Below are 70944 nucleotides of genomic sequence, written 5' to 3'. Positions count from 1 at the left end.
TAGGAAAATGGGGAGAGACAAGTGTGGCTATAAAGAGGCAGCATAAGGATCTTTGTGATGGTGATTCTGCAATTTTGGGTCTGGGTATATACTCCAGAAAATCGAAAGCAGGAACTCCAATGGATATTTGTACACCCATAGCAGCATTATTCACAATAACCAAAAAGGGAAACAACCTAAATGTCCATCAGTGGATGACTAGATGAGCAAAATGTAGCATGTGCACACAATGAAACTTCATTCAACCTTAAAACAGAATGAAATTCTGACACACGCTGCAGCATAGATGACCCTGGAAGACATGCTAAGGAGACAGGCTGGACATGAAAGCTTCAATATTTCATGATTCTGCTACCTGAGGTCCCTAGAATAGTCAAATTCGCAGCAGCCGAAAGTCGAGCAGTGATGAGCAGGGCCTGGGGACGGGGGAACCGGGAGCTTGTGTCAAATGGGGACACAGTTTCAGTTTGAGGTGATAAAAAATCCTAGAGATGACTGGTGGTCATGGTTGCACAAAAAGATGTGAATGAGGTTAATATCACTAAACTGTGCACTTAAAAATTGTTGAAATGGTAAATTTATGTTATGGATATTTTACCACAATTAAAAACAAAGCATTACTAGAGGTAAATAGGGTCACACACACAAAAAAGGCAAACGTTGTCAAATACTTCCTCTCACTCACTATATTTTTTCTTTTGGCTCCAAAGATGAGTCAGTTTTACCACACATTTAAGTAAAATAATAACAGAAGGATGAATGGAAAACTGAAATAGTGCCAAGCAATGATTAGAAAAGTTAAACTTTCAGCCTGGTATTTGCAGCTCTGTGCATTTCAACCTAAAGTCACAATTCCTGTTGTATTTACTTCTCTGGCTTCATGGAACTCAGTCTGATGAGGCTACTGTGGTGTTCTGAATGCACCTTATTCTTTCCCGACTCACACCGTTTGTTCTCCCTCGAATGACCTCTGTTCTCTTTTTCTTCTCCACCTGTCCAAATAGTACCGTCCTCCAGATTCAGCTCAAATTCCACCTTCCCCAAGACAGTAATTCGGTGATTTCTCTCCCTCCTCTACTCACCAGTTTTACTTCTTGTCCAGATCCGTGTTTCGGAATAGGCATTTTTTTTTGGTTAGATTTACAAATGCAGGTTTTGTATTCCTCCAATTAGTGTGTAATATCCTCAAGGCACAAAACAAGTCATCAATCTCTTTGTAGCCACCAAATAAGTCAGTGCTGTGAATTTCAGAGTGGGTACCTGGTAAACTTCTAGAACCGATTAAACAGAAGTTTTCATCCATTTCCCTATTCAATTCTGAAACATTTGGGAAAAAAAATATAAATGAAAGAACTTAGTGAAGACCTGGTCTATGAAGGATGGAGATACCTTAAAAATTCATGTTTATAGGCCGGACGCGGTGGCTCACGCCTGTAATCCCAGCACTTTGGGAGGCCGAGGCGGGCGGATCACGAGGTCAGGAGATCAAGACCATCCTGGCTAACACGGTGAAACCCCGTCTCTATTAAAAATACATAAAAATTAGCGGGGTGTGGTGGCGGGTGCCTGTAGTCCCAGCTACTCAGGAGGCCGAGGCAGGAGAATGGCGTAAACCTGGGAGGCAGAGCTTGCAGTGAGCCGAGATTGCGCCACTGCACTCCGCGAGACTCCGTCTCGAAAAAAAAAAATCATGTTTATAGGAACTTTCTGATTTTTGAGAGTAGTGAGGAAGTACTGGGATAAGAGATTTATGCTTTATAAAATCACAGATGGCTAGAACTGCAGGGAACCTTAGTCATTATCAACTGCAATGTCTATATCTCACAGAACAGGAAACAAATGCCCAGAAAGTCAGACACTGACCAAGAAACACACAAATGGTGCAGAGCTGGGTCTAGAACCCATGTCTTCTTCTAAGTTCCCACTTTTTTTTTCACTAACCACTGCTGCCTGATGGAATTATTTTGTTTATGTATGGGATATATGGTACATAGAAATGAGAAATGTCCATTATAATTTTCCACCTATGATGAAGCACATTAAATTAATGGTAAAAATAACCTTGAATGTTGAAATTAGTAGGTCTGTGGATGTAAACATGTTGTGCTGGCTGAGCTGAGATGAAGATGACCATTTGTGGTGTGGAAATGAAGACCACCCAAAGAGAACAAGCAAAGGCTATTTATTCAGAGCTTGCCATTGCTTGTATTTGGCAGAGACTCAAAGGCAGGCAGAGGAGTGGGAAAGCTTTATAGTGGAAACAAGCGAGAGCTTCAGGTGTGTCCTGGTAGGAGGCTGTTGGCCTGGGAAGCTGGAGGTGGGCTAACCAGAAGTGAGATCTCATCCTATGAGATTGGCTCAGGAGGATATTTGGCTTTCTTGGTCTGCTCCTAAGTTGGGAGTGGGGACAAAAATTAGGGAAGTTGTCAGTTATTAGTCAAGTCCTGGGCTTTTTGGGCTAGTTGTTTCAGAGGTTATTGTTTGGCCTCTTGGGCCAGTTGCCAGAGATAGTGGTCTGACGTGTAGATTGTTGCTGGCTTTCTGGGCTGATTCCTATAGGTCACGGGTTGGTTTCCTGGTCTGGTTGCTGCAGATGGTGGGTCAGAGTTTTCATTCGGTCTGAGCATTGCCTGTTTGTATATTCAGTCTCTCCGCAGTTCCGCTTAAGGAAATTGGCTGCTTCTTGTTCTGTGAATGAGCATCACCCTCCTTAACCTGCCTTTTATAAGTCACAAGGCCCAGACTAAATTGAAGGGGCACGTTCAGGAGTCAAGTATGTTTTCCTGCCTGCTTGTCCTCAGGGAGCAGATCCTCTGCTGTATACGATTTCCCCAAAAGCCTTTTAAAAACCATTGCTGTTCTCATTTTAATCCCCTGCTAAAAAAATGTGCACTACCTCTGGCCTGGGTCCAACCCTCCTGTCCACCCTTTGGTCCTCTGTGGCCTGTGTCTGCCGCACTCGCCCAATGTTCCCTTCTTCCTTCATGCTTGGGGTGGAAACTTGGCTTCCCCAGGCAGATCCTGACTCCCCTGCCCTTCCTTCCATGCCTTCCAACTCCCTAAAATGCCTTCGCCTCTCTTCTCCAAATCCTGCCCGTCATTCAAGCTCCAGTCTGGAACCCGCCTCCTGTAGGAAGCATTTCCTCATAACTCCAGTGCATGTGAAAGTCTCCCTTTCCTGAACCCCGAGGGGCTGAACTTGCATTCCTTACTTTGGGTTTCCAAAGGCTTTGCATCGGAGATGCACCCAGGGAAGCATGTCGGAAATGCAGAGTACTGGGTCCCACCCTTAGAGATGCTGGCTTGTTAGGGGTAGATCGGGCACGTCATATTTGGACTTGCAGAGAAGACAGGAGAGAGTGATTTTGTTCAAAAGTAACCAACATGAACAAAGGCATGGAGGTGGGAGAGTGTGCCCGTGTGTGTGTGTGTGCACATGTGTTTACTGCAAAGGAGGGAAAATTGTGAAAGACTGTGAAATGGACCAAAATGATAACTGGATTTCCCTCCTGCATTGTGGAAGGAGCTACTTGCATCTGTGGTTTATGTACGTCTCTGTTCTTTGGTTTTTCCTTTGAACCAGTTCTAACATCTTCCTTGTTCTCGAATTAATTAAAAAAAATATTTGGCACAAGTCCATTTTCTACTTCTAGAGTCACAGTTACCTCTTTTAAAAAATTCTCTCTGTTACGCACACACACACACACATGCACACACGCACACAGACACCATACACATGCACGTTTGTAAGCCCTGCGGGGCTCAGCCCACTCACCCTGAGAAAATGGTTAACTCGGTGAGAAAGACTGCGATCTGCTGAAACGCCAAACCATGCAACATGAATTTTATTAGGTAGTTTGCCTTTAAGATGGTCCTTCAAAGTGTTGGAATCACCATTTTATAGTTATTCATCCCTCTAAGACACCATTGAACAAGAATGCATAGGAAGCATTGCTCTTGGCTTTTTCTGTACATTTCTGGGAACTTGCCTCTGGGATTCTCAAACTGCCATACAAGGTAGAGTTGAGTAAGCTTTTCCGTCTTTTCACGGCTGGTTCAGCAACAAATGCTGTTGGCTGCTTTGAGTGCTTTGAGTTTCCTCACAGAATGTCTTGACTCTCTTTTTTTTTTTTCAGACAAAGTCTCACTGTATCACCCAGGCTGGAGTGTAGTGGCACAATCGTGGCTCATTGCAACCTCTGCCTCCCAGGTTCAAGTGATCCTCTCACCTTAGCCTCCCGAGTAGTTAATTTTTGTATTTTTTATAGAGGTGGGATTTCGCCATGTTGCCCAGGCTGGTCTTGAACTCCTGGGCTCAAGTGATCTCTGCCTGCCTTGACCTCCCAGAGCTCTGGAATTACACACAGGAGCCACTGTGCCCGGTCTATCTTGACTTTTTCATCTGTAGGGGGCCAGAGAGAGAGAGAGAGAGAGAGAGAGAGAGAGAGTTGGCCTCGGGAGCCCACAGGCCTGTGCCTCCCCTGCTGTGTTATGCCTTCCACTGTGTTCTAGTGGGCCACGGTGCCAGAGCCACTGAGCCATCCTGAGGCCAGCAGCACCCCTGCCCAGCCACATGCACACCAAAGACACCCACCCCTCCCGGCTCAGGGCTGCTTCGTTCTGTTTCTGGTCCTTGTTTTAAAACCATGAAGCAAAGGGTCCAGGTGCTTCTTGTGCCTTTTGCTTTGCAACTTTCCACTGACATAGGCTCTCTCCTTGACCATACTTTAGCTGGGCTCCCTGATCCCTCTTCTCAGTGAGGCCTCATCCTTGAGTCCTGCCTTCAACCTGCCTTGCCCAGTTGTTGCAATGATCCTGCTAAGTCAGTTTGGAGAGAATTCTACCACCCTCGATGCCTGATCATTCTTAAGGAATTTGATAACTGCTCAAATTCCTCATCCCCTACCTTTGGCATCTGATCGCCCTTGCCTGCCTTCAGCAAGAATCCTGTTAAGTCAGCATAGCAACAATTCTCTTAGTACTTTTCCAACCACTGACCTCTCACTCTGCTCATCAGCTGTAAATCCCTAGCTCTCTTCCTTGCCTTCGGAGTTGTGCCCCATCTCTTTCCCCCATTTGATAGTCTTGACATCTACAGAAATCATCCTGAATCAAGTCTTCCTTATATTTTACCAAGTGTGAGAATAATTTTTTAATACCGTAAGGTCTGAGTCCAAAGAGTTGACTGCCCAGGCCATTTGGACCCCTATGGAAAGCTGACTTGAGCTGACTGGGGCCACATCCTGCTTTCTGAGACCCACCCAAACCAAATCACCATCATTTGGTCTTCCAAGGCATCCTGTGGTGTGTTGTCAAGGGGATCCCTCTAGTCTGCCCTCCTGGAAGAGAGTCACCCATTCCCCTTCTGCCTGGAAAACCTCTCTATCTGTAGACTGTTGTTTCAATTGCTGGAACATCCTGGACTTAAAGATCAAGGGAGATTTTGACCTCCAGGCTGGTGATCTCTGGCTTGGCTGAATGCTAAGCAGCCAGACCTCATGCACCATCTTCCAGCCCAGACTCCACATGCCATCTTCTAACCCAGACCCATGTACCGTCTTCCTACCCAGACCCCATGCGCCATCTTCCTATTCAGACCCCACGTGCCACCTTTCTATCCACTTCTCTGTGGGTAGAAGGGGTCTGATGACTTTGTAACCCACCTGACAGGACCCCTTCAGGAGGCGTCTTATTCTTTAGAGGGAGGGAATTCTACATGCTTGGGACATTTCCCCCCCTTAATTTGCTCAGCCTCGCAGAACCCAAACAGAAGTTAACCCCCAAGATGTGCAAGGACAAAAGGGGCAAGGAAATGGGCCTGAGCGGCTGAAACAACAAACCCTTTTCCTAACGGGCAAAGAATGATTTCCTATGTTAGAAAGAATTTACAACCTCCGCTGCTTTCCTTTCTTATTTCTTTTTTCCAGCTTCCTCCTTCTCCCGCAATAAAGGAGACCCGTTTGTCCCAGAGCCCCTTCTTTTTGATGAGAGTCTGACTCTGGGAGAAGGACTGGGCTTCAAGGAACACATAAAAGTAAGTAGTAAAAAACAAAACACAACACACAACGCAATGCCACCCGCAGTCACCTCTGACGGGCAGGACCTTCTGGGGCTGGGTCCATCTGCATTGTGATGAGAGCAGTTTGTGAGTGATGTCAGCCTAATTAGTCAGGCTAATGTCTGGTTTCCTGGAGCGGGCTTTTGTGAAGTAATTGGCTGCCTTAGGGTCAAAATGCAGTAATTATAGGTCTTACAAAAAAAAAAAGAAAACTAAATGAGATAAACAGCCTTTGAATTCTTCAAGCAAGTAAGCCAATCACACCAAGAGACTTCTCTTTGTGCCCAGAACTGCAGTGGGTATTTTGACAGGTGATTTCAATACCATGTAGCTATTTATTTATTCTGGGTTTGGGACATAAACACAAACATCTTGGCCTACAATTCTACACGTTCACCAAATGTGGGGATTGCATGGCAAAGGGTCTGCTTCCAGCACTGAAATTGGAGAATAAGGTCAGCAGGTATTTTGAGCTAAAGCAGAAATTCCACCACAATTTTAAAGCTAACAGAAGAGAATTATCCATGTAAACCAGCTCCCTTTCTTCCAGTTGTTTGCTTATTTTCTTTGTAAAAATCAACAACAGGAGAGTCTGGAAGGCTATGGAAAGCTAATAAAGTTTGGAAACATCATTTCGATCTCAGGAGGCGTGGAGACTGGATCAAAGCTGAGCAGGATGTGAGCCTATTTTTACCAGTCCTGGTTGAGGTGAGGGTGGCTGACCCCACAGTTGTGAAGACCTGGAGATAGGAAGTGGAGAAAAGTTTTATAGATGAAATAAGCCCTATTTCCGGGGTCCCAGTCCCTCCCACTGCATCACAAGCTGGCTAACCCTGGAAACCCCACACTCAACCCCAAACTGTGTATGCAGAGCCTGAGGCCCACTGCAGATCATCTGCATTATAATCTGCATTTTAACACAGTCCCCAGGGATTCCTATGCTTATTCACATAAACTACTTTGTGATGGGCTTTGTTCCTGATACCAGTGGCCCATTTTGAGCAAGTACATTGACCAGGCAGTAGTATGAGGGCAAAAGGTAAGTACCAGGGTGACAGCCTGCTCCATTTTGGTCTTTTAGAAGAGTGATTTGCAGATAATCGTAGCCCACTTTTCTTAATGGTGAAACTTCTGTTGGTTGTTTGTGGGAATTTGAGCACATCCTCCTCTCCCTCACTGCTCCACCCAGGACACCTGACACCCAAGCGTGAAGGGTACAGGTTGGCTCTATCGCTGTCTCTGTAGATGTGGCTGTAGATGTAGCCTGACATTATAGATCAATCACCATGCATCAATTACCATCACTTCTCCCTGAACAAATTAAAAAAAATAGATATCTCTTAGCACTGACCATGCATATGGAAGTCTGGTAATTAACAGCTCGACTTGAGTCTGCATCTCTGCATTACCGCAACCTTAATGATTTACCTACCATGCTAGGCCTCCCTTATTATCTAATTTAATCCCAATACACCACCATGTCTCTAAGAGGACAGGACCTACCCTAGCTTTCATGGAGCTTCCCATTTCATGGAGAAGCCAGACAATAGAAAATTCATTGCAAGTCTGATGGGTTTTACAGAAGGTTGCAATGGGAACATATCCGAGGGGGATCAAAGGCTTCCCAAATAAGTCATGTTTAAGTCGCAACTGAGAACTCCCGGGATAGGATTTTCGTGGTGAAGCTGGAGACAGATCAAGGTGAGCTTTGGTGAGCCATGAGGATGATGTTGGCAATGGGAAAGCTGTTAAACTAAGGGAGAGAGTAATCCAATCCAACGAGAAACAACAGCAGGGCTATGGTTTAGAGAATGGATGGCTTGGAGGTGGCCAGGGAGGGTAGGGTGGGATGAAGATGGCTTAGGCTGGAGTATGAGCCATGTGATGAAGAACTATTTAGATGTGGGATCAGTGTCACTTGATTTAGCTTGGGGAGCAAGGGAAAGAGAGACTTTGACTCCAAGGTGTGAAACATATGTAGTGGTCTTTAGTGTAGACTCATCAACTTGATGAAATGTAATCAAGTATTACCAGTCATGCTGTAGAGAACCCTTTCTCCAAATTTTACCACCCCTATTGTGGGCTAGGCACTCTGCAAAATGGCTTATCTACCTCTTATCCTTAATCTTCATTGACAACCCTTTGAGGCTAGCGCTGTTAGGATTCCCATTTCACAGGTGAGGAAGGCGAGGCTTAGGAGAGTGAGGAGGAGCTACGTTAAAGCTCAGATCTATCTGAGCATGGTCCTCGTGTCTCTGTTTCCCAAACTTATCTGATGACAAGACTCACCTGGGACACTTGATAAGTGTCCACACTGCCCGGTCCCCTCAGGCACCTGCTGATTTGGTGAGTCAGAGCCCCAGAATCTGAGTTTCCATAGACCTTATCACCAGGCCACTTTGGGAAGCACTGACTTATGCTGCTGAGACTTGGCCACAGAAGGAGCATTTGCCTTCACCTTACCCCTCACTCTGACTAGTTTTTATACACAGAACTTATTGCAACTTGAAATTTTTCTGTATTCTTTATTGATTTATGGTTTTTCAGCCCCTCTAGAATGTAAGCGCCAAGAGGGCAGCGATCAGACCAGCTCCTGGAACATGGCAGGACCAACACCCTCATCCGTGTGCCTATTCTCTTCCTGGAGGTCCTCCAGAGACTTCCTGCTCCCATTCTTGCTCCTCCTTCACCCACTTTCCATTTCCTGAGTGAAATGTAAATCTCATCCCCCATAGTCCTTAGAGCCAGACCAGCTTGCTTGGCCCATGCCTGCCCGCCCCTCCTTCCCAACTTTGTCCCTCAGCTCCAGGCTGCCACACAGGCCTCCAGGGTGTTTTCCAATCCCTCCAAGAGATCTTCAGCTCCCCAGGGCACCTTTCTTGGAGGGGCCAGTGCCATTTGGTGGGGCGGCGAGGTTAAAGACCACTCTCTCTGGTGACCACCCCTTTGCCCACTATCTTCCCTGGGCCTCCCCTGAGCTCTTCAAGAGAGAACCACTTGCTTAGAAGAGGCTTGGGAAGGATTTGTACAGTGGCCATGCCGCAGACCTGGGGTGGAAGGTGCAAGAAGGTGTCCTGAGCAGGAGGTCAGGAGGGCCGCTGAGCCATTTCCGAGGGGAACGGCGGGCCTTGGCTGGTCAGGGAGAGGGGAGACTGCCGGGAGGTCCCCTGCATGAGAACTCTGTGGCGGCTCCCTGGGTGGGCCAGGCCGGCACAGCCTCGCTGTGTTCTGTGCAGTTGAAAGAAAGCTGCGGGGCGGAGGGGGCCTGGCTGCTCGGGCCGCGGCCATGGGCTGCGCCACACATGGCTAAAGTACACAGACTATTAGCAATCAAGGAAAGACCTCCCTGCGAGGGAAAATGACATAGGGGTTACTTCACTGTAAACATCCCAAGAACAAGCACTGGTTCCTTTTAAGGGCTGTCTTTACTTCCTTTGAGAAGTTGCAAATGCACCCATGGCGGGCTTTGGCGCTCAGTCACACGTTGGGGAGGAGGGACTCCTATACACACAGTCACTCCCAATGGCAGAAAGCCCCAAATGCCACGAGGATTTGCCAGGAGTCTGCACCCTGAAATGGATTCTGCTGATGCATAGAACCAATAGCGCTTGCAACAGAAAACAGGGCTGCCTGCCGAGAAACACAACCCCTGACAGCCGGGTGCAAACATTCTTTTCAGTTGCGTCCTCCCAGCACCTTTGTTTTACAGGTTGCTTTTAAGAGAAAAAAAGTGTAGTATTTGCTCCTTGCTTGTGTAAGAACAAATTGAAATCACATGGGTCATCTGTCAGGCTCTCGTGAGAAAAGGAGGGACAGAGACTTATCAGGTGTTTGGATCCTCAAATCCTATCCACGAATGTGAAGCCATAGCCCTCTGGGGTCTTTTCAATAAGCGGCTACAAGTTGTCTCCCTTCCTAGGAAGCTTAATAACAGCATTTTTTTTAAAGAGACAGGGTCTCAACTGTCACCCAGGCTGGAGTACAGTGGCACAATCATAGCTCACTGCAGCCCCCAACTCCTAGGCTCAAGTGATCCTTCCACCTTAGCCTCCCAAGCGGCTAGAACTATAGGCACATGCCACCACCCTTGGCTACTTGTTTTATCTTATTATTATTTGTAGAGATAGGGTCTTGCTCTGCTGCCCAGGCTGGTCTCAAACACCTGGCCTCAAGTGATCCTCCTGCCTCGGCCTCCCAAAGCACAGGGATTACAGCTGTGAGCCATTGTGCCTGGCCAGCAATTTTTGGAGAAAAAGATTTGTAGGTTGTGTTGATGGCTATTAAACTTGTGAGTGGCAGAAGGCCCTACACTAGCTTAAACAGAAAAGGACCTTTCTGGGCTTCTGTAGCTGGGCAGTTCGGGGATGGCTCAGGGACTCAAGTGGTAACAGTGGAAGCTAATATGTATTGAGCATGGGGCACAGATCACACAAGTCCCTGCATCTAACCCTCACCAACTCATGACACAGGTTCTATCCTCAGGCCATTTTGCAGATGGAGAATTTGAGAAGCAAGAGTCACAGCTAGAAAGCGGCAAAGCCCAGCTGAGTCCCTAAGCCCTGCTCCAACTCAGTTCTGAGACCTGCATCCTCTGAACTTATTCCATTTTCTCCTACTGCTTCCTGCAGGGAGAAAGGCAGTGCCTGGAAGCCCCTGCTGGACAGCCTCCTTGCCCAGCGACTCCAGGCCAAGGGCAGTCTCCCCAGTTGGCTCTGCAGAGCAGGTCACAGGGCTCCACGGGAAGTAGAAATGTGTCTGGGTGCTGTGACAAGTGCAGATTCTGTGGCCCAGTCACAGCATTCCAGAGATGTAGTCCACTGTTGTCAGAACCTCCAGCTCTCAAGAAAAGCCAGAAAGCTGGATTTTTTAAAACAAAAGTTTCTGCTTTGGGAAATGCTATGCAGTCCTGACAAAATACATCTTGGAGTCACCAGTATCAACCTCTGCTCTCCAGAAGAGCCCTGGAGAGTTCAGCTTCAGCTGCTCACCCACCCCTGAAGTAAACCCGGGCCTGGGGTGTTCTGCCCCATGTGGGACCTGGATCTGCTCCCTGGTAGAGGAGGGACTGTGACTGACAGCCCCACCAAGCCACCTGGTGTATGGATGGAAAGTCCCCAAAGAAGCCATAGGGTAAACTCTAGGCCTTTTCTAGAGCCACGTGTATGAATCCGTAGTCCCACAGGCCAAATCATCAGAGAAAATTATTCCATTCAAAAGTTGAAGTTGCTTATTTTTTTGAACGGTATCAAAGCAGAGATGAATACACTGGGCTGCTGTGAGCAGCGGTGCCTCTTCTCCAGCCTCCTCCAAGGAATGTGCCTTAGTCAGAAAGTAGGGGACCCTCTGAGGTTGAATTGAAAGTGTGTTTTTCATTTCCTATTCCCGTTTCAGCCTGTCTGATGAAATAAATACAAAGGAACCAGATCCCACCCCTTTGTGACATTTGCTAATTACACCAGAGACTTTGCTTGCAAGGCATTCCCACCTGGGCTGGGGTCTGGACTAGGATTAGCAACTTTCTGGGCCTTCCCAATTTGGGTTCTAGCTGCATAGCCCATCTGGAAGAAAATGTGGTGTGTGTACACTTGATTCATGGTAAACCTCAAGTTTATAATTGTTTAGTTCTCCAGAAATAAATCTTGTGACTATTCTCTCACACTTGATAGAAACCATCATTTCGAGCGAGGGCTTGATGTTGAGGTGTGCTGCGTGGTGCAATGAGTTGAGTGCCAGCAGGGGACCCTTCTGACCTCAATCCTCATGCCCCTCACCCCCCGCACTTGTCACAGAACCAAATATTACACTAGTATTTGCTTTCCTCAAGTTGAATGCATTGTGCACCTATGTTAGCTTAAATGGGTTACACAGATCAGGGATGGCAGTGTATTCTTACCTATAACATGACCTGCTATGGACTGAGTCTGAACTGTTTCATGTACTACACACACCCCTTTCTTTCATAACCAATCTAATAATGGGTATTTTGGGCCCATTTTTCTCAGAGGAAGAAACTGAGTTTTCAGGGCTTGAAATGAATCTATATGTGTGTGTATACACACATATATGGTTTTCTGTAAACTATATATTCCTTATACAGTATAAGCTCCTAATACAGGAGTATCAGGATGTTTTTGGCTACAGCTAATATAAACCCCCAACTCCAAATGACAAGAAAACATCGAATACAAGCATAAGTCCAGATGGATGGCTCTGAGGCTGGTTAATTTCACATCTCAAATGACAGCCTTGGGAACCCAGGTTCGTTCTTTCTGTCTGCCATCCTTGGCAGTAGCTGCATCCCATACAGATATGCCCTCACCCAGAGTGAGGGAGGTGGCCCAAGTGTGTTCTTGGGTGCCCAATTCCCTATTTCACACTTGATGTTCAACATTCTGCACCTCAGCCTCTCTGATTTTTGGCACCAGTGACATCAGTAATACCCATTTTCTTCCAATTAACAAGGAAGTTGAGAAGAGTTCTTAGCTTATGTTTTAGACAGGATGTGTATATCAGTCAGGGCTGCGAACCAGTGAGAATTTTCTCCATTGAAAGTGACTCAAGTCGCGTGTCCTCATTTCTGGCTTCTGTTCTCTGTATTGATAGAGAGCTTGGATTTGGAAATCTGGTTCCACCAGTTACAAGCTGTGTCTTTGTGCCTCAGTTTGTGCATCTGTTTAATGGGGATCTCATTAGAACCTGCCTCTAAAGGTTGCTGTAAGGATTAAGTAATTTAATACAGGGGAAATCCTTAGTACAGGGCCTGGCCTGTCGTAAATTATTAATGTTATTATCTAAGCTTCCTGCTGCTGCAGGGGACATGGAGGAAAATGCTCTGACATGACATCTGTACAACTTGTGTTCCAAAGGAAAAGAGAGGGCTACTCCTCCACCTCTGATCCCAGGGGAGGACTCCATGGGCCTGGATTGTGTGTGGCGCCCTCCCGCCAAGGCTAGGCCCTATGGCAAGGCCCTGTGAGGAATGTACTGAGCAGATAATACTCCAGGTGACCCATGACCACTTGGTTTCTTTTTGAATCCAGAGGAGTTGTCATTTTGACTGGATATGTTGAACATATTACATACCATGTTAGCTGCTGTGGTTCTAACAAATATTTGGGTCATGATGCAATCCTTTATTCTCAGCTTAGAGTGCAATCACATGTCTAACGATTCTCTCTGTATTTGATAGAATTTATATTGCTGAAAATGAAATTTTGGAGGGGCAAATAACACCTTCAGCTTTAACAGACATTTAAAAAAACTGTTGTATTTTTTGTTATATAAGCATTACATATGAATAAAACTATGTGCAGATCTGAAATAACGCAGGCAGCAAAAGTGTGTCTCACTAGGGTAATGTTAATAATGTGCATTGCTTAGAAAGCACCTGAAATACTTACATCAAAATGACCACCTTAGACTGTCCTGTGTCCTCGCCCACAGTGCTGTGGGCTCCTCCCAGCACTTAGCTTCTCCCACAATGCCATGGTATCCTCCCGGCCTCGAGCTCCTCCTACAATGCCAGGGCTCCTCCCTAGACCCCAAGCTTCTCCCACAGTGCCGTGGGCTCCTCCTCAGCCCCTGAGCTTCTCCCACAATGCCGTGGGTTCCTCCCCAGGCCTGAGCTCACCACAGGTCTTTGCCTGCACCACCAGATTCTAGGATCTTCAGGGGTAAAGAGGGAGCTTTTTTCACCTTTCTATCCCCAGCCCTCTCTGCAGTGACAGGAACACAGTAAGTGCTCTACAGCTGTTTTTTGAACAAAACTGATACTGTATATCAAAACGTATTTTTCTTTCTTATTTACTCTCAATTTGCAAATAAAAATTGTATATATTTATCATGTACAACACATTTTAAAGTGTGTATACCTTGTGGAATAACTAAATCAGAGTAATTAACATGCATTACCTCACATACTTAGCTCTCTTTTCGCAGTGAGAACAATTAAAATGTACTCTCAGCAATTTTCAAGAATGCAGTACATTGTTATTAAATGGGGTCGCCATGTTGTGCAATAGATCTCTTGAACTCATTCCACCTATCTCACCAAAATTTTGTATCCTTTAACAAACATCTTCCCAGCATCCCTCCCCCATCCAGTCCCTGGTGCTCCTCTGAGTTTGACTTTTTAAGATTCCACATATGAGTGAGATCTTGAGGTATTGTCTTTTGTGCCTGGCTTATTTCAGTTAACATAATGTCCTCCAGGTTTACCCATATAGTTGGAAAATGACGGGGTTCCCTTATTTTTTTAAGGCTGAATACCACATTTTCTTTATCCATTCATTCCATTGATGGACACTTAGATTGATTCCTTATCTTGGCCATTGTGAATAGCGCTTCAGTGAACACAGGAGTAGAGGTATCTCTTGGGCATACTTAGACATACTGATATCATTTCCCATATCCACAAGTGAGATTGCTGGATCACATGGTCATTCTATTTTTAATTTTTTGAGGAGCCACCGACTGTTTTCCATAATGGTTGCACTAATTTACATTTCCACCAACAGTGTGCAAGGGTTCCCTTTTCTCCACATCCTGGCCAACACTTATTATTTTTCATCTTGATAAAACCCTCCTAACACATGTGAGGTGACATCTCATTGTGGTCAAACCACATTTTCTCAGGAGGGATGCAGTATAAATCATTGTTCTGGTGCCTAAAACTTGCCATATGTGAGCAAGTATTTAGCAAGTACTTTAAAAAATGCTGATAGCATTGTTTCCTAAACGTCAAAGTCAGAGACCTCCAACAAACATTTTAACTTTAATTTTTATCAACATATGAACATAGTTTAATACAATTTTAAAAGTGAATGGATTTTACAACAACACAAAACCAAAGTAGTCTTGTCACCCGCCCCACTCACCCTCATTCCCACTCCTATGGCAAACATTTTAACTCTTTTAGTTCCTTCTTCTGATGTTTATGTCCATACTGTGAAGCAACAAGTTTACGTTGCTATTTCCTAATTTTTTCAGTTTTAGATCTCAATTAACTTCTCACCATTAAATATAAATTTTGACTCCTTTTATTTAGACTTCCTCTCCACACTCTCCCAATATAGTTATCTCTACAGTTTAATTTTTGGTTAAATCAAAGTTCGGTTTTTACAATATCATGATTATATAAACAACCAAGTGCAATAGTGTACTTTGTTTTTTTTTTCTTTCATGATCACTATTTTGTTTCCCTGGGAGTTTCTAGTTGCCTTAATTTTCATTTCCTATTGTGTAATGTACCTGTCATTTACTCATCCTCAACTTCTTAGCCTGAGTATACATTTCTCAAAACGTTCCAATACATCAGGTAATCTATGTGACTCCTGTTTTTCTTGGTGATTATCTTCCTAGAGATTTCTGTTTAAATCTATCAGGTATTCTACTCAGTTCTCCCTTTACCATAGATTTCTTTTCCATATCTTTTCCAGAACTTTTCTCTTCCAGTATGGACTGGTGTTTCCTTAGGCCAGCTATAGGGCTGTCATCAACCTAGGGTTCTTCTCCATCAACCCTGGAGTTCTCGTTTTTGATGGATATCCTGTTCCTGTGTCCTACATCTTCCTCATTCCTGGTATGTTTTCTTGCTTGATGACACACAACCTCCACCAGCTTCCTGAAAATAAAATCAATAAAAAGTAGTGGTGTTTTAATTAATATTTTGAGACTGGCATGTCTGAAAATGTGTTTATCTTACTTTCACACTTTTACTGAAAGTAAAATGTTTTTACATTGTGGGTTGGGGGCTAAAAATGCTAGGTTGGAAATCACTTGGAAGGCATCACTCTTCTGGCTTCTAGTCTTGCTCTTGAAAACCCCAGTACCATTCTGATTCCTGCTTGATATGGTTTGGCTGTGTCCCCACCCAAATGTCATCTTGAATTATAGCTCCCATAATCCCCACGTGTTGTGGGAGGTGATTGAATCATGATGGCAGGATTTCCTGTGCTGTTTTTGTGATAGTGAATAAGTCTCATGAGATCCGACAGTTATATAAAGGGAAGTTGCCCCACACATGCTCTCTTGCCTGCCGCCATGTAAGATGTGCCTTTGCTCCTCCTTTGCCTTCCACCATGATTATAAGGCCTCCCCAGCCATGTGGAACTGTGAGTCCATTAAACCTCTTTTCTTTAATAAATTACCCAGTCTTGGGTATGTCTTTATTAACAGTGTAAGAATGGACTAGGGAGGCTGAGGCGGGTGGATCACGAGGTCAGGAGATCGAGACCATCCTGGCTAACACAGTGAAACCCCATCTCTAATAAAAATACAAAAAATTAGCCAGGGGGAGTGGTGGGCACCTGTAGTGCCAGCTGCTAGGGAGGCTGAGGCAGGAGAATGGTGTGAAACTGGGAGGTGGAGCTTGCAGTGAGCCGAGATTGTGCCACTGCACTCCAGCCTGGGTGACAGAGCGAGACTCCGTCTCAAAAAAAAAAAAGAAAAAAGAGAATGGGCTAATACACTGCTCCTTTATGTGGCTCTGGTTGTCTCTCCAGAAGATTTAGAGTTTTCTCACTTTTCCCAGTATTTTGAAATCCCAAGGTGATCTGTTGTCATAATACTACAGTAGTTGGTGGGACTCTTGTAATAGATTCATCTGCCCAATGCACAGCAAGTCAATATGCTGAGACACCAGGGAGCAGCAGAGAACAAATTAAATAATTATAGGGCAGCCTAATGAGATGGGAGGAAACCGCACATCCACCTCCCTGAGGAGTTTGGGGCTAGGGATGTTAAGGGGTTTGGAGTGGACTGAGGTGTGGGGATCATTGATTGATTGATGAATTCAGGGTAAAGTCATGGGAAGGGGAGATGAAGAAACATTCTCATGCTGATATAGTTCTTCTATAAGGGTTTTCACACTGGTTGATGTCAGCTGTTCTGCTAGAATTCAGAATCTGAAAAACATTGTAAGCAATTCTTAAGCAAAAGCTCTATGATTCTAGCATCAGAGATCCTCTTTATCTTCCAACTTTTATGAGAAAGTTTTAAAATTTCATGTTATCATTTTTATGTGTTCCTCTTAATATGGCACCTTGATCTTGTTTTATGGATGCAACATCTCCCTTTTTCACTAAAAAATAAATTACAAATTTTATAAAGGTATCTTGTTCTCTATATTACCTCTCATTCCTTTATTATGTTTTTTTCTTTCTTTCGTAAAGACTTTCCTCAAATATCTGCTACTCCTGAGTCCATTCATATTTAAAGGGCAAATGGCTAGACTAAAAAGATGATTGGAAGCCAGGTGTGGTGGCTCATGCCTATAATCCCAGCACTTTGGGAGGCAAAGGTGGGAGGATTGCTGGAGCCCAGGAGTTCGAGAAAAGCCTAGGTAACAAAGCAAGACCCTGTCTCTACAAAAAAAATTTAAAAATTAGCTGGGCATGATGGCACATGCCTGTAGATCCAGCTACTTGGGAGGCTGAGGTGGGAGGATGGCTTGAGCCTGGGAAGTCAAAGTGGCAGTGAGCCATGATAACCCCACTGCACTCCAGCCTGGGTGAAACCACAAGACCCTGTCTCAAAATTTAAAAATAAACAAACAAACAAATAAATTAGGTTATTGGAAACTCTGCATGCAAAGGTTTCTCTTTCAGTAGGACTTCCCAGAAGGAAACTGGCTATTTTGTTGAGGAACTCTTAAACATTATTATCTGCAAATCCTATCTCTGGGATTGATGAGTTTCCCCAGAGAAGAATTCTCTAATTTCCTGAGCCTGGCCTAGTTCACAGCCAAGTGAGGAAAGGGGATGCCACAGGGCTTGATTTTTATTACACTCCACTGTTTTCACCTAGACCTGGGTCCTGAGCCTGGACTCCCTTTCCTTTGTCTTCTCTAGAAAGTGACAACAACTCCCCCCATCCACTTGTCTTCTTCTGGATGAGGGAGGGGTGGTCCCAGTCCTGAGTGAGGTAAGCAAGGGAATCTCTGACTTCTTCTTTTATAGATTTTCAATTAATCCTCTCATTTTTAGCCCACTGGGATATTCCCCATGAGCAATGCCCTATGCTTCCACTTCCCAAGACTCCCTGGGTTCTGCGTTGTGAATCTGCCCAGCAGCTCCTGCCCCAGCCCTTGAAGTGCTAGCTTTCTGCATCCTGTGGTCTGTTCACTTACTCACTGCTAGATCTGACTTCCTCTTGCAGTCATTCAGTTGACCTCTCTCTGCTGTGACTCCTTTCATGTTCTCTTCGCTTTTGTGCGCCAATGTCTTTTTGTCCCTTTCCTGTCACTTTCATGGAGGGTTAGGAGGGAATAGAGACAAATGGCTGTGTGCAATTCATCATGCTTACATAAATTTCCATAAAGCCACAGCTCCTGATGTTGTTAACCGTCCCACCTGTGTGTTTCTTATCCACCCTCACCCCGCACTGGGGACAATCCCATTGTCTGCTAACTGCTTACCACATTTCCAGTGAAATGACCTTGCCTTTCATTTGGATTTGGGGAGGGGCAGAGTGTTAGGATCTGCATAACAAGATCCCCCACTTTCAATGTAGAATCAAGAATGGGAAATAAAGCAACCCTTGCTAGTTTCCAAAGTATTAGATACCGCTCCTGGGTCTCAGTAACTCTGAATATGCCAGACTTTTATCAAGGAGTAAAACAGTCACCCACGCCTTTGTGAAAGCTCGCAAGTTTGAAATTGTGCCGAATGAGGAAAAGCTTCCACACCAGACAGTTCCAGGTGCCCCTCTGAAAGAGTTATCCCTTTGCCTCAAAAAGAAAACAAGACACAACAAAAAACAAACAAAAAAACCCCCCAAGAAACAATGACAACAACAACAACAAAACCCTCTGTGGTCACAATGGAGAAAAGGTAGGACTAGGGGGCAGCGGGGCTTGAGAACCCTGCCCTCAAATGTTTATATAAAAGGAAGAGCTGCCTGGCACGGTGGTAACTGAGCTGTGTCCCTTCCAGGCTGAGCTCTGTCTTCAGCTGGACAATTTGAGCCAGCTGTGCCTGTTTCTTCCCCAGGGCTGAGAAGGCTTTTATTCACAGGCAGTTTCCTGGGATTGCCATTAGTGAAGACAGGGATCAAGGACTCACAGACAATGCCCTGCAAAGACAGCCACTCCCTTGGCAATTGGGGCAGAGTTTGCATCTTGGAGCTGGAACCTTGGCGGCCCCTGAGCACAGTGTTCTGGAGGAGTCTGTGCTGAAGGGCAGCCTGGAAGCCTGTGGGACATTGGGAACGGTACCAGCTGGGGCCTGGGCTTGCCCCTGGGTACAGAATGTTTTATTCAGTGGGCAAAGCAGTGCCAGGGTGGATGAATAAAGCCTTCAGATTCTGCATGGGGGTTTGTTTAACTCTCCCCCTTCTCATCCTCTGAACACAGCCAGAGGCATTTGGAACATGGCCCATATGATCATATCATTGGTGACAATGGAATCCAGGCCACCCAAAATCAATGAGTCTCTAACAAGGCACAACTGGCTGCTGGGACTTGTCTCCAGCATTGCAACATTGCCAGCTATTCTTTGTCTAAGTGCACTCATGTTAATGTGTAAGCCATTTCCTTCCCAGTGAGAAGGTTCTTTGTGAGATTGCTCTGTATGCTCACACTTGGAGACTGAAAGTTGGACTCGTAGGTACTGAGCGTCTTGTTGTGGAGACCAGATGCAATGCCTGGGCCTCCTGCTCCAGCTCCCATCCAGCCCTGGGTCAAAGCCTGCAGGCGAAGGACAGGACAGCAGAGTGAGCTCCAGGATGTGGAGGAAGGAAGATGAGGTGTGGTGGGGAAAGGGTAAGTGGGTGTGGAGGGTAGAAAAGTGTCCCCGAAAAGATAGCTCCAAGTCCTTACCCCGGTCCTTGCAAATGTGACCTTATTTGGAAATGAGATTTTTGCAGATATGATCTAGTTAAAGGTCTCAAGATGAGATCATCCTGGATTTAGGGTGGGACCTAAGTCCATTGACTAGTAGATATTTTTGCAAGAGAAAGGAGAAGATTTGAGACACAGAGAGACACAGAGGGAAGAAAGCCGTGTGAACTTGGACTCAGAGATGGGAGTGATGCTGTCACAGCTAAGAAATGCCAGGAAGCACCACAAGTTGGAAGAGGCAAGGGAGGGATCCCCCCCAGAACCTTCAGAGAGATCGTGGCCCTGCCAACACATTGATTTTGGACTTTTGGTCTCCAAAACTGTGAGAGAGGAAGTTTCTCTTGTTTGTTTTTTGTTGTTGGTGGTGGTGGTTTTTTGTTTTTTGTTTTAGATGGAGTCTCGCTCTGTCGCCCAGGCTGGAGTGCAGTGGTGCGATCTCGGCTCACCGCAAGCTCCGCCTCCCGGGTTCACCATTCTCCTGCCTCAGCCTTCCATGGAGCTGGGACTACAGGTGCCCGCCAACACACTCGGCTTTTTTTTTTTTTTTTTTTTTTTTTGTATTTTTAGTAGAGACGTGGTTTCACCATGTTAGTTCTCTTGTTTTAAGCTGCCACATTTGTGGTACTTTTGTTATGGCAGCCCTAAGGAGCTAATTCACAGGAGAGATGGGGAAGGGAAGAGGCAAGAAGATAGAAAGATGAGGAGGTGGGGACAGGGACAGCCATGCAGGCTGAGGCAGCAGGGGTGGAACAGCTCCCCTCCCTGTCATAGTCGCTTCATAACAAAATATCCTGGACTGGTGGCTTAAACAACAGAAATTAATTTTCTCAGAGTTCTGGAGGCTGGAAGTGAAAGATGAGGGTGCCAGCATGGTCAGTTTCTGGTGAGGGCTCTCTTTCTGACTGGTAAACGGCTGCCTTCTGGCTGTGTCCTCGTAGGAGAACAGAAGGCAAAGGAAAGCTCTCTAGCTTCTCTTCCACCACGAGCTTCAAATCTAAACCTGATTATCTCCCAAACACCATCACTTTGGGGGTTAGGGTGTCAACATATGAGTTTAGGGAGGATGCAATTCAGTTGATAGCAGGCCTTCATGCATGGGTGTCCCAGCATAGGTCTGGCAGTTTAGAGGCCAGAACTACACGGAATCTTGCTATGCAAAATGGGCAAAAACACCATTGATTGAAGGATAATTTAACCCGGAGCAGAGAAGTTACATTGAGAATCGAAAAATGACACCCTTGCCTTGGGGTTAACGAGGCTGAAAATAAAGACTAAACCAGCAGTAGTCTGGATGAAGGTGAAGGCAGGTGGGGCATCATTCATCAGACCTGGGAAGTGGGGGCGCAGGGCTTATCTGTTTGGGCCTCATCACTGCTCTCCCTATCATCTCCTGTCAGAAATAATTCCCTGACTGGTGTCCCTTCCGTTTCGGGATGAATTGTCCTCCAGCTGCTCCTGATTCCTGCGTTAAAGTCCTGGTGTGATGGCTCACATCTGTCATCCCTGCACTTTGAGAGGTGAGAGGATTGCTTGAGGCCAGGGGTTCAAGACCAGCCTGGGCAACACAGTGAGACCCCATGTCCACAATAAAAGAAATTAGCCAGGCATGGTGGTGGATGCCTGTAGTCCCAGCTACTCAGGAGGCTGAGGCAGGAGGATTGCTCGAGCCCAGGAGTTGGAGGCTACAATGAGCTGTGATTGTGCCACCGCATTCCAGGCTGGGTGACAGAGTGAGACTCTGTCTCAAAACAAAAACAAAAACAAAGACAAAAACAAATCCTAACCCTTTAGTACTTCAGAATAAGACTGTATTTGGAGATAAGGCCTTTAAAGAGGCAATTATGTTAATGAGGTCATTAGGGTGGGTCCTGATCCAATATGATGGATGTCCTTGTAAGAAAAGGGAACTAGGACGCAGACATGTGCAGAGGAAAGACCATGCAAAGACACAGGGAGAAGACGGCCCTCTGCCAGTCAAGGAGACAGGCATCAGAAAAAAATCAATCCTGCCAACACCTTGATCTCGGCAAAGCTCCAGGCATGTGAGAAAATAAGTTCTGCGGCAGCCACCCAGGCTGTGGTAGTTTGTTATGGCAACCATCACCCACTAAGACACCGTCTCCAAGACCCTCCTCTATAGACAGACACCTGATGCCCAGGCCACCCCTCAGATGCCAGGGGAAGCTGGCTGGGAAGGGCATGGGCTTTGGAGCCACCAGCTACACCCTGGAATCTCTGTTCATGGCCTTCTAACTGTGGGACCTTGAGCAAGTTACTCCATCTCTTTAGTCTTGGAGATCCATAAAGCTGGAGGTAATGAACTCTCCCCAGAGCTGTGCAAATTAAATGAACTAACAAGTAAAAAGATAGATTTATTTATTTATTTTAGACAGGGCCTCCCTCTGTCACCCAGGCTGGAGTGAGTGCAGTGTGCGATCACAGCTCACTGCAGCCTCGACTTCCCAGGCTCAACTGATCTCAGCCTCTGAAGGAGCTGGGATTACAGGTGTGTGCCACCATGCCCAGCTAATTTTTTCATCTTTTGTATGTTGCCCAGGCTGATCTCAAACTTCTGGGCTTAAGAGATCCTCCTGCCTTGGCCTCCTGAAGTGCTGGGATTATAAGCATGAGTCACCTCGCCCAGCCATGTAAAAAGATTTAATATGCCTGAGGCCCAAGGACTCTAATACGTTCTCCAATTTTACCTACTCTAGGGGACATTTGCTGTGTTTTGCAGCCACACTGGGCAGCCTGTCTCTTTGGAGGAAATGCCAAGATCTGCGGGGGTCTGGCCCTGTTTCCCACTGTGTGCAGATGAATCTTCTAACCACCTGTCTTCTGGAAGTGGGGACAGGAAGTGGAGCCAGTTCTGCCAGGTCCTCCCATTCAGATGGTGGGCTCCTGAAGAAGTGACATAGAGAACTCATGGAGGTGACAGTGGAGACAGGCTCCCAGCGGAGGGCAGCAAGGACCAATGATGGTGTGAGTGTCCACTGAGAGTGCCATTGGTGGCGTCCCAGGCAGCAGGTTCTGTAGGATGACCTCACTGTCATCTATGCTTGTTTCCCTGCTTGCAGTCAATCTCCTTGTCCTCTGCCTTGTCCTCTTGGGGCCTGTTCTTGGCTGGCAATCATATTGGAAAGTTATCTAACAAATTATTTCACACTAAAGTGAGAAAGATTTAGATAAGTAGTCATTTTCCTAAAGGCACTTGCATTTTAAGAAGGGAAAGGAAACAGGTAAGGCTAAGCATTTCATTTAACTGGCAGTGGAAAACGTAATCATTTTTAAAAATAATTTATAATTTTATAATTTTTAATTTTTTTTTTATAGAGACAAGGTCTCTCTATATTGCCCAGGCTTGTCAACTCCTGGCCTCAAGTGATCCTCCTGCTTTCGCAAATCCCAAAGTGCTGGGATTACAGGTGTGAGCCACCATTGTCCGGCAGGGAAAGTTCATTTTTAAGGCTGACTATGTATGTACCAAGGGCCTATTATTCCCCTGGGATGCTGGTGTTCAAGGCATTGTCTAGTCTGGCATAGGTGAGGCACATTCATTTGAGTGGCCACCTCCCATGTTGCCTACTCGGCTGGCACGGTGGAGAGCTTAGCTGTCTTTTGAGTCTGTGACTTGTTTAGACTTTACTGGTTTAATCAGAAGGCTCTGAATTTCATACTTAAATTCCCATTCAGGTGTCTGGCTGACCAACATTGGCAGGTAAAGGTAACATTTTGGTCAGATGAGGAAGGGGGTGCCGGGAGGCAACAAAGAGGTATTTTCCCCAGTGTCTTACTCCTTTGTTCAGTTTTGATGACATGTAGCACGACTAAGAAAAGAACTTCTAGGCCAGTCCAGTGGTGCAGGGTGTGGGTAGGGTAGAGAACCGTACAAGATGGAGATCCCAAAGAGAGCCTGTGCCCAAATGCAAATTCCTGGTCAATTATTTCAGCCAGTTCACAGTGACTGCCTGCTTCTCCCTGCGTTATTTTCACTGGGACCTGAATCAACTCTTGATTCTTGAATCTAGAGAAGGGAAAGGAATCCAGGACAGAAGGTGGGCAAAAAAGGCAGGAGCGCGAGGTGGCTGGGAAACGGGCGTTCTCCATTCATTTCTCACTTCCAAGTCTGACCTAAGCAGGTCTAGCAGGAAGGGCAGATTATCACGCGCAGCAAAGAGACAGGACTGAAGTTTGGCAAGTAGCACAATCCCATCCTCAGGCTCTTTATTTATGTCACTGCCATGAAATCCACTTTGTGAAACAGGGGGCCTTGTCTGTCTGCTCAAGACATGTCTGGGAGAAGAGGTGGACACCTTCTCCACATCGAGAAGTCAGGGTGCCCTGAGCTTCTGCTATGGCGCTTACCCAGAACCTGGGGAGAGAGGCTGCTGCCAAAGAAACAAATACGTGGGTGTCTTTCCTGGTTCCCAAAGGGCTGACCTTAGAGTCACCCGATTGTGCTGCTTACATCCCTCCAGGGCTTTGAAACACATGCTTAGCTCTTGTGGCTAAGAAATGGACACTGCTGAAACGGACACTAAGCTCTTGTGGGGAAGCTCTTGTGGTGCCTAACTGCATCAGAAGGCGATTCTGGCTTTGAGGCTGGGAAGCTTTCGGAGGTGCTTTTCAAATGCAAGCTTATGTCACCTTTAGGAACATTTTTCAATTCGCTTTCTGCTGGCCAGGCTCGCAGCTCCACGCTGTCGCCTGCTCCTGCCTCTCTGTGGCTCCCAATGTCCAGCAGGCACAGACTTGACGGTTGTCTCTGTGCAGAATTCCCCTCACTTTCTGCTTCCACAGGCTGACTTCGTTCGTGCTGTTCCTGCTCCCTGCTCCGGTTACAGCCACAGGCTCCTCCACATTCTTCTGTCTGCCTCCAGTTTCTTCTTCTCACTTTAATCAGTCTTGTCCACCATTGCCAGATAATTAAAAAACAAAACAAAACAAAAACTAAGCTTCCATATTATCTACAAAATAGTCAAGGTCTTTCTTCCATGTTATCTACAAAATATTCCAGGTTGTTCTTAGCCTTTTAGGAATCAGAGGAGAATTTCAACCCATTATGGGTTTAGGCCTCCAAGACTCTAACAGAAGAGGGACACGGTGGAAGAATAATGGGAAGTGGAAATCTTACCCCTGGCAGGGTGTCCCGGTTCTGGATGCATGCCCAAGGAAACACAAACGATAATTTTTACAAATCAAAGCCATGCAAGTCCCATGGAGACATATTAGAACATGTTTTCTTAGATTTGTAAGTCATAGGACCAAAATTGGTGGCTGAATGGCACTGAGGGAGAGTCTGATAGGTTACTAACTAAGGGGTGCTCTATGTTGCCACAGACTAGGTGGAAAAGGAAGGGGTAGGGAAAGCCAGGGTGGTGATCCTGAGAAAGAAGTTGGATGAGAAGACTCTGCGCCTTCTAGCCATGCTCAAATGCTAGTGATAAACACACACAGACAACATACAGTGAAGTACACACACACAGAGTCTCACACACCTTGCACGGTGTGTGAGCACCTTGCATGCTCTTGGGCATCTACAGCACTCATTTCACTGTCAGGTTTTGCCTTTTCTTTGGACGTCGCTCTTGGGCGTCTAGAGCACTCATTTCACTGTCAGGTTTTGCCTTTTCTTTGGATGTCACTCTTGGGCATCTAGAGCACTCATTTTACTGTCAGGTTTTGCCTTTTCTTTGGACGTCATTTTTCCTTGTGTGCATGTTGCCCATTCCCCTAAGAAGTACAGGAGAGGTGGGCACGGTTGCTCACACCTGTAATCCCAGCACTTTGGGAAGCCGAGGCAGGAGGATCACTTGAGGCCAGGAGTTGGAGAACAGGCTGGGCAACATGACGAGACCCTGTCTCTGCAAAAAAAATCTTTAAAAAATTATCCAGGTGTGGTGGCATGTGCCTGTGGTCCCAGCTACTAAGGAGGCTGAGGCGGGAGGATCACTTGAGCCTGGGAAGTTGAAGATGCAGTCAGCTGTGATTGCATCACTGTACTCTTGCCTGGGCAATGGAGTGAAGCCCTGTCTCCAAAAACAACAAACAAACAAAAAAACCAAAAAACAAAATAACAAAAGAGAAGTACAGCAGATATGGAGCAGAAGTGCGAATGGTCTTCTAAATAGTCAATCTTTGGGGGCATCCTCCCCTCCCTTCTCCCCTCCCCCCCTTTTTTTCTTATACTTCTTCTTGCAGTCCAACATCCTTAGCAGTGCAAAATGAGTCAGAGTTTCCTCAGACCTTTGAGTGCTCAGCATTATATAATCATCACTTCCAAGTAGCATTCGGAGATGTCTTTAAGCTGCAGCAGCTATTGTTAGTTGTTTAAGACACTCCATCACTGCCTTTGATCGGAAACTTTCTCATCACCATTATGTGCATCGGTGCAGGCACCTTAAATTTCACTGGGTCTTGGGATTAGTCATATTATAGAGAGACACAGAGATGTGAGAAATAAATTGAAAAAAGGTCTGTAGCAACAGATTTTACACCATAAAAGAGTAAATTATTAGGTGTTAGGAAAAATATAAATGTTGCAAACGGTGTGTTTTATATACTGTTGCCAAGAATAAAAATATGCCAAATATGGGGGAAAAAGGTGTTGGTTAATCTGACTTCTGGCTGGCCCCCACCCTGCAGCTCTTAGCACTGCTGGGCTGTTTTATAGGGCAGTAACCCAGTCACCAAAGCAAAGAGAATTCGAATAAGGGACTTGGAAGATATGCCAACTTGGGGACTAATTATTGCCTTGTTAAACAGTGAGATGGGGTTATTGTACATTTTTGTGTATGGTAGTTAAAATGTATTTTAAAAAAGAAGTTTTTAGAAACCAAGAATTCCCCAAATTCAAGAAGTAACTGATAAAGTAGTTTATGGAAATGTAATCTCCCCATAGAACCAGATTGTGCAACAAAAAAGGAGAAGGAACGATGTTAAATGGGAAACAGAATGGGGGTGACCCTTCCAGATGGCTTTCTGGAAACTCCTTTCAAGCCAGCCACCCACCAGACGATGCTACCAAATGGCCCCTGTATTCGTTTTTTAGGGCTGCCATAACAAAGTGTCACAAGCTGGGTGGCTTACAACAATAAAAATCTACCATTTTACAGTTCTGGAGGCCACAAGTGTGAAATCAAGATGTCAGCAGTGCCATACTCTCTCTGAAGTCTGTTGGAGAGAACTCTTCTTTGTCTCTCCCAGTTTCTGGTGGTTTCCAGCAATCCGTGGCTTCCTTGGCTTGTCGTCGCATCATTCCAGTCTCAGTCATCATGCGGCCTCCTCACTATGTGTCTGTCTGTGTTTACATTTTCCTCTTCTCATAAGGGCAGCAGTAAATGGATTAGGCATGCTAGTATATCTTCTTCGCTTGATGGCATCTGCAGACTCTGTTTCCAAATAAGGCCTTGTTCATGGGTACTGGGGTTAGGACTTCAACACCTCATTTCTAGTCTCCTATATCACCATGAAGAAAGCTATGCTAGAAAGCTATGTCTTTGTTACTTATACAAAGTGGTATTGATAATAGCTACTTACTCAAAACTACTCAGAATAAGATCAGTTTCTAGCATGACAGTATGAGGAGCCGCCTGACCCACTCCTCCAGGTAAACTGGTAAAAACAGCCATTTAAGGCTTCTGGAAATAGTCCCAAGGAAAAACAGCAAAGGAAGGAACCTGTATTCAAGAAAATGTACTAATTTGGTAGAAGAGGTGAATCTGTGGGATTTGAAACAAGACCACTTCTTTCCTCCCCACTCCCAGCTCAGCACGGTGGCAATTTCCCTCCAGACAGCTACTGCTGAAACACAGGTCTCCTCTCCTCCCAGCACAGAGGGCCTCCTTCCAGGGAGGAGTAGGATGGCAGTGTCCTTCATCCTGCCCCCAGCTCCCTGTTGCTGAGGCTGTCTCAGATGAATGCAGTTGAGAGGTGGGGGCTGCCACCCCTACCTGCTACTCATGGAAGGAGACTCTACCTTGGGTGTGACATGCTGAGAAGACTGTGGCCCTGGTCACTTTTGCCCTGGCTCTTGAGGTGGTGTTTCCATGCCAGAAGGCTCAAGTTAAGAAGACCACTGGCTATCCCCAACTCCTCCACCAAGCACCCAGCCCCTAGGCAGGGGGTGTCACTCAGAGAAAAGCTTACCATTGTTTCTACCCCCAGCTCCAGAGCTCTGGTTCAGATATTTTGTTGCAAGGTAGGGGAGAAGAAGCAGTTCAGAGAAAAAAAGGTAATTCTTAATCTCTTCCCAAGGGAACTGACTTCATTTTCAACAGAGCTTGGAGAAAATTAAGCCTAAGTATGCTCTGAAAACACAGTGGAGGTTGTGGTGAAGGGCAATTGGGAGAGGCTAGTTTGCAGGAGAGAACCCAGAATAAACCACTGGGAAGGAACCCTTCTGGGGGTCAGAACAAATATCAAACACTGACCTCAGAAACTATTCTTTCAAAGGAGCCACAGTTTAATGGGGTTAGTTTGTGGAACACTTTATGCCCCAGGATATTGTTGAAAACAATAGGGCAATTGGCCACCAATTAATGGAGCTTAACAGCTGGATGTGGTTAGGGAAGTGCCAGAGAGCCCTAGCAAAACCACTGTCATCCCAGCACGACTGTGGGCATATGCAAAGCTGAACCTCTTTAGGGAGCAATATGAGAGGCTTAACGCTTTGGGAGGGAAAATATACAGTTGACCTTTGGACAACACAGGTTTGAACTGCGTGAATCCACCTATACATGAATTTTTTTCCACCACTGCCAACCTTGAGACAAGACTGACCCCTATTCTTCTCCCTCCTCTGCAGCATACTCTACATGCAGATGTTGTGGATAAAGATCTTTATGATGATCTACTTCCACCTAATGAATAGTAAATGTATTTTCTCTTCCTTAGGATTTTCTTAATAATATGCTCTTTTCTGTAACTTATTTTACTGAAAGAGTACAGTATATAATACATATAACACACAAAATATATGTTAATTGACTAGCTGTGTTATCAGTGAGGCTCCTTCTGGTCAACAGTAGGCTATTAGTAAAGTTCTGGGGCATCAAAAGTTATACACAATTATTTTACTGCATAGGCAGTCAATGCCCATAACCCCTACTTTGTTCAAGTGTCAACTTTACTTCATGAAAATAAACCAGGCAGTCACTAAAAACAATCAATAAGCAAATAACAATAACAAGTCCTGAAGGAGGGAAAGACCAATATCCAGAGTCAGTAGAATATATTATCTAAAATGTCCAGTTTCTCACAAAAAATTACAAGGCATGCAAACAAACAAGAAAGTATAATATGATCCATACACCTGAAAAAAAGCAGAGAAAGAAACTAACTTTAAGAATGATAAGACATAGGCTGAGTGTGCCTGTAATCTCAGCACTTTGAGGGGTTGAGGTGGGAGGATTGCTTGAGCCCAGGAGAGTGAGGCTAGGCATCTATCACACCACTGTGCTCTAGCCTGGGTGACAAAGTGAGACCCTGTCAAAAAAAAGAAAAAAAAAAAACCCTCAAAAAACCTGTTATAAGCATGTTCACAGAGCTAAAAGAAGGGATGATGACCATGTTCCATCAAATAGAGAATGCCAACAGAGAGACAGAATAATCAAATGGAAATTCTGGATTTGAAAAGTACAATAATTGAAATGAAATATTCACTAAAGGGGCTCAAAAGTAGATTTGAACTGGCAGAAGAAAGAATATGTGAAATTGAAGATAGATCAATAGAGACTATGCAAGCTGAAGAACAGAAGAAGGAATAATGAAAAGTGAAGAGCACTTCAGAAAATGTGAGACACCATTAAGTGCACCAACATACATGTAATGGAAGTATCAGAAGGAAAGGAGAGAAAGGAGCAGAAAAATCTTGAAGATTAAGTGGGAAGATCACTTGAGCTCAGGAGTTTGAGACCAGCCTGGGCAACCTAGTGAGACTTCACCTCTGTTAAAAAAAATAGCTGGGTGTGGTGATGTGCACCTGTAGTCCCAGCTATTCAGAAGGCTGAGGTGGAAGATTTTTTTAAGCTCGGGATTTCTGCACTACAGTAAGCTATGATCGTGCCACTGCACTCCAGCCTGGGTGAAAGAGCGAGACCCTGTCTCAATTTTTTTTTTTTCTGAAGAACTAGTGTCTGGAAGCTCCCCAAATTTACTGATAGATATTTGTCTGTAGTTTTCTTTTCTTGTAATGTCTTTTTCTGCTTTTGGTACTAGGATAATGCTAGCGTCATCGAATGAGTTAGAAAGTATTCCCTTTTCATCTATCTTCTGAAAGAGCTTATAAGGGAATTGGTATAGTTTCTTCCTGAAGTGTTGGTGGAATTCACCAATGAACTCATCTGGGCCTGGTACTTTCTGTTTTAGAAGGTTATTAATTATTGATTCAATTTCTTTAATAAATATAAGCCTATTCAGATTGTCTATTTCTTCTTGTGTGAGTTTTTCTAGATTGCATCCTTCAAAATATTGGTCTATTTCATCTAAGTTATCAGATTTTTGGGCATAGAACTGTTCATAGTATTCCCAAGTTTATTGAAAAGCAATAACCTACACATCCAGAAAGCTCAACAAACTTCAAGTAAGATAAATAAAAGCAAAGAGATACTAAACAGCCACATCATAGTACAAATGCTGAATTAAAGATACAGAGAAAATCTTGAAAGGAGCAAGAGAAAAATTACTCTAAAAAAAAAAAAAAAAAAAAAAAAACTATAAACCAAGAATTCTATATCCAGCAAAGCTTTCTTTTAAAAATGAAGGCAAAATACAGACTTTCCCAGATAAACAAAATGTGAGAGAATTTGCTGCTAGCAGACCTGCCTTACAGAAAATAGTAAAAGAAGTTTTTCAGGCTGAGAAAAAATGACCCCAAAATGTAATCTGAATTCACATGCAACAAACAAACACCACAGGTAACTCTGTAATTATAAAAGATAGTTTAAACACAAATTTTTTTCCCTTCTCTTAACTGATTTTAAAAGTTAGTATAAAATAATATGTATATAATATATTTTGGGGTCTATAATGTATAAATATGTAGGATATACATATTTACCAGTAATGCACAAAGGAGGTGGGAGAAAGCAAAGCTCTATTGAACTAAGAAAGTGAAGATAGATGGTAAAATAATAATTATAAAAATGTATTGTTGGGTTTGTAACATTAATAGATCTAATATGTACAATAATGATTCTGCAACAAAGATGGGAGAAAAGGGAATATAGCTATATAAGCATAATGTTTCTACATATCATTGGAATAAAGCTACTAATAGTATAAATCAGAAGTTGATTCTGATAAGATGTATAGGGTAAACTCAGAGCAACCATTAAAAAAACTAAAATAATATAGTGAAACAAATCAGTAAAGAAGATAAAATGCTACATTCAAAGATATTCACTTAATACAAAAGAAGAGTAAAGGGAGAATAGAGGAACAAAAAAGATATGAGACATATAGAACATAAAAAGCAAAATGTCAGACATAAATTTAATTATATCAATAATAACATTAAAATGTGAATGAACAATCCAATCAAAATAAAGAAATTGTCACACTAGAATAAAAAAGACGTGATCCAACTATATGCTGTCTACAGGAGACACACATTAGATTCAAAGATACAAACAGACTGAACATAAAAGCAAGGAAAAAAGATGTATTATGCAAACAACCACCACATAAAAGCTAGAGTGGCTATACTGATATCAGACAAAATAGACTCTAAAGCAAAAACTGTTATTAGAGATAAAGAAGGATATTTTATAATGATAAAAGATCAACTCATCAGGAAGATATAACAATTATGAACATAAATCCACTTAATAATGTACTAAAATTCATGAAGGAAAAACAGAAAGAAATGAAGGGAGAAATAGCCAATTCAACAATAATAATTGTAGACTTTAATACCCCAATTTCAATAAGGGATAGAACAACTAGACAAATGATCAACAAAGAAATAAAGGACCTAAACAACACTATAAACAAATGATACCTAACAGATATCTATAGAACGCTCCACCAAACAACAACAGAATCTGCATTCTTCTCAAATGCACATGGCATGGTTTCCATGATAGGCCATGTGCTAGGCCATAAAACAAACAAGTAAATTTAGAAGACCGAAATAATACAAAAGTATGTCCTGTGACTGCAGTGAAATGAAAGTAGAAATCAAAGTAGAGAGTAGAAAGAATTTGGGAAACTCGTAGATAAGTGGAAATAAAACAACACGCTCCCAAATAACCAGCAGGTCAAAGAAGTCAAAAGGGAAATCTGAAAAGAGTCTGAGATGAATGAAAATCAAGACACAATATACCATAACTTTTGGTATTCAGTGAAAGCAGTGCTTAGAGGGAACTTTATAGCTGTAATGCCTATATTAAGAAAGAAGGCCGAGCACAGTGGCTCACACCTGTAATCTCAGCACTTTGGGAGGCTGAGGTGGGAGGATTGCTTGAAGCAAGGAGTTTGAGGCCATACTGGGCGACACAATGAGACCCTGTCTTTACAACAAAATAAAAATAAAAATTAGCTGGGCCTTGTGGTGCATGCTAGTAGTCCTAGCTACTTGGGAGGCTGAGGTGGGAGGATTGCTTGAGCCAAGGTTGAGGCTACAGTGAGCTATGATTGTGCCACTGCACTCCAGTGTGGGTGACAGAGCAAGACCCTGTACCCAAAAAAGAAAAGAAAAGGAAAGAAAAAGGAAGGCCGGGTGCAGTGGCTTATGCTTCATGCCTATAATTTCATCACTTTGGGAAGCCAAGGTAGGAGGATCACCTGACACTGGGATTTCAAGATCCGCCTGGGCAACATAGTGAGACCTTGTTTTTACTAAATAAATAAATAATTTAATGTAAAGAAAAAAGAAGAAAGATTTGAAACCAATAACCTAAACTTCCACCTTCCAACATTAGAGAAAGAAGAGCTAAACCTACAAGAAGCAGAAAAAGAAAATAATAAAGATTAGAGGCTGGTCCGATGGTAGTAGGTTATCAGAACTTATTAACATTAGTGCCACTGAAGCTGGTCTACTATCCCCTGCTCTTAAATCTGACTGGCTTTACAATTTTGTAGATTAATGGCTGCCTAGAATTGGGGACTGGGAGTGCTGGAGGTCATGGTTAAAGAGTTTCGAGTTCTTTTTGAGGTGATTAAAATGTTCTGAAATTGACTGTGATGATACATGCTTCTGTTCACAGATACACATATCTGTGAATATACTTAAGCCCCCTGAATTGTACACTTGAAATGAGTGAATTGTACCATATGTGGGCATTGGAGGGCATCCATAGTTTGGATGTCCCCTCCAAATCTCATGTTGAAATGTGATCTCCAGCGTTGGAGGTGGGGCCTGGTGGGAGGTGACTGGATCAAGGGGTGGACCCCTTACAAATGGCTTAGTGGCATCCCCTTGTTGGTGAGTGAGTTCTCACTTAGTTCACATGAGATCTGGTTGGTTGAATGAGTCTGGGTCCCCTCCTTCTCTCCCTCTCTCTCTCTTTTTTTTTTTTTTTTGAGACAAAGTCTCACTCTGCTGTAGCCCAGGCTGGAGTGCAGTGGCGTGATCTCAGCTCACCACAACCTCCGCCTCCTGGGTTTAAGCGATTTTCCTGCCTCAACCTCCAGAGTAGCTGGGTTTACAGGTGTGCACCACTGCACCCGGCTAATTTTTTGTATTTTTATTAGAGACGGGGTTTCACCATGTTGGCCAGGCTGGTCTTGAACTCCCGACCTCAGGTAATCTGCCCGCCTCGGCCTCCCAAAGTGCTAGGATTACAGGCATGAGTCACCATGCCCGGCCTCCTTCTTCTCCTTCTGTCTTGCTAACACTTCTGCCTGCTTCCCCCTGGCCTTCTGTCATGATTGGAAGCTTCCTGAGGCCTCACCAGAAGCAGATGCTGGTGCCATGCTTCTGGTACAGCCTGCAGAACCATGAGCCAAACAATCCTCTTTTCTTGTAAGTTTCCCAGCCTCAGGTATTCCTTTACAGCAACACCAGAACGGAACTGTATCTTAACTAGTGAACTATATCTTACCTATATCTCAATTAAGCTGTTAAAAAAGCTAACAACAAACTACCCAGAGTGAAAACACAGCTCAGCACCAGAACTCCAGCCATTTAAGGCATCTTCTCACAATAGGGGTGTTACTGGAAAGGGGTCCTGATCCACACCCCAATAGAGGGTTCTTGGATCTCTCACAAGAAAGAATTCGGGGCGAGTCCATAGAATAAAGTGAAAGCAAGTTTATTGAGAAAGTAAAGGAATAAAAGAATGGCCACTCCATAGGCAGAGGAGCCCCAAGGGCTCCTGGTTGCCCATTTTTATGGTTATTTCTTGATGATATGCTAAACAAGGGGTGGATTATTCATGCCTCCCCTTTATAGACCGTACAGGTAACTTCCAGACGTTGCTATGGCATCTGTAAACTGTCATGGCGCTGATGGGAGTGTAGCAGTGAGGACGACCAGAGTCACTCTCGTCACCATCTTGGTTTTGGTGGGTTTTGGCCGGCTTCTTTACTGCAACCTGTTTTATCAGCAAGGTCTTTGTGATCTGTATCTTGTGCCGACCTCCTATCTCATCCTGTGACTTAGAATGCCTAATCTCCTGAGAATGCAGCCCAGTAGGTCTCAGCCTCATTTTACCCAGCCCCTATACAAGAGAGAGTCAATCTGGTTTAAACACCTCTGACAGAGGCAGGCCAACCTGCAGCAACTATGTGCAAAGTCCCTATAAGTTGAAGGATGGCTTGAGATAGGAGAGGGGGCTGCTTTAATGCCTCTTTCTTTTATGGAGTGCACTCAAGATGATTTGGGGCGTCCCACCTACCTTCTTCCCCTTGTTTTCCTCCTATTCTGTTATTCTTTTTCAACTCAGCTGCATAAAACCTGAAGCAGGGTATCCACTGGGACTAGAATAGTCATGGTGCTGAGGCCTGGGGAAGTAGAAACATATCTTCTATTTGTCTGCCTGAAGAGAGTTCTGAGCAGGAGCTGGTTGTATTGATGGGGGCTCCCGTCAGGCCTGGCAGAGAACAGAAGAGCATGTTGGACCCTTTCCCGTTACCCTCAGACTCTCCCATAATCTATAAGCTCTGTGGTTTATTTGTTCTTTAAAACCCTTTCTTTTTTTCCCCTTTTCGTTTTGCTTTATATAATGCACATTTATGTCATAATAGAGCCTGATTTTCTACAATGGGCTTTTTTGTGTGCTTTCGATTCAAACATAAAAAGCTCTACTTAAATGTAACAAACAAATTCCCAGCCATCATTGTGCCAAATAATGCACAAACCTCAAACACACTTGGACTGGAAGGCACTTCCTGTTCCCCCTGCTGAAGCCACGCACCCCTCCCCCAGCCTCACTGAGGAGCCTTGCAGACAGGAGCCTGTTTGTCACTATTTTGAGTATGAATCAGGTTGCTGTTGGGTGTTAGCCTGTCTCGGGACCCCCAGCCCTGCATCTGGACATGTCACTGATTTGCTTGCAAGCTGATTCTGTTTAGAGCATTTTCTGTGCTGTGGGCAGGATTCCCCACCTCACTGCCCACGTGCTGGGGGTGGGGGCCTGGGGAGGATACAGCAAAGTGGAGAGCCCGCCTCACCCGCACACTGTTCCTTTCTGGGCACCGCGGCTGGTTCTCATCTGCAGGCATTCACCCTCTGCCACAGAACCTGCCTTGGCCACCTCAGTTCACAGGTGACTCCTGGCCTGGGGCAGCCTCTAGGGGGTCTCCCTGTGTGCCCTCGCATTGCTGGTTAGCTTCATTAGGAGACGAGTTTGTGGGTCCACCTTCCCAGGCCTTCGCTGGCCCTCTCCCGCCCTTCTCTGCTCTGCCTCCACCAGCCTGCTGCAAATCCATTGTGGATTCCTGGAAGGTAGAGTCCAAATATTAAAAGTCTTTATAGTCACATGGTAGCCCCTCTTCTAGCCCCCAAGACCATATCTTTCAACCTATTTACATAAGAAACCCTTCTCTTTGCAAAGTCCATCCCCACCCGTTTCTGGGAATGCCATGGGGATGGCTCATCGGTGCCCATGGAAAGCCTCCATCCAATCCCCATCCACCAAGCACTCCTCTCTCATTACCTCTGCTGTGTCCACAGGGCCTCACTCCCTCTTCCTCTCCACTGTTCGGGATGCTCTTTTCCAGGCTGTGAGAGAATTTTACCAAATTGGGCTGTATTTCCTTTTGTTCTTACTGCACGCGAGTCAGAATGTTATGCGCCAGTACATGGAATGTCTGGTCCATCAGCTGAGCCCACACGCTATTCACATATAGGCACACCCGACGGGGTACAGCTTAGGCTGAGAAACAAATGGGCCCCCAAATATGACAGCTTAAACCAGGGAAGAGTTTCTCTCTTCTCTAAAGGTAGGAGGATTCGTGGTGGGGCTGTTCGGCTGGTTCCATGGTACCCAGGCCCTGCCTCCTTTTCTCCGTGACTCTGCCGTCCCTTACAGATGTGTTTCTCACACAATCTGGAGTACGACTGTCATTATTTCTAGTATCATTTAAATTTCCAATCGATCTCAGACCCCTATGTAGCTTTATTGGGCTTAAAAAGTGCCTGACTCATGCCCAGGCCTGGTCAATATATTGAGGTGGGTCCACAGATCATGTGCTTGAAGGTCAAGGCAATATCAAGGTACTATGAAAGTTTATCAAAGCTGACCCAATTTCTGTCCTTCTCTCCTCACACACTGGGAGCGAGGTTCATACAGTAGCTCCTGTGTGCAGGGCAGATTGTGTGCAGAACCGCCCTGAAATGACACCTCTTCCATGCAGCTGAAGGTGCTCACCACCATGCCCGTGGCGTCCACAGAACCTATAGTGCCACAGTGTCCACTGCAGCAATTTTCTGGCAAGTGGGATGGAGAGGAGCGCAAGACCTGCTCCTTCCCTGCGTGGGCCATCTTCCTGAGCACACGTCTCTTCTACCCACATCCCATCAGCCAGGATTTGCCCACACACCACATGGAGCTGCAGGGGTGGTGGGAAAGGAAAGTCTTTATTTTGGGCAGCTACACAGCCAGGTAAATTTCAGGGGTTCTGTTGCTAAAGAAAGAAGGGAAGAATGAATGTTAGGAGATGTGATACTAAATGTAAAACTACCCCAAGTCCCGTTGGTCAAATTCATAGGCAGTGCAGAGGCTCCTGCCGGCTTCCTTGCTTGGTCCAGATGCTCTAGGGCTTCCGCGTTAGCTTGGCTGAAGGAGCAGGAACTAAGCTGCATGCACACAGAGATGAAGAACTTCCTGGGCAGGGCAGAGTACAGGTCTCCTTAGCAATGGGTGCCTGTGCACTGCTGCTGCTGGTGGCCCTTGAAACACTGACCAGTGGGCATCACTATCCCCAGCAACGGCATGTTCCCAGTGAGGCACTTTGCTCTCCTCTGTGTCACTGACCAGCCCCTTTGTCAATTCTCTATCATAGCAGACACCAGACTGTACCCTTTGTTTCATTTGTTTTTGAGGCAGAATCTTGCTATCACCTATGCTGGAGTGCAGTGGCGTGACCCTGCTCACTGCAGCCTTGGCCTCCTGGGCTCAAGTGATTCTCCCACCTCAGCCTCTGAAGTATCAGGGACCACAGGCGTGCACCACAATGTCTGGCTAATTTGCTTATTTATTTATTTTTTTAGAGATGGGGTCTTCCTATGTCAGCCAGGCTAGTATTGAACTCCTAGCCTCAAGCGGTCCTCCTGCCTTGGCCTCCCAAAGTGCTGGAATTACAGGTGTGAGCCACCGTGCCCCACCTCGGACTGTATCTTTTTATAAGAATAGGCTGAAGTTTGGCCAGGCGCGGTGGCTCACGCCTGTAATCCCAGCACTTTTGGAGGCCGAGGCGGGCGGATCACAAGGTCAGGAGATTGAGACCATCCTGGCTGACACTGTGAAACCCCGTCTCTACTAAAAATACAAAAAATTAGCCGGGCGTGGTGGCGGGCACCTTTAGTCCCAGCTACTCGGGAGGCTGAGGCAGGAGAATGGTGTGAACCCAGGAGGCGGAGCTTGCAGTGAGCCTCTGAGATAGCGCCACTGCACTCCAGCCCGGGCAACAGAGCGACACTCCGCCTCAAAAAAAAAAAAAAAAGAATAGGCTGAAGTTTGAGAAGCGCAGGATGGAAATACGGCACAGAGGAGAATTCACAGGAAATGCATAGTCCAGCCCCTTCTAGGAGTCCTCACCAGGAGCGCTCTCTTCCTGCTGTGGGAAGTGCTCTGAGCATTGCTGCACTGCAAACTCTGGGCAGAAATGACCCTGAGGCTCCGGGGAGGAGGAAGCACATAATCCCATCTCTAAGCTCCACTTCCAGACCCCCCGTTTCTCATACTAGAACCTCCCGCTTCCCAGGGCAGTGACCATATCTATTCCTTATGGAACCATCCACAGGGTGTGGTATTAGCCCACAGTCCCAATAGTAATTACATAATTGTCAGACAGAACATTCCCCAGGTCTGGGCTATTAAGTTGTAAGCACCATCGCATGAAAGACAGATCAGCCCAGCCCAGGTAGGGCTAAAACGATTGCAGTCCAGCTTTTATATAGCATCAATTATTCAATCCAGTTATTCACTCACCACCTTAGCCATATTAGAAATAAAAGGAATGCCTTCCTTTCTTTCCAAAGGACTCAGATTTAAGCCACAGCTGTTGGCTGGCAAACCAGACCCCCGCGTCGTTTCTTCCATTTCTCTAACTCGATACAGGATCTTCATCAATTAGGACGGGTTTCACTGCAAGTCAAGCCTCTAGTAGTCAGAGATTCTAAGGTTGGCCTGATCCTGAAGACAGAGGGAGGCTCCGTGTAAGAGGTCACAGGAAGCTATACAATAGCCCTGGGTTATAAATTCATGTTCTGGATTGGCTTCTGGCAGTCCTGTCTGCCTAATTTATGATGACAATTTCTCAGACTCAGGACTAGTGAGCAGAGATGGAATTACCTAGGAAGGGGCTGATATCCTTCTGCACCCATGACTTTTATACCCAGAGCACACTCTTGAAACTGCTTCTGCCTTCTAAAGCAGTAGCTTCCCAACCCAATTCATTAGAAACTTGTGAGACCACCTTGGAGAATCCTATAACTAAAAAGCCATGTTCTGCAAAAGGGCAGTCCTGAGTTGTGCCTAACTTCATGTGGGATTTTGTTGTTTTCATGACACCAGTGCAATAAAAGGGCCCATCTCTTAATAACGTAAAAATCAGTGATGGTAATGTTCATAGCGGGGTTTTACACTAGATGGCAATGAAATCCTCAGCGCATCTGCAGCTCCCTGCTCTTCTGTCCCTGGAATCTCCAGTGTTTATTTTATGTGAAGGAGGAACCAACACAGAACTTCTTGAACCCTTTATGTGGTTGAAATTGGGCCTTCTCTTCTATTAGGTAGTGTGTGTCTATATCACGTTCTTGTTCCTATGCCAGAAAAGCTTGACACGTTTTATTATTCATGGCATTACCTTGCTGTTTGAACTCGGAATTTCTTTGCCTGGAATCTCAAGTGTAATGAAATAGCAGGAAAATGTTCCAACCTTTGGTGGTGAAGCCTTCAGGTGAAAGAAATGGAGAAAAGAAAGGTGGAAGAGTAGAGACGGTAGGTCCTAGGAAGGAAGCCTTTTCTGTTTTCAGCAGAAATGTCACTGTGCCATGTGATGAAAGAGGAGGCCTCCGTGAGGCCCAGGGTGCGACACCTGGCAGGGAGCCCTGGTTCTTTTCTTCTCTGAAAACCCTCAACTTTTACAAATTAGAGTCTGGGCTTACAAGGCCATGGCCTTTGAGTTTCAAGTGTCTATTCAGAACTGAAAATCCAAGAATTTGATTTTTTGGTCTCTGTCTTTGGGTCCGTTCACCCAACCATGAGTGACCAAGGGTAAGGAGGGCCACACAGCAGCTTCTATGTGAGGATATAATTCTCTATCTCAGAAAGTTGTACCAGCATCCTGAGCTATAAATACCGGACAGTTCTAGATATGAGAAAATTCTATGGTGGTCACATTTTCTGACCCAGAAATGACACTGTTCTCTTCCTTATGGTGTGAGCACACTGAAAATTCCAATTTATATTTTATCACTGTATTAGTCCATTCTCAAGCTGCTACAAAGAACTGCCCAAGACTGAGCAATTTATAAAGGAAAGAGGTTCAATTGACTCACAGGTCTACAGGGCTGGGGAGGCCTCAGGAAACTTACAATCATGATGGAAGGGGAAGCAAACATGTCCTTCTTCACATGGTGGCAGGAAGGAGAAGTGCTGAGCAAAGGGGGAAATGTCGCTTATAAAATCATCAGATCTCATGAGAACTCACTCATTATCACGAGAACAGCAGCATGGGGGTAATTGCCCCCCATGATTCAGTTGCCTTCACCTGGTACCACCCTTGATACATGGGGATTATTATAATTCAAGGTAAGATTTGGGTGGGGATACAGCCAAACCATTTCAGGGAGAGCCAAACCGTGTCAATCACGTATCAACCTCTGAGGAAGACAGGGAGGAGAAGGAGGCACATGATAATGATGAGACTATTTTTGTCCCATTGGGAGATATAACAAGTGTATCTAGTGAAGAAGAAGAGGAGGAGGAGGAGGAGGGGAAGGAAGGAGGGGAAAGAAGGAGGAGGAGGAGAGAGATGATGGTCACTGGTGTTGGGGGAGGTGCCATATCCTGTAAGTAATGGCGCCAGGGCCTTGCTGATGGCAGGGAACATGGGACTCTGGCCATGAACACTTCCCTGGAGGAGCTGGGCATTTGCGCTACACGGAGGGTGAGGTTGGGTGAATTCAATCCCAGGGAGACACGACCTCAGCCTGCATTTATACACTCACACTTCTCAGGCTTCTCAGAGGAGCCACCTCTATTCTCCCAACATCCTCATGCCCTAAAAGGCTCAGCTAGACCTTTCCAGGGTCCCAGTGAGCACCCAGCAGTGAGGGCAGGACTGGCAGCGTGGGTCAGGGGGTGCAACAGTGAGCAGTGCCTCCTGCACCCCCCGTATTTGGAAACGTGAGGGGACACGTTCAGTTGTCACACTGTGGGCTATAGTTGAGAAGCGCCTCCTGAATCAGCGCTGAGGGCAGATGGTGGCAGCGTGCACGTGCACAAGCTCCTTCCCACGCAGAGTGCCATTCGGAAAACTTCCTCTGTGGAAAGAAATGGGGAGAGTTTGGATGGAGCCCATGGCGCATGGACGTCATGCACGTTGGCTTCCCCGTGTTCCAGGTTGTGGGATGAAACCAGCAGTGCCTGACTCACAAGCAGAAGGCAGAGGTTGGAAGGGGCAGAAAATGGTCTCACTTTCTGCCCTTTCAAAGCTTGTGAGCTCTCATTTTGAATCCTGAGTTAAATGGATGTTCTGCAATTCGGTAAAACAATCAAGTGACTTCTGCAGGGGGTACATGAGAGGGGTGATGAGTGTGCTCCCCCCGCCTCCAGACCTGGGCTGCAGAGCCAAGCAACACTGCCTCTCCATCTCATGAGTGTGACTGAGGTGAGTGACTTTTAATTCCTCTGTGCCTCAGTTTCCTCTCCTGTGTGTTATGAAAGTATTTCCTCCTACAAGGTGAGACTCCCTGGGAAGTCTCACCCAGAAATGGAACTCACTACTTTATCACCACCCCAGGGAGCCGGTACAGCCTAGAGATAAGAGTGGGGGAGGAGCGGGGCCTTTGCTTTCTCGTCTGTGAAAGCGGGTGGCTAATAGCCCTCTCAAAGGTGAGGTGGGAACCAGTGAGCTGAAACATGAAAAGTGGGGCTCCAAGATATTACCTGACGCTCTGGGGCCTCGAGAAAATCCAAAGCCACAGGTTGTAGCAGGCAGCACAGATTTCATTCTAGGTTTCTTGGAGACAAGAGAATGTGGTTAAGTGATATGCCACAAGGCAGTCTCCTCATTAGCCATGTCTGTCCTCGCCTTGACATTTCCCTTAGGCTGCCATCCGTGGGAACCTCCCCTCCACCATGTTTGCCTATCTTGAATATTACTGTTACTATTATGGAAGTTTTATTTGGGATAATAGTGAACAGTCTTAGCAACACTATTTTAACAGGAGGCAGGGCTTGTTTAAAAGCAATCTGGCAGCACTTTTATTATTATTATTATTATTATTTTCACTCTGCAACCTCCACCTCCTGGGTTCAAGTGATCTTCCTGCCTCAACCTCCCAAGTAGCTGGGATTACAGACACATGCCACCATTTTTGTATTTTTAGTAGAGACGTGGTGTCACTATGTTGGCCAGGCTGGCCTCAAACTCCTGAGCTCAAGTGATCTGCCCGCCCAAAGTGTTGGGATTACAGGCATGAGCACCATGCCCGGCTAGGCAGCACTTACGAACACACGAAGCCCGCATGCAGCAATTCTGCTTCTACCTGCTCACGGGTCATGGGGGTCATGTCCCCCTCAACTGTGTGCTTCATTGCAGCACACTCTAGAGGAGAGGGGGACTGCATGTGAGAGGTGCCTGAAGCAGAGCGGTTTACGGCACTTAAAGGCAACAGACGAGGTGTACTGCCAGCAAGGAAGGTGATCTTGTAGCAGTTCAGAGTGAAAAGGCAGAAGCCAAACGCAGTCTAGAGCCTGTCACTGTAAGTGAGGGTGGGCGCCAGTGGCACAGGCAGAAATGCAGATTCTGCCTCCACCTCCTGAATCTGAATCTGCGGACAGGATGCCCAGGTGGGCACATTGAAGATGGGGAAGTGCCGTCTGTGGCACACAAAGCAGTGGCATTCTCCCTACAGCCACACATCAATACCTTAAGTCTTTGCCTTTGTGGGAAGGGTAGTGGGAGAGAACAGGGGAAAATGTTAATGAAGTTAAAACTCAGGCAAGAACTACACGGAGGCAGCACATATGTTTTCTCATGGTGAGCAAGGTTCTTGCAGGCACCTTCTACAAGAAAGATTGCTGAAGATATGGACAAGTTTACCAACAGCCCGTGTCTCATCCTCCCTCCCAGGCCTCAAGCCCCAAAGGTAACCTGTGATCCAAGAACAAGCCTGGGTCCAGGGTCCCAGCCCTTTCAATCCACTGCTTGCTGTTCCCACCTTGGGTAAGAGTCCCTCACTGTGCATTTGCTGCAGTACTCATTAAGGCAAAGCGCTTGCACATGAAGTCCTGTGGAAAAAAAGGAGGGGCATTTAAGGCCTAACCTTTGCTAGATGCAAACATAAGAAGGGAAGACTTTTTCATCAAACATTGATTCCCAGTCAAAGCAAAATTCCAGAGATTGTGAAGGGTGAAATAGATTAGTATTAAGCTGAAAATAATTTTGGGTTCCGTATTTCAGTACTCTGCCATTTGCTTACAGTATGTCTGTTGCCTTAATATAGTTACTTCAAAGCACTGGATGGTGAGTTAAGAAGGAACAATTAGTAACAGAAGCCTGGTTTTAAAAAAATGTCTTGGGGAGTCAGGGTGGAGGTGGGGAGATGGGATAATCCCAGACCACTTCAATAGTTCCCAGAATATCTACATGAACTCCTCATTTATGGAGCTGGAAATGTCCATTGCAAGATACTGCTTTTTGGCATCCTTTTCCTTTCTCTCTCTTCTTTTCTTTCTTGTTTTTTGAACTCTTCAGCTCAGAGTCAGGAAAACGCTGGCATGATAATATGCTACCATTGGCAGTTGTCCTTCCAAGATGGTTTATGCAGGAAACATCATGGAAGCAACTTTGCAAACCCGAGGCCTACATCTGCCCGGCCACCCTTCAGCTGTGGGGCCAGTAATAAAATGCTATGGCAGCGATGGGTGAGACAGGGTCATCATAAACAGGAGAGAAGCAGCAACCTTTTAGAAAGGAAACAGAAAGTTAAGGCATTGAGTAGCACTGAGCCTGGGCAAAGGCACTCAGATCCCTGTTGGCAGCAGAGAGGAGGTGGCTGGGGGCTACTGCCCACTGATGAGGAGAAAACCTTTTACGGAAACTCATGAGGTCCTCATTGTCACTGAGTATTATTATTACTGCTCTACAGATGGGTTACAAATGAGTGACGGGAATTTATATAATCCAAGAGCACTAATTTCTCCAAACACATTGCTTGGGTATAGTAAAAAGTCTCCAAAATATCCAAATGTGTACATATATATTTGTGATTATCTTATCCTGTTCATGCTGCTATAACTAAATACCTTAGACTGGGTAATTTATAAATATTAGGAACTGATTTTTGGATTCTGGAGGCTGGGAAGTCCAAGGTCAAGGCACTAGAGATCCAGTGTCTGGTAAGGGCTGCTCTCTGCTTCCAAGATGGCACCTCTAGTGCATCCTCACACCATGGAGGGTGAAGGGGCATGAATGCTGTGTCCTCACATGGTGGGAGAGAGGGAAGGGCAAAGAGGAACTAGGGCTCACCAACTTTTTTGTAAGAGCGTTAATCCATTCCTCAGAGTGGGGCCCTCATGACTTAATCACTTTCCCAAAAGTCCCACCTCTTAATACTACCACATTGGGTATTAAGTTCCAACATGGGAATTTTTGAGACACGAACATTTAAACCATAGCAGTGATCCTTGGAATTCTGTACTTGTTACCATTAATCTGTAAAATGCACAAAGTATCTCTCCTGTTTATCTTGTGGTGGTTCTAGAAGGATCAAAAGTAAAAGTAAAAAGGGTGTGCAAATACAGTGTCTACCACAAGAAACAAGCATAAGATATTTGTGCCAATAAAAGATATATTTGATGCTGTATTGATTCCTCTCACCTGAAACCCTTAGAGGGAGGCCACCTTCCTCCTGATGGCTCCATTTCTAGGTGTTCCAATGCTCTTCCCTCTCTTTTCTGTCCAGAACCTTCAATTACTCTATACAACTACAGTGAATGCTTCTAGGAGATAGGGGTTTCCAAATGCTAGCCCCAGAGCCTCTGCTCTGGAGGTGAAGTTTTCATGGTCCTTGGCAAAACATTAAAAAGCTCAGCATCACTGATCATTAGAGAAATGCAAATCAAAACCACAATGAGATACCATCTAACACCAGTCAGAATGGCTTGATTAAAAAAAAAAAATAACAGAAGATGGCAAGGTTGTGGAGAAAGAGGAACACTTACACTCTGTTGGTGGGGTGTAAATTAGTCCAGCCATTGTGGAAGACAGTGTGGTGATTCCACAAAGGCCCAGAGACAGAAATACCATTTAACTCAGCAATCCCATTACTAAAGGAATATAAATCATTCTATTATAAAGACACATGCATGTATCATGTTCATTGCAGCACTAGTCACAATAGAAAAGACATGGAATCAACCTAATGCCCATCAATGATAGATTAGATAAAGAAAATGTTGTTCCTCTACACCCTGGAATACTATGCAGCCATAAAAAAGAATGAGATCATGTCCTTTGCAGGAACACAGATGGAGCTGGAGGTCATTATCCTTAGGAAACTAACACAGGAACTGAAAACGAAATACTGCATATCCTCACTTATAAGTGGGAGCTAAATGATGAGAACACATGGACACATAGAGGAGAACAACACACATTGGGCCTTTTCGGAGGGTGGAGGGTGAGAGGAGGGAGAGGATCAGGAAAAATAACTAATAGGTACTAGGCTTAATACCTGAGTGATGAAATAATCTGTTCAACAAACCCCCAAGACACAAGTTTACCTATGTAACAAACCTGTACCCCTGAACTTAAAATAAAAGTTAAAAATAAAATAAAATAAAAATAAAGGCAGTGATGTGCATTTTTCCCACCAAGCCAAATTTACTCAACTGAAAAAATTGTCATTGATTCTGAGACTGTCTTTCTTTTACTGGTGTTAAAATATCATTCTAACATGATTTGGTGTGAGAATGATAGGGCCCATAGATGCTAGGTTTCTTTTTTTTTTTTTTTCCTTAATGTGCTCACTTGGAAAAATTACAAGTTGGCCATCTTATATAGGTGCTCCAGTTCTTTTATTTTAAAATTTTGATTGGCCTGTGAAATTTCACAGCCTGGGAATCACTGCTGAATGTTCCATTGCTTACTTTCCCAAGGCCTGAGGTGTGCCTTCAGGAAACGATGATAAAGACACACTAGAAGCTTTATCCAAGAGCCTGATGAAGAGGAACATGGGCTGGGTGTCTCTGACTTAGGAATGTGCCTTCCCAGAACTTCGGCAAGGGCATCTGTAGCTGGCACCAGCAAGAGCGACAGAGCTCCATGGGCAGCCACCCCACCAAAGCTCAGGGGGCGCCGGCTGTGTCCTGCTGCTCTGGGGCACAGTCTTTCCCCAGAATCCTTAGTTAAAGCTAACAGAAAGTAACCTTTGAACGGCCACTAGGGGTGATTCAAGCTACACTTTGCTCAACAGGTATAGTGCCCATTAATGAGAGCTTGGTGGGAGGGCTCAGAGCACCTATGGCAATTTACAGAGTTGTTTCTGAGGAAAAATGTATTCTGAGTACCAGGTTGCTAAATTAAAATTAAAGTCTTGGAGTGTTTCAAACATTCTTGGATGGGCTGGAACCCATCCAAGAGGCTCAGCTGAATCCAGTAACAACAAGAGCACTTCCCTAGTGGGTCTTGTGCTTTACAGTCCTGGTGATCCCCATGGAAGAGGGTTGAAAGAGCTGGGTTCTAGAACTTCCAGGTCCTCTGTGTAGCCACCAGCCTCATGTGGCCATCAAGCACTTGAAATGTGGCTGGTCCAAGCAGTGATGGGCACTAAGTGTAAAATACACACTGGCTTTCAAATATGTAAAAAAAAAAAAAAAGAAAAGAAAAAAGAATGTAAAATATTGATTACATTTTGAAATATTTTGGGTATATTGTGTTTATAAATACAGTATTAATTTCACTTAATTTTACTTTTAAAATTTGGCTAGAAAATGTTAAATTATACATGTGGCTCACATTTGTGGCTTGCATTGTTTCTACTGGACAGCACTCCTTTAGACCACATATAGGAAAACTACGGCCCCCAGGCGAAATCTAGCTGATCTGGGAATATTGTAAATAAAGTTTTATCGGAACACAGCACACAAATTTGTTCACATACTGTCTCTGGCTGCTTTTGAACTACAACAGCAGAGCTGAGTAGCTGTCACAGAGACTATATGGCCCACAAAGCCTAAAATATCTACCATCTGACTTTTTATTGAAAAAGTTTGTCCACATTTGGTCTAGACTATCAAGGTTCAAATCCTGGTTTCCTACTTAAGCTGTGTGACTTGGGCAAGGGCCTTTCTCTGTAAGTGCCTCCACTCCTCATGTGTTAAATGGGGATAATGATAAAGCAGACCTCCCCCCAGGGGTTCTCGTGAGGAATGAATGAAATACTACATAGCAGCCATGGAGTAAATGTTGAACAGATGCATCATCCTCATATCATCATCATCGTCATCATCATTATCATGAAATCTCATTGTCATCATATCATCATCATCGTTATCATTGTCATCTCATCAAATCTCATTGTCATCATATATCATCATCGTCATCATTATCATTGTCATCATCTCATCATCAAATCTCATTGTCATCATCATATCATCATCATTGTCATCATCTTATCATCATCTCATCATTGTCATCATCATCACTATCATCATCAATTCAGAGCACATGACTGGGCTCCAAGAGTTATCTGTGGTCCCTGGCCACAGTCACTTAGTTGGTAGGCAAAGAAAGTGAGGTTTCAAATTCTTGTGTTCTATCTCATATTTTATTATTTCATCCTAAGGCCCTTAGGAATTTGCAGCCGTTTTCAATGCACAACATATGGATAAAGAGCAATATGTCTCTGGTATAAGAAAACAACAGAGCAAATACAATCATAAACAGCAACTGATACTCAGCCTTTGGTATCAGAGAGCCAGAGGAAAGGGAGGGCCTGCCCAGGCATTTGTTGCCAGGAGGGAATGGAAGCCTACCATCTCCAGACGACCTTCCAGTTTCCAAAAGAAGGCTGAAGTATAAATTTCCATGTGAAATCTGCTTTTCCCAATGTAAGCCCAACCTTTAAAATCATTTTGCATGGGACAAATTGACCCGTGAGCTTCTAGTTTTCAACACCTGCTTCACACTATTCCTGGGATGGCTCATCTTTTATGTGAAACACCTGTTGGCAAGATAGTCATGGGCAACTCATTCATCAGAGAACGGCACTGCTTCATGGTTGGTAAGAGAGGGAGGAAAGAAGAACAAGTTAATTATCGGGGGCTGGGGAGTCACCAGGGGAAAAGGCATTTCTGTCATTTATTTACTAGTATTTACTCACAGAGCAATAAATCAAAGTCACTGGCCCGCCAGGAGCAGCGGGAGTGTCGGCAGCCCAGCCGTGCCAGTCAGAATGCTCTTTCTTATGTGATGCGCATCTGGGGAGGGCTGGCTTCCAATTATCTCATGCAGCTCTTATCAGATTCCAGAGAAGAGAAGACAAAAGGAGGGGAGGACAGCCACAGTCACTTGAGAGATGCGCTGCTATCTGGAACAGGATGGAAGGAACAGGGCAGGCAAGGGAAGCCCCTGCTGGAGGAGCCCCCAGAATCAGCCCACCTGAGGGCTGATCCATCCACTTGGGCAGGAGGCTGTTCCACCCCTGCCCAGCCCAACTCCCGAGGCCAAGGCCTTTTCTCACCATGGGAACCAAACAGCATTCAGTTCAGCAATGGTAGAAAAAAAAAATCCTTCTTGTAGTATAATGAAGAGATACTCACGTTGCAGAGCTCCAGAAACAGACCTTGGCTGTGGTGGGTGATGGAGACAGCGTGTTGAAGTCCGCACCTCGGCCACGCTGTACACACCCAGCGATTCCCTGAGTGTGAGGCCCCAGGCGACTGCTGCCTTTTGATGGGTGGCCCGAGGGGGCAAAAGCCGTCCTGGGAACCACACCCCTCCAAGGCTCTGCTCAGGGCACTCCGGGGGGTCAGTAGGAGCCAGGGGTCTCCCCTTGCCTGCCATGCCCCCTTCCTCATAGTATCTGTGTGTGCCTGCGCCAGGGGTAGGTGTTGAGTTTGCTCGTTCATTCATTCAGCAAATACTTATTGAGCGCCTTAAGGAACCAGGGCTTTCCCAGCCTCGGGGCACACAGCGCTTTCTTGGAGATGTCTTGGGCTCTCCTTGCAGGACTTTAGACCTCAAAGCTGAGGGGGATGGGCCGTAGGTCAGGGAGACACCCAGCTCCTCTGTGACTGCTGGGTAGGTGACAGACAGGGCTTTCCATCCCAGTATCCTCAGGGGGTCATATTTTCAAATGCAAAAAAGAGTTAAATTTTAGAAACATGTTTTTTTCTCACCTCCACTTCCAGGTGAAAGAGGCAGTCCGGGAGATACAGTTTCGGTAATGAAAATGGTATTTTCCTAATAATTTTGATGGTTCATGAGGACTGCTGGTTAGGGTATTGGAAATTAGGACTCCATAACACATTCCATGTGGGGTAAAATACACGTGGGATGAACATTAGAAACATGGAAATATGAGGGAGTGAGAATTGTAACTCTGGGGATAGAATGCTTATTTCTGAGGTGTGTGTAGCAGTAAAAAGGAGGATATTCATTGCTGGATGGGAAGATGCATTTATTTTGCATATGAGCATTAGTAGAAGTAATTAATAACTAATAATGGGTAACATTTTTGAGTTCTTACTCTGTGTCAGATAGTATCTTTTTTTTTTGAAACAGAGTCTTGCTCTGTCGCCCAGGCTGGAGTGCAGTGGTGCGATCTCAGCTCACTGCAACCTCCACCTCCCGGGTTCAAGCGATTCTTCTGCCTCAGCCTCCCGAGTAGCTGGGACTACAGACGCCCGCCACCAAGCCCGGCTAATTTTTTGTATTTTTAGTAGAGACGGGGTTTCACCGTGTTAGCCAGGATGGTCTCGATCTCCTGACCTTGTGATCTGCCTAACTTTGCACATATTATCTCACTTAATTTCTTCCAATAACCATCTGAAATGGGCACCCTTATAGATCCCACAGGTGACACATGCAGGCAAAGCCTCCGGTTCCAAAGTGTCAGAAGCCTGCCTCTTGGACAATTGCTTGCTGTGCACTCTAGGCTGAATGTATGGGAACAGATGCTAAGTGACAGCTCCTCATGATGAAAAGCCTTGACGCAGAGTCAGAAAAGCCTCCTGTGAGCCCCATGTTACCACGTGTTGGCTAGGTGGCCTTGGCGAGTCGCTTCCTGGCTCTGCTGCCCAGGTCCCCTTCACTGGTTCACTCTGTCTCCCTCCTGCTCAGATGAAAGCCATGGGCCAGTGGTGCACACTGAGCACTTCTAGGGGAGACAAAGATGTGTGCAGTAAGGCTGTCTGCAGCCCTGAAAGCATGCCTCGAGGGAGGACACAGAGCAGGGAGCACAGGACTGCAGCTCTGTGTGACAGCAGAGCATACAAAGGGACGCACCAGTGACCACAAGTGAGCTGCCCGCATCTGGAGGGAGGCTCACGGGAGGGCTCCAGGTCAGGTGCGGGAAGCTGAAGACTCCCCTGACCCCAGGTGGACGCAGCTGGACGTGGAGGGGCAGGTGCGGCTGCATGCCGGTGAGAGTGTGGTCACTCCCAGCACAAGGCCCACGGCCGGAGGCCTTGAATGTGAGGTGAGGACTGTGGCCTGAGCCGCTGTCAGTGATGAGCTGGTGGCAATAGAATGGGACATACAGGAGCCATGCTATCCACCTTCCCATGTGGAATTAAGGTTAACTCCGGTGGCACAGGAGGAGCGGCAGCCATGGAAAGAGGTGGGAGGAATGGAAAGGGCAGGAAAGTGGAGGCAGGTGCCCCTCTGAGTTTGTTTCCAATTGGCCTCATCTAAACCCACCTCTAGGAAACTTTGATATGTGTAATTTGCAATTGGAACTCAAAGCAGACTGAAACATTGCTTTTTGTTGTATTTTGTAACATAAAGAAAAGAAAAAGTGATTGCCTTTAAGCAGATGTACAAGATAGCTCAAGAGTATTTAAAAGTATTTAGAAGAGCCAACTATTTTTGATAGCTTGACCAATATCTTGGGAGAGGGCAAGCCAGTGAAGTGCAGAAGGGTATTTCCTATTTATTTGTTCAAGTTTGACCAGAACACCTTGGCAACGCTCTACGACCCATGAGTACTCACTGCTAGAATGGAAAACCGTGAGAACACGTGGCCACATCTTTTCCTTTTTTTTTTTTTTTGAGACACAGTCTTGCCGTGTCACCCAGGCTGGAGTGCAGTGGCACAATCTCGGCTCACTGCAACCTCCACCTCCTGGGTTCAAGCAATTCTACTGCTTCAGTCTCCCAAGTAGCTGGGACTACAGGCACCCGCCACCACACCCAGCTAATTTTTTTTTTTGTATTTTTAGTACAGATGGGGGTTTCACTCTGTTGGCCAGGCTGGTCTTGAACTCCTGACCTCATGATCCGCCTGCCTCAGCCTCCCAAAGTGCTGGGATTACAGGGGTGAACCACTGCGCCCGGCCGTGACCACATCTTTTAACATATATCGCATAACACAATCATTTCCCTGCGTCTTTGTCTGGGTTCTCTCTACCCCACCCCATTAGCCTATATCAATGCAATTTAAATTACCATTTCCAGCCAATTTCATTTTAGCACAATAAAAGCTAAAGGAACTTAATGGCCAGCAATTGAGGGTTCTGGTGAAATTTTCATCTGGAAAAAGATGTAGAAGATAAAGCTTTTGATCAGCTTTGAGAGCATTCTTGCCTGCAGGCTGACCACAGTGGTCTGGACTTCCTCTGTGTTTATAGGAGTGGTGCTCCTGTCCTGGTCTTCCACCGCAAAGCCACAGTCACATCTGCAATGCCTCCACTTTTAGTGCCTGCAACTGAAGGGCTCAAAATATTCCATTTGTTTCCCGTGGCCCACCCCTAATTTTAGTTTAGTATTTTTTTTTTTTTTACATTCCCATGCCCATAGGGAAACCGTTGGCTATTTTTGGCTAGATAAATGGTTCATCATCTATTGCAGTTGACTTCCTTTTATGATCAATTAGTTTGAGGTTGTCAGTGCTGCTTCAAAGCTGCTATGTATCTTTCACACCCCTCTACCCTGTAATTTATAAGCACTATGGGTTTCAAAAAAAGAAGAAAAAGAAAGAGAGAGAGAAAAAAGAAACCCTACAGTACTTTTATTAGCTGCTGAAATGCATTAGGGTGCATACACTTTGAACTGCACAGGGGAAGATAACCGTGCCTGTAATTGGAATAACTCGCATCCGTCCCCTCTCGGCTCCCTTTAATAACCTCTGCATTGTTTTATCCCCAGGATTTATTGATGACCTGCAATGGCCCTCTCCTGGGCCCCCGCCCACTGGGGTGTTTGTGGGGGAAAGGGCAATGCACGTGGCCCACTCCCTGACCTGCGCCTCTCCATAAATCAGAGCCTGCATTCGCCCGTGATGGGGAGCCAGATGGCAGCTGTTGTTGGAGGAGCTCAACAGGAATCAAGGCCTGTGATCTTTCCTGTTGCTAACAGGCCTGATTTTTTATGGCTGTCAGCATCCTTGGAACGGCCAAGGCAGGCACGAAGGGAGGCTGGGAGGGCAGGGGCCCGATGGCCCTGGATCTGTGCTTTCTTCTCCCAAGGGGGCAAGCCACAAAGGTCTCTCCCTCTTCCTCCCTAGCTGGGGGGCTTGGCCTTATATTCTGTTTCTGAAGAAGTTTCCTAGGGTGTGCGAGTGGTGAAGCTCAATGTAACCAAACACCTTCTAGAAAGGAAAATGGTGGCCAGCTTCCCTTTGCCGATGGTTCATGGACCCTTAGTGTCATGGCCCTATCTGAAAAATGACAGCTGTCCCTTTCCACTGGAGTGATGTCTAAAACAGTCTGGTCCTAAATGCCTTTGATGCTGAAGTAAAAGCCATTTCTTGAAACGACTTGGTGAGTCAGCTGGGCGTGGTGGCTCACGCCTGTAATCCCAGCACTTTGGGAGGCCAAGGCGGGCGGATCACGAGGTCAGGAGATCAAGACCATCCTGGCTAACATGGTGAAACCCTGTCTCTACTAAAGTACAAAAATTAGCTGGGCGTGGTGGCTCATGCCTGTAGTCCCAAGTACTAGGGAGGCTGAGGCAGAGGAATCACTTGAACTCGGGAGGCGGAGATTGCAGTGAGCCGAGACCGCGTCACTGCACACCAGCCTGGGTGACACAGCAAGACTCTGTCTCAAAAAACAAACAAACAAGGAAAACTACTTGGTGGGTCCAATGTTTGGATGTTTTGCTTTTTCAGAGTGTATGGACAGAAACTGCAAGGAAGATGAGAAGGTAGGAGGTAAGGGGAAAGGATGAAAGGCAAAGAGCTTGCCAGACATGGGGAGAAACCCCAACCAGTTTTGAGGTGCCTAACTGGGGGCATTCACTGCAGAGATCAGTTCTTGAGGTGGAGCAGCGCCACGGTGGGTGCATGGGACTGGGCACCAGTGGGCGCAACCAGATAGATAATGGGCAGTCCCTGTGTGGTCCGCAGTTTGCCTCCAACAGGCTCGGCCTCCAGCAACAGAGCCGGCCACAGGGCAGGGCTGTGTAGTCAGCACCGAACAGCCTGCAGAAGCCTAGAGGAGACAGGCATAGAATCCCAGGCGCAGCCCAGAGCTTTTATAGGGCAGAGAGCGAGTCTATTTATTTATGAGGGCTTGAAGCCAGTGTCAGACCCTAGGGATGCTAAACTTACACAGAAAGCAGACATACCCAAGATACCACATCCAGAATATTCCAGGGGACAATCCAGGTTCTTAGAGCCGTTTAGGTGCTGGCTGGAAAAAAGCCATTCAGATGTTTCCCAGGAAAGGTGGATGCACACCTCTCCGCAGTCCAGTCGACTGCAATGGGCAGCAATGGGAGCAGAGGTTGCAGTGATGTGAATGTGGCTGGAAGGGGCTGCGAGCCAAGGAATACAGCAATCTCTAGAGCTGGGAAACAAGGATGTGGGTTCTCCCCTGGAGCCCCCAGGATGCATGCAGTCCTGCAGGCACCTTGATGCTAGCCCACCACAGCCCATTTTGGACTCCTAACATTCAGAACTATAAGAAATAACTTTGTGTTGCGTTAAGCCTCTAAGTTTTTGGTACCTGTTATAGCAGTCGGCCTCTGTATCTGCAGGCTCTGCCTCCACTCATTCAACCAACCATGGGTAGGAAATATATAAAAGAAAACAATAAAAAAATAACAATACAACAATAAAAATAATAGAAATTAAAAAGAATACAGTACAACAACTATTTACATAGCGTTTACATTGTCTTCGGTATTGTAATTCATCTGGAGATGATTTAAAGCATTGGCAGGATGTGTGTGGGTTATATGCAAACACGACCCCAGTTTACATCAGCAACCTGCACATCCTTGGAGGTCCTGGTGCCGATCTCCCACAGATTCCGAGGGACGATTGTACACTCATCTTCATGCGATGGCTTTTCCCCGTGTTAATTTCACTTTTTAAAAAAACATTTTCCCCCTCATACAAACTCTCAGTCTCCCTGTGACTGAACATCGCCAATGATGTTCTGAATGACTCAGGTGAAAAGTGAAGGATTGAGGTGGAATTTGTTGTTTGAGAACAGATCTAACAGCCGGAACAAATAACTCTTGCATAGGAAGCCAAGTTGGGAGCCAGAGAGGAAGGATAAGGGGGCAGGGACTCAAAGTAGGCGGTCCACTTTCCCTTTGGGGGTAATTTCACTGGCACGGGATGCTTTGTACAGGGCCCTCTGGCCATCTTGGTCTTATAGGTCTGGACCAGTGTTTGAGAGAGAAGTGACTAAATTTTTTTTTTCTAACTGATAAATCCAATTTAAGGAAGCAAATAAGCACAAACAAGTACAGGCATACAAAAGCTCCACACATGATTTGATCCCTGCTGATTTCATTTCACACCTGAAGTATTGAGCTTGGCTTTCTACACAAGCTGTTGCACAGGTACGCAGTATCTGACAGTGGGTTAAACATGGGTGGGGTCTGAGAACTGGGGTGAATCAATGGCCTCTCTTCTTATTAGCTAGGTGACCTTGAGTAGTTCATGACTCTCACCAGCTCCATTTCCACGATGTGGTCCCACCTCATAGCATTGCTGAAAACATTAAATGACACTGATGCCCGCTGTGCCCTTATCACAGTGCTGGGCACATAGGCACACAGGCATGCTCCACGAATGTGAGTTTGTTATGTTAATAATTAATATTTGGCAGAACTAAATGCATGGCTTAATTATTCTTTTAACTCAGGTCATAATCTAACCCACAGATGATGAAGGTGGTAATGATAAAAACAGCCAGCATTTATTAATCACCTGCCATGTGCCTGCCAGACACTCTTTCAAGCCCTTTACATATGGAGTAATGAAAGTCCAGGGTGTTTCGGTAGCTTTCCGGATCACCTTGCTAGGCAGTGGCAGCACTTGGATTCGAACCCACGTGGTCTGAGCCCAGAGCCTGACTGGCCTTTTGGTCATGCTACCATTCCAGGGAGACCTGTCCCGTGGCCTGACTAGGCACAGAAGGGCCAGCAGATCCACTTCTGCTCCTGATTTCCTTACGATCAGTGAGGCGCCCTGGACATTCTCCTTAAGATTAAATGACACTGACTAATATCTTGGAGATGCCAGCCAAGAAAAGTCTTGGCTTTCGATGGAATCTGGGAGGAGAGGTGGAGGAGGCAAGTTGATTCTTTAGCCGGGTGAGTTGAGGTAAGTCTTCTGGGCATTTCTCCAGCATCGTGGTTGGGGCAATCCCTGCGACTTCTAGTGATTGCTTAGAATGATTCACCTTGGCACTGTCTTCCGGACACAGGGTGAGTACCAGGGTGCTCACCTTTACTGAGTATGTCATTGCCATGATTAGAACAGGAACTACCGTACTTTCTGGGATGTCGGAAAATGCAGATACAGAGCTCAGAGCAAGCCACCTTAAGGAAGAGGGTGACAATTTCGGGAGCTGATATTTGAAAAAGTACAGGACAAGTAGGAGTTAGGGAAAATAGGTAATACCGAATATCCTAGACATCAGAGAACGAAGTTATCACAAATGCCCAGGAAAGACTAAATCCTGGAAGAGGTTAAAAATCCGCTTCCAAAAATCCGCCTAGAAAGAGAAGTGAACACCGTGATTAAAATTCCAGATCTGTGATGAGACCTGAAGCGGGAAGACTCAAGGATGAAGTGGGTAGCTAGGCTCAGTGACCTCACATATCCTTCCCAACTCAGGTTCTCTGATTCCCTCAGCAATTCACATCACGTAAGCTGTAGGGATTTCCCTTGCTCCATATAGCAGCTGCTCCATTTTACCCGAAGGAAAAATATTTCAGAATAGTTTCTAAACAAACTGCATCCTGCCTCCCCTCCAGTCCTATTGTTTGAGGAATTCTTTCATTTCTCTTCTTCAACCACTCCTCTCTGCCTCCTTTTCTCTTTTCTCCCTTCATTTTCCTACTCCCTCCTTCCTCCTCTCCTTCTTCTTCTTCCTCTTCCTCCCTCTTCCTGCTTTCCTTCTACATTCTCTGCTTAAACTTCTGACTACTAGAATAATTTCCAATAGGATACAAAGAAAATGACCTGGCTTCGAAGATTTCCATTCTATCTGATACCACCTTCACACTGCACAGTTGGCAGTGCCCAGGGAACTGAAGTAAAGATATGGGTCTTCTGCTGAATGAAAGGCTAAATTAAAAAAAAATTTTTTTTGGCTGTCATACTTTCAGTTTAAATCTCGCAGTTGTATTTTCATAAAATAAAAAATTAAAGTGAATTGCTTATGCATTGCAGGGTGATTAGGCTGTCCTTGAGGTTTGAGAAAAACAAAGTATAATTTAGTTCAAGCTCATGTTCTGATTCCATAGTGGGAAGGCTGCAAATTTCCATTGCACAATAATAACATTTCAGCCATGGCTTCTGAACCTGGGGGCGCTGTTGCTATAAATATTATTTCCATTGGATTATGTTGTGTTGAGGCCTGGATTATGTTAATATTTTAAAAGTCTTATCTCAGCTCTTACATGTTTTAAATACCTGGAAGAGTGTAATGGGGAAGCCAAGGTTCTGTAGACTAAATGAACTGCTTAAAACGAGCTGTGCTTTCTCCCTGGTTGGTTACAGTGCAGATTGGGAGAGTTAGCAACTCTTGTCTCAGAAGCAATCACACAGAGCCAGCAGGAGCCTGCAGGAATGGGAGAAAACCTAAGCAGACAATGGAAACTCGGGAGGAGCAGAACTCACAGAGGCCAAGGACAGAGCGAAATAAATCAGTGGCAGAAGAAATAGGGCAAAGTTGATTTTCTACCCTCTTAATCCCTTCTTACATAGCCCAAATATCCTATTCAGTACTTCATTCATTCATTCATGCCACCCCCATCCTATTATCAGGAGAGATTTAGAGACAATGGAACCTCAAAAACAAAAGCAACAGCGTGAATGAAATGAACGTGGGGAACACGCAGAATGCAACCGAAGGCACGAAGCCAATAGGAAGTTGGACGGTGGGATGTTGGTGGAGGGGTTTTTTTCAGTTTGACACAATCAAATTTCCTATTTCGTGAACTTTGGTTCTTGTTGGCCTAAATGCATTTTTGATGCTTGCTAAAAAAAAGTAGGATAAATCCAACCACTTTGTTTATTTTCGTATTCATTTCAACGGAAATAATGGTGGGATTAGGGAATGCAAAGAGAGGGAGCTCTGTAGGTGTGACGATGAAGAGAGTTAACAGAGAATGGAAATCCGATGGGAAATGCAACAGAAGATGGATCCAGGGAAGCGGAAAAGGAGAAGAGGAAGCACCAGAGACAGCCATGGGGTGCCATGTCGGGGAGGACCCCTGGCCTGGGCTTCCCCAGCAGCCCAGGTGATGGGCAGCAGAAGGTTCCAGACTCCACTAGAGGCTCTGTTTAGCTTCTGTCACCTCAAGAGTCTTATCAGTTTCTACCTAGGTTTCCAACACAGTAGATGTTCCATAAATGCTTGTTACACTCAACCAAACTAAACCACTCAGGTCTAAAAGCAGTGAGTAGAAGAACTGCAAGGAAAAAAACCATACATTGTGTGAAATAGATAATAAAAAATAATAGTAAGAGACAAATCATAAAGGACAAAAAGAAGGGCGCCTTTCAGATGGTGTATGGGTCTTTCCTTCTAGAGTGGAGAAACTGCCTCCATCGCGGGCTTCCATGGCACCGTGCCCTATCTTCTCCACAGTTCATAGAAACCTGGATTGTAAGTAACCACTGGGTCATCTTCTTTCCGACTGGACTTGAAACTTTGAGCAGATGGCGAGCGTGTCTGTTTTGTTCACTGTTGCACAGTGAGTCTAGCACGATGCCTGGCTGAAAATAGTTGCTCCATATATGTTATGTTGAATGAATGAGAAAACGAGGCAAACTTAGAAGGGGCTCATGAAGAAATAGGGGCAATTTAAAAAAATTACTAAGGGCAAAAAAAGATGTTGAGACATTTTGAATGAAGGAATTTAACTTGAAATTTTTTTTTAAAAGCTCTGCAGTGAAAAAAGGAAAGAATGTTATCAATAATAACAAAAAATAATAAAGATGTGTGTATAATCTCCTGGCATTTTCGTTTCTTTATCTGTAAAATGGACTTAATAATATCAACCTAAGAGGATTTTTTGGTGAGGATTAAATGAGACTATGTGTAAAATGTTCAGCATTTGTTGGCCTTTACAATTAATTAATATTGTTAAGTTGGAAGTGATAGAAGCCAGTTTGAACTTATGGGGAAAAAAAAAAAAAAAAGCAGGGGGTTGCTTTACCTACAGTGTAGACAAGCCAAGAGGAGGGCAGGGTGGGTGTGGGAGCTGGGAAGGCCTACTGGTCCCCTGGGTGTGTTGTCTTCGTCCTCGCCATCCACAAACCTGCCACCATGGCCCCAGCCACTCCAGACCCCTGTCTCAACAGCTTCACAGGTAGAGAGGAATGGACGTCTCTTCATTCAGCAGACCCCGAGGTCTTTGAGGAGCCCCATCTGAAATGTGTGCTCACCTCTCTGCCCCTCGCTGTGGCCAGAGACGGGATGTACCATGACTACCTTTGGCTGGGTCACATGCCAACCTTTCAAATAGAGACAGAGGTGCAGGGACCAGCCCCACAGGGTCGGTGGCTCTCTCCCCCTGTGCGGCGACGAGAGAGTGTAGAAATAAAGACACAAGACAGAGATAAAAGAAAAGACAGCTGGGCCCGGGGGACCGCTACCACCAATGCATGGAGACCGGTAGTGGCCCCGAATGTCTGGCTGCGCTGTTATTTATTGGATACAAAGCAAAAGGGGCAGGGTAGAGTGTGAGTCATCTCCAATGATAGGTAAGGTCACGTGGGTCACGTGTCCACTGGACAGGGGGCCCTTCCCTGCCTGGCAGCCGAGGCAGAGAGAGAGAGGAGACAAAGAGAAAGACAGCTTACGCCATTATTTCTGCATATCAGAGACTTTTAGTACTTTCACTAATTTACTACTGCTATCTAGAAGGCAGAGCCAGGTGTACAGGATGGAACATGAAGGCGGACTAGGAGCGTGACCACTGAAGCACAGCATCACAGGGAGACGGTTAGGCCTCGGGATAACTGCGGGCAAGCCTGACTAATGTCAGGCCCTCCACAAAAGGTGGAGGAGCAGAGTCTTCTCTAAACTCCCCCGGGGAAAGGGAGACTCCCTTTCCCGGTCTGCTAAGTAGCGGGTGTTGTTCCTTGACACTTTTTGCTACCGCTAGACCACGGTCCGCCTGGCAACGGCATCTTCCCAGATGCTGGTGTCACCGCTAGACCAAGGAGCCCTTCTGGTGGCCCTGTCTGGGCATAACAGAAGGCTCGCACTCTTGTCTTCTGGTCACTTCTCACTGTGTCCCCTCAGCTCCTATCTCTGTATGGCCTGGTTTTTCCTAGGTTATGATTATAGAGTGAGGATTATTATAATATTGGAATAAAGAGTAATTGCTACAAACTAATGATTAATGATATTCATATATAATCATGTCTATGCTCGAGATCTAGTATAACTCTTGTTGTTTTATATATTTTATTATACTGGAACAGCTCGTGCCCTCGGTCTCTTGCCTTGGCACCTGGGTGGCTTGCCGCCCACACAGAGGGTTAAGGAAATCCTGGTAGACCAGGCAGTTGCCCCAGTTTGTGTCTAGGATCTTCAATCCATGGAAGCTATGAATGGTGTTAGCTAGAGTAAAATGCAGTGGAAAAGGCAACGGGAAGGAAACGTGCAGCTTTTCCTCACAATTTTCCACTGTGTACATAGTTGAGTAAGCAGGTGCCCGCCACTGGCTTTGCGTCTTGACTGCTGCTCTGATAGCTTAAAGAACTAAGAAGCCAAATGTGAATGTGGTGAAATTCAATGTCCAGTCCTGCCTGGTCTCAGAGTAGCTGCCCCTGGAAGCTGCCTTTCCTTTTCCCTCCTCCTCTTGTTTAAATAATTAAACATCAAGTTTCACAGAAGCAGCTGGGGGCATTGGCTCACACCTGTAATCCCAGCACTTTGGGAGGCCGAGGTGGGTGGATCACCTGAGGTCAGGAGTTCGAGGCCAGCCTGGCCAACACAGCGAAACCCCATCTCTACTAAAAATACAAAAATTAGCTGGGTGCAGTGACACGCGCCTATAATCCCAGCTACTCAGGAGGCTGAGACAGGAGAATAGCTTGAACCTGGGAGGCAGAGGTTGCAGTGAGCTGAGATCGTGTCATTGTACTCCAGCCTGGCGACAGAGCGACTCCCTCTCAGAAACAAACAAACAAACAAACAAACACAAACAACAGTTCCACAGAAGCAGGCATCACAGCTTCTATTTCCCCTTGCATACTTCACATTAGACAGAGTGCCATGTTCCCGTGTTTATTGAGTGCTTTTTAAAAACAAATGGATAAACAGATGAGTAATATCATCCAACATCAACCAGCTTGCAAAATGAAACCACCGTGTCAAACTGGTTTCTGTGAAAGGAACTCGCTGAAAATAATGGAAAGTTTTGCCTCAGAAAATACGTCTCCTGACCTAGTTTAAAGTCCTTATTTGGATGCTGAGGATGTACAGATCTACCAGTGTGGCAGCCTCCTGAAGACACAGGAGATTTGGTCTCCGAGAAGGTTCCAATTAAATGGCTTCTTTATTGCTTTAAAGTAAGCTATTTTAATATTTCTCAGTGAAAGATTAATTTATCCCCTTGTATGTCAACCCTGAGCACTTTTTGCTATTCCTAAGCAAAATCTAGTCTGAAAAGGCAGCATAGAGATCCAAAGAACGCACTGACAAAGGAGCTCACCACCAAGACCGCAGTAACACAGTCCCTTGAACAGCTCCACTCGAGGCCACCCTGGTGGAGTGAGTGGATTCATGCGGTCCTGAAACGGCTCCTAAATAAAGTGAGCTTTGAATCATATTTTACAGAAAATTGGGGCTGGGCGTGGTGGCTCACACCTGTAATCCCAACACTTTGGGAAGCCAAGGTGGGTGGCTCACGAGGTCAAGAGATCGAGACCATCCTGGCCAACATGGTGAAACCCCATCTCTACTAAAAGATCAAGATCAGCCTGGTCAACATTGTGAAACCCGTCTCTACTAAAAATACAAAAAAATTAGCCAGGCCCGTGGTGGTGGGTGCCTGTAATCCCAGCTACTCTGGAGGCTGAGGCAGAAAAATCACTTGAACCTGGGAGGTGGAGGTTGCAGTGAGCTGAGATCGTGCCACTGCACTCCAACCCGGGCAACAGTGCAAGACTCCATCTCAAAAAAAAAAAAAATAATAATAATAATAATAATGATAAGTTAGAGCCATGCATTGAAGTCAAGAATAGGGCAGGAAACTGGAAAAAGAAATTGTCTAGTCATAAGCATGACTTTTAAAGCAAGACAGCTCTCTTTTTATCTGCCTTTAGGACAATATATTCCTCTGAGATTAATGAGGGGAAGGGAGGGGAAGTGTGAGATCGGACAGGGAATGGCTGGGAAGTTGCTCCAGTGAGCTGCCTCTTCCCTTTGGGCTATGTCCAGAAGCAGGATTGGCGTGAGAGGTGGGCACCGAGAGAGGGGCTTGGGAAGCCAGGGCCAGAGGAGCCGAGGTGTGAACACTTGGAGGATGCAGACAAGCTGCGGAAACTTGAGATCTCTCAGGGTGGCAAAGACAATCCCAGGGGTGGCTGGGAAGAGATAGGAGGATAACTGGAAGAGGCCACAAAACATGTGTGAGGCACTTTGAAAGCAGCATCCAAGGGTCAATCTGGATTTACCAAGGTGATTAGAGTGAAAAAGAAGTGAGAGGGGAGGGAGGGAGAAAAACAGTAGGAGATAGAGGGAAGGAGAGAGGAGGGAGGGTACTGCTTGGTCAGGACAGTCTAGGTAATGCTTTAGTAACAGATAAATCCTGCACATCTGTGGTTAAACAGCCAAGGTTTGCTTTTTGCTCCCTTGCACGTCAGCCTCCCAGTTACTCAGAGGCCCAGCTGAGGGCATGCCAACTTGAGATATGTTATCACCATTGAAAAAGCAGGACAAGAACTGGCAGTTCTGGTTTTCAAAGCACGCACTGGTCCTCAAAGCTTCCTCCAGGAAATGGTGCACGTCTTTCCCACTCACATTTCACTGCAAGAACAAATCACATGTGCGATGATTTCAAAGGCGTGGAGAAGGTCAAGCCTATCAAGTTCTGGAAGATATGGGAAAAGAAACTTTGTCAACAGCACCACGGCTGACACAGGGAAGAATGGCGAATGCATAGCCGCAGAGGAGCTGCTGTGGCGACCTGGTGCTTGTAGAGAGCTCGCCCTAAAAAGGATGCTCTGCCCTCATGACCCTGGGACAGTTTCTAGCCCTCTCGTCTCAATAAGATATATTTCAAATTCTCAAGCTTAACACTCTACAGTTTTCAACGTAAAATTAATCTTCATTGCACAAATGTTAAAATCTGCCTAAAGAAGCTGTCCTCGGTGAAGGAGGCCTGTATTGTGTTCTGGGGCGAGTCATCTGTGCTGAATGAAGGGCTGTGTGACAACAGAATATTCTTCAGGAGGTAGAGGCGTCAGATTGAGAGGCTGCCACAGTTTAGTGAAGACTTGCCACGGGGACCCCTAAAGAGAGGCACCGTTGCTTTGCGTTCTGTGGGGGCAGTCCCACAGTCAGGGCGCGGCAGAGCTGTGGGGGCCAGCAGCCCCCAGCATGGGCAGAGAGAGTGCCCAGGGAGTGGGCTGGGGGCTGATCAGATGTCTGCCTCTCTCAGGCTCTCTGTTTTGGTGGTAAGGCAATTGGGACAGTGATCTGTCCCCTGTCTGATAATCTGCACCAAAATTTAGGAAGTAACACGTCCTTCAGGGATTAAAATATAAGATTGAAACACAGTGGTGTGGAGCAGTCATATGCAATGCGTGCTTGAAGGAGACGGGTGACCCTCAAGCCACCAAGGCCTGTATGTCCCTTAGTCATCTATCAAAAGCTTACTGGGCACCTCCTATGGACCAAGGATGTTGTGGACACTTGAGGTGTAGTGATGGGCAAGATAGACATGCTGGATGCTCTGATGTGCCCCCCAGGTCACCCTGAAGGAAGGACACTGCTGAGGACGTTGCTAGCAGGGAGTCCTCAGCTGTCAGCCTTTTTGCGGACTGCCTGAGCCACAGGGAGCTGCTTCCCTCAAGATCACAGCGCATTTAGAGAGCAGCCCAGCACCAGTGAAGGACCAATGAGGAGCACAAAGCCCAGCGGTGTGTGTGCTGACCTGGGACAAGGCCGCAGGGATAGCCCACCCTCAGAACTCCCTGCAGGGATAGCCCACCCTCAGAACTCCCTGCAGGGATAGCCCACCTTCAGAACTCTCTGCAGGGCTGGCTGATGTTTCTGGTGAGCTGGCTGTGATGTGCTTTCCCTCCTGCCCAGTCCTATTCCCTTCCCTTCTCTTCCCTTCCCAAGATGGGGTTCCTGAGAGTACACCCTGGTAAATCTCCATCCTTGTCTCCGACAGTCTGCTTCCTTGGGAGTCCAACCTGTCCCAGACACAGCCTGTCCTCATGGAGCCTACACACTAACGAGGAAGGCAAGTATCAAACAAGTAAAGAAACAAGCAAATGTCAGATGGCCATAAGTGTTATCAGGAAAATAAAACGGTGTAACAGGATGGTTACAGAAAAGGCAACACTGGGTGGAGCCGTCTGGGAGGGTTTGGTGGAGACATGATATTGAGCAGAAACCCGATTAATGGAAATCTAGAGGACAACATTCCAGAGAGAAGAACAAACATAAGGGCCCCAAGACTGAAAGAGGTCTGATACATGTGAGAAAGGAAGAGAAGTGCCTTATGACTAGGGTGATGTGCACAAGGGGAGGTCACCATGGGCTTAGTGAGGTCGGTGGGGGCAGGCCATTTTGGATTTTATTTAAGGGCAATGGGAGAAAGGGGGATCCCAGTCCATACAGGGGCTTTCTGTGATTTAGAAAAAGGAATCCCTCTCTTAAGTAAAAAAAATAATCACATGAATGACTAGTTCAGTGCATGACTTGAACAACCATTCACAGTGTCCCTGCAGGGGATAGTGGGAACTGCAAAAGGCTGAGCACTCAGCAGAGAATGTAAGCAGGAGAGGGGAGGGGAGTGAGGAGATAGAAGAGTGTCAGCTCTGGGGTTCAATCAGCAGTGTCCAGCCTAGTTTGCCGAAACAATCATTCCATAATCCAAACTGCTGTTTAAATCGATGGCCAGACACATGCATCCTATTAGGAATTAGGCAAAGCTGCTGCTGGGAGGAGGCACTCCTTGACTCAGCCTGGCTTTCTCAGCCTGGTCACTGGTCACCCCTCAGCATGGGGTGCACATGCATCAACAGTGTGCCTCTGCCTCCCACAGACCCTCCAACCTGTACATGCCCCAAGTTGTCTAGCACAGCTGAGAGGCCTGTGTTTCTTTGGATGGTTAGCTCCATATCTCTAAATAATAAGCTCCATGTCTTATATTAGATAGAAATTATGTTCAGCTGCCAGCACAGAGAGCCAGCAAAAGTTGCTTAAACAAGATAAAGATTTGTTTCTCTCTCACATAAGAGAATCCATACGTGAGGAGCAGAAAGATGGAAGGAAATTGGACCCAAATGATTATGGATCCGCCGTAGCAACCCTGAAGTCCCCACATCTGGCAAGAAAGAGGCAGGAGAAAGGAAAAGGGGGATATCTCAAGTGTTTTTTGACCTTTTAGGGAGCATGTTCATAAGTCCTACCAACAACTTTGGTGCAGACTTTGTTGGCCCTAACTTAGTTACCTATGTCCTTGCCACCTCTGTCCTGATACAGATATATCACTATTGTCGTTAAATTAAGAATCAAAATTTCTATATATATATGTATTTTTGAGATGGAGTCCCACTCTGTCATGATCTCAGCTCACCGCAACCTCCACCTCCTGGGTTCAAGTGATTCTCCTGCCTCAGCCTCCCAAGTAGCTGGGATTACAGGCACCTGCCACTGCATGCAGCTAATTTTTTGTATTTTTAGTAGAGATACGGTTTCACCATGTTGGCCAGGTTGGTCTTGAACTCCTGACCTCGTGATTTGCCTGCCTTGGCCTCCCAAAGCTGGGATTACAGGCATGAGCCACCGTGCCTGGCCCTCAAAATTTCTATTTTTATGACTATGTGGGTATTGTTTACGCTAGCTCCATGAAATAAATCATTTCTTTTCTTATAAAGTTTGTTTTTCCTAGAGTTGTGAATAGGCTTTGTTTTTGTACTATCTGCCATCATCACAGCTTCAGCCTCTCTGCCCTCCTGTCTCTGCAGTCTCCATCATATCAGGTATTCTCCCTTTCTTCCTCACAAAGGCCTCCTCGCCTATGGCTGATATCAGGGTCCGCAGCACAGCTGTTATTCCTGGACTTGCTGTTACCACTCTCATGGGTTGTAGGCACTATTTCCTGGGTTCCATGTCTTTTTCCTTCATTTACTGGAATTTCTTTTTGCTGGAACTTTCCTGCTTGATTACTCCTAGAACAACAACCCAAGAGGTGCTGGTCCAGGCTCCAGACATACAGAGAAGAATGAAGCATAATCCCTGCCCTGAAGGGTTTCACAGCCTGTTGATCAGGAAGACATGTGGAAAGATACATAATAACACGTAAGTGCGCTTACATGCTCTGTGAGCAGGACAAGGACATCTATTCGTGGGATCAGGCAAGGCTTCAGAGTAGAGGTGACACCAGGTTTTGAAAGAAGACTGAGTATTTGTTCAGTGGAGAAGTAGAGGAAGGCAATTCCAGGGAGAGGTCACCACATGGGCAAATGCACCAAGGCATGGCAGACAGAGCCAGCTAGCAGAATGGTGAGTTCAGTGATGTGGAAGCATAGAATACGTCGCGTAGGTCAGGGCTCAAGCATACAGAACCGAGCATGCTTCCTAAGTTGCACACAACCCATTTGTAAACTGCTGAGCATGTCTTATTTGCAAGTTGTGGATGACATAAGCAGATCTGTAGAGGCGGACAGGGCATTTAAAAACCCATACATTTCTGCCCAGAAAATCAGGTCTCTTCAATTCTGATTGCCAGCCTTTCAGTCCCAATTCAGACAGGAAGCTGAAGGGTTTCCATCAGACCTACACAGCACTCAACAAGAAATCGCTTGAGTTTTCTCAAGAGATAAAGACTTTTTATTACAATGTAACGAAGTATAATTGGCTTAGTTAACCTAGTATGCAAAATCTTGGGTGTTCTCGTAGTGCTGTGAAATGTTATGATTCAAAAGAATTTCGGCTCTCTCTAGCACTGCAAACCTCCCCTGCCTTAAAGTGCTAAAATGTTTCTTACTTAGACTCACACTTTGCTTTTCCTTCAAAACACAGAGCTTGCCCAAGTCATGGAGGGTAAAGACTTCCCTACCCCTTTCCCACCTTTTTGGATTATTGGTTTTTTTCTATATTCGTCACATTTCTAAGTGCTTCAAAGGGGACTGGGGCAGACATAACCTCACCTCATAGACTCCTTCTGGCTCCACATCACAAGTCTCCTGGGTATTTTTACATTATTATTGGTTGAAACATATTTAAAATATCTTTCCTCCATAAATGTGTGTGTGTGTACAGCTTCCCTGTCTCCCTGAAATGCCCATTTATAGGTAGGAAGTAGCCAGTTGGACAACTCTTTTATGGAGAGGCTCATACCTCAGAAAAACTACTGTCACACCCCTTCATATCAGAACCCAGTAAAAGGTTCTTTATTCTCACTGTCTTTTCAAATTGTTTTTGCCATTATAGATCAAGGTGTTTCAGTGATTTTGTCAGGATAGCTCTTTAGAAAAAAAGGAATCAGGGAGGAAACAGCCAGTTAAATGGGTTGAAGGAACCGTGGGAAGGTGTGTATGTGAGTGGGGAGGGGAGAGGGGGCTTAACACTAATAATATTTTGAAATGTACCTCTAAACTTGAAACCTAGTTGATAAATGTTGTTATGGAAATTCAAAAGTATTGGGTTTCATTTATTTGTTTCTAGCAAATATCGCAGGAGCACTGGTCAGATGCTGGGTGGTTGCCAGACAAGCGAGCCAGAGGAACACGAAGGCCCTGCCATCGAGGAGCGTGCCAGATCTCAGGGCCCCTAGACCAGGAGTCCTTCAGGGGGGCCTGCCACACTCCTCATGTTTCAAAATGAATTTCCATGCTTAACATTACACCGTCTGTCAAGTTCAAAGAGGCTTCGTGTTTTGTTTGAAACCGGGTCTCGTTGTGTCGCCCAGGTTGGAGTGCAGTGGCACGACCTCAGCTCATTGCAGCCTTGACCTCCTGGGCTCAAGGGATCCTCCCACCTCAGCCCCCCAAGTAGCTGGGACTACAGGTATGTCCCACCACACCTGGCTAATTTTTGTATTTTTTGTAGAGATGGGGTTTTGCCATGTTGCCCAGGCAGATTGGTCTTGCACTCCTGAGCTCAAGCAATCCTCCTGCCTCAGCCTCCCAAAGTGTTGTGATTACAGGTGTGAGCCACTGTGCCTGGCTGCAGAAGATTTTTTTTGATTAAGCCCATCTCACTATGATTTTTCTTTCTATAAAACCCCCAGCATTCCCACTAAAGACCCTTGTTGCTTCTGGAAAGGAGTATTAAAGTATCAGTCTTCCTTTCCAAAATTCGAACCCAAGCCCATGTCCTTCTGGAATCATTTCTAGATGTGTGTGTGTACAGATATACATATATATATATATATATATATATGTATATAAGTATTTACATATTGTGTGTATATATTGAAATTTATATATTTACTCACATTCATGCATGTATACATATATATTGTACACACATATGTGTATCTATGTATATGTATTTAAATTTGTTTGTGCCTCATTTTTTCTTCGTACTAGAAAAATGCAATATTGACAAAATCAAACATAAATTGGTTTGTGGTTCTAGATGTCACAGCAGTGATTGCAGGCATTTCGTAATGGTCACTGGGTCATCTCTCTAAGCCTGCCACCGTTTGGAAGTGAGTAATATTATACAGTTCCAGTTACAAAGCCACCGCACTTGACTAAATCCTCATGTGGCAGAGAGAAGCCCTCTGCCAGGGGGAGAAGCCCAGTCCCGTGATCAAATCCCTACTGGGCTGATCAGCTATTGGCAAGTTCCTGGGCATGCTGGCTGGGGTGCTGGGGGTGTCCTCCAGGACAAGTTCTCAACTTCAGCGGCACATCGGAGTCACGGAGAGCTTCCAAAAACCCTCCTGTTGGGGTCCTTCCTTTATGGAGTCCCCTCTGATGGGCATGGGTGGAGCCTGGCTCAGGGATTTTGAAATGTGACGCCTATGTTGAGCCCAAATCGGGAACCCTGGCAGCAGGGGTCATTGGTATTTGAGGACACAAAGTAAGAAGGCAGCCTGTCTTTTCTTTTCCCAGAGGTGGAAGGTGGTGGGAAGGAGCAGGAGGGGCATGTGCGGTGCCCCTGGAGGCCACCTGCCTGGGCTTGCTTGGGGCCAGCAGCCTTGGAGGCTGTGTGGAGGCCGCTGCCGCACATCTGGCCCTCAGCACTGCACAGACTGTGGAAACCCTGTAAGATAAGCTCCCAGGAATGAAAAGAAGGCGGTCTAAACTTTCTGGGTCCCAGAGCCAAAGCAGGAGGTCCCAAAACCGCAGGGTGGGGGCGGGATCATTTGCGGACACCAAAAGCCAAAGGCCAAGAGGACTCTGTTTTAGCAGATTAATTTATAAGAAAAATATCAGAAGCAAAGGCACACATGGGAATATTGTTATTGGAAAGAACATTTTGCAAAGGAATTTTTATAAATGGAAACTGCTTCAAGTTCAAGCCATATTTAAAAACACAACCACATGGGTGGCAGGAAGGAGGGCACCGGCTGTGTTCAAATATTTTCCTAAAGGGACACCCAGCCCCCCTCAGCTGTCCCCAAAGGGGGCATGGGGGTCTGTGGGTCCTGCTTACTTTGGGAGCCCTGGACTTGGCCCTCGGAGGCCTTGGTGGCCCGGTGAGGATAGTAAAACATGGGAGGTGTTCTGGGAGCGCCTTCTCCAGAGATAAAGGCTGTTCTTCACCAAGATGATTCCAGGAAAGTTCATTTTGGAAATGGAGAAGAGAAATGGAGACAAAGTATGTACGAGTCGCACCTGAGTGCAGAGTTAGGTCTATGGCATTTGCCCAAAGAATCACTCAGGAAATCTTCCTTCCCTTCCTTTGACCCACAGCAGAATAAAGGAGATTAATTTTGGGTGGACGGTTGGTGGCAGAAGTTGAGGGAATTTTGGAAAATTGAAGAAAATAACTATTTGAATAGACCAGAAGTGAAGGTTTCCTGTGGTGTGCAGCCCAAAATCTAGTTCAGGCCATCTCCTGTGACATTTTTTTAAATTGCTGTGTTTGACACAACCTTAGGCCTGAGAAAACTTTACTTTCCTAGAAAAGCACATTTACATGTGAAACCCGGCATATGCCCCAGCACTCAATTGCAGGGAGTCGGCCCCCATTCCTCATGGCATCTGCAGAGCAGTGGCTGGCATGGGGCAGTCCCCCCAAGTGCATCCGTGCATAAAAGAGGTCCGGGAACACCTCCCCTGTGAAAGCCCGGGGAGCAGTTCTGAGGTAGACAAAAGACCCTTAATATACATTTTCCCCCAAATTAATCATTTCGGTTCCAGGAAACAAGAAAAGACTTTTCTGGACTTCTATATATTGCATCATAGCATATCAATGTAATCAGTAGAATCAACTCTGTTCCTCTTATTACTAACAATTAACACATTGTGAGCACACGCTATGGACTCAAGCATTCTTTGAGAAGACTTCATTCGCATATTATTTTAAGTCTGTTTTCTATTGCTTGTAGTAGAATACCTGAAACTGGGTAATTTATAAAGAAAAGGAATTTACTTCTTACATTTCTGGAGGCTGGGAAGTCCAAGTCTAGGGGGTGCATCTGGTGAGGGCCCTCTTGCTGGCAGGGACTCTGCAGGGCCCCAGGGTGGTGCAAGGCATCCCATGATGAGGGGGCTGAGAGCACCAGCTCAGGTCTCTCTTCCTCTTCTTATAAAGCCACCCATTCCACTCCCTAATAACCCATCAGTCCATTAACCCAGTAATCCATTCATCATTCATCCACGAATGAATTAACCCATTCATGAGGGCAGAGCGCTTGTGACCCAATCACCTCTCAATGCTACCACACTGGGGATTCAATTAAAAAGGAGTTTTGGAGGGGACACATATCAAAACTGTAACACATATATGAACTATGAATGCATTGTTATCCTCCAAACTGTATAAGAACTCTTATGCCCATTTCAGAGATGAGGAAATGGAGGCACAGAGGATTTAGTAATGACACTCAGCTAACGAGTGGTGAAATGGAGACCCCAGCACAGGCAGCCTGCCCCTGGGCTTTGTCCCTCTAGCCACTCCCGCCTGTCCACTCTGAGGTTGTTGAGTGGATGCCCATGGATTTGCCTGCTCACACCTTCCCTCGAGATGCCCTGCCACGCTCCACCAACATGGCTCCATGGCAGCTTTGATAGTATCGCCTGGCCCTGCCCCTGCCCATAGTTCACTGCTCTACAGACAAGCCCTGAACTCATTGTTAGTGAATTCTTTCCCCAATATATTTGAATTTGAAACTACACAGGAGACAGGGTCTATTTCTCGCCAAT

At 45.7% G+C, this 70944-nt stretch overlaps 3 long non-coding RNA genes across 3 annotated transcripts, besides 4 other annotated features; 1 reads left to right on the top strand and 2 right to left on the bottom strand.

Moving 5' to 3' along the window:
• Positions 1-3817: 3817 nt before the first annotated feature.
• LOC112268039 (uncharacterized) lies at positions 3818-6184 on the bottom strand. Its single transcript, XR_002956870.1, has 2 exons — positions 5893-6184; positions 3818-4402 (listed from the first exon to the last, which is right to left on the bottom strand). It is a non-coding gene; the product is annotated as an uncharacterized LOC112268039 (long non-coding RNA).
• Positions 6826-7349: an enhancer, noted in NCBI's record as "NANOG-H3K27ac hESC enhancer chr9:98890980-98891503 (GRCh37/hg19 assembly coordinates)". NCBI's record gives its function as "activates a minimal SCP1, AML or CMV promoter by ChIP-STARR-seq in naive H9 embryonic stem cells {active_cell/tissue: H9 hESC(naive)}" and the evidence as "EXISTENCE:reporter gene assay evidence [ECO:0000049][PMID:30033119]".
• Positions 8734-9264: an enhancer, noted in NCBI's record as "H3K27ac-H3K4me1 hESC enhancer chr9:98889065-98889595 (GRCh37/hg19 assembly coordinates)". NCBI's record gives its function as "activates a minimal SCP1, AML or CMV promoter by ChIP-STARR-seq in naive H9 embryonic stem cells {active_cell/tissue: H9 hESC(naive)}" and the evidence as "EXISTENCE:reporter gene assay evidence [ECO:0000049][PMID:30033119]".
• LOC158434 (uncharacterized) lies at positions 19636-29386 on the top strand. Its single transcript, NR_132344.1, has 3 exons — positions 19636-19801; positions 21293-21412; positions 27011-29386. It is a non-coding gene; the product is annotated as an uncharacterized LOC158434 (long non-coding RNA).
• Positions 28117-28690: an enhancer, noted in NCBI's record as "OCT4-NANOG hESC enhancer chr9:98869639-98870212 (GRCh37/hg19 assembly coordinates)". NCBI's record gives its function as "activates a minimal SCP1, AML or CMV promoter by ChIP-STARR-seq in naive H9 embryonic stem cells {active_cell/tissue: H9 hESC(naive)}" and the evidence as "EXISTENCE:reporter gene assay evidence [ECO:0000049][PMID:30033119]".
• Positions 29387-34134: 4748 nt separating the features above from the next.
• LOC158435 (uncharacterized) lies at positions 34135-70208 on the bottom strand. The gene is made up of 9 exons (NR_033838.1): positions 70179-70208; positions 42952-43021; positions 41675-41747; positions 40735-41049; positions 38492-38695; positions 35996-36965; positions 35511-35777; positions 34736-34930; positions 34135-34432 (listed from the first exon to the last, which is right to left on the bottom strand). It is a non-coding gene; the product is annotated as an uncharacterized LOC158435 (long non-coding RNA).
• Positions 46940-48139: an enhancer, noted in NCBI's record as "BRD4-independent group 4 enhancer chr9:98850190-98851389 (GRCh37/hg19 assembly coordinates)". NCBI's record gives its function as "activates an origin of replication core promoter dependent on BRD2, P300/CBP, MED14 and CDK7 cofactors, and independent of BRD4, by STARR-seq in HCT116 cells {active_cell/tissue: HCT116}" and the evidence as "EXISTENCE:reporter gene assay evidence [ECO:0000049][PMID:35650434]".
• Positions 70209-70944: the final 736 nt, after the last annotated feature.

Source organism: Homo sapiens, chromosome 9, assembly GCF_000001405.40.
Source record: "Homo sapiens chromosome 9, GRCh38.p14 Primary Assembly".
Lineage (NCBI taxonomy): Eukaryota > Metazoa > Chordata > Mammalia > Primates > Hominidae > Homo > Homo sapiens.
This window is presented reverse-complemented; position numbering and strand designations above follow the sequence as displayed.